The sequence below is a fragment of the Oncorhynchus masou genome, chromosome 15, assembly GCF_036934945.1.
Source record: "Oncorhynchus masou masou isolate Uvic2021 chromosome 15, UVic_Omas_1.1, whole genome shotgun sequence".
Classification (NCBI taxonomy): Eukaryota; Metazoa; Chordata; class Actinopteri; order Salmoniformes; family Salmonidae; genus Oncorhynchus; species Oncorhynchus masou.
Window position 1 is genome coordinate 26331289 of NC_088226.1, and position 72089 is coordinate 26403377.

Sequence of the window (72089 nt, forward strand, 5' to 3'; positions counted from 1 at the left end):
ACTCATCAGACCAAAGGACACATTTCCACCGGTCTAATGTCCATTGCTCGTGTTTCTTGGTACGAGCAAGTCTCTTCTTCTTATTGCTGTCCTTTAGTAGTGTTTTTTGTTGTTGCAGCAATTCACCCATGAAGGCCTCATTCACGCAGTCTCCTCTGAACAGTTGATGTTGAGATGTGTTTGTTACTTGAACTCTATGAAGCATCTATTTGGGCTACAATTTCAGAGGCTGGTAACTTTAATGAACTTGCCCTCTGCAGCAGAGGTAAGTGTGGGTCTTCCTTTCCGTGGCAGTCCTCATGAGAGCCAGTTTCATCATAGCGCTTGATGATTTTTGTGACTGCACTTGAAGAATCTTTCAAAGTTCTTGAAATGTTCTGGACTGACTGACCTTTGCTCATTTGAGCTGTTCTTGCCATAATATGGACTTGGTCTTTTACCAAATAGGGCTATATTCTGTATACCACCCCTACCTGTCTCAACACAACGGATTGGCTCAAACGCATTAAGAAGGAAAGAAATTTCACAAATTAACTTTTAACAAGGCACACCTGTTAGTTGAAATGCATTCTCTCAACCATGAAGCTGGTTGAGAGAATGCCAAGAGTGTGCAAAGCTGTCATCAAGGTAAAGGTTGGCTACTTTGAAGAATCTCAAATACAAAAAATATTTGGATGTCTTTAACACTATTTTTAGTTACTACATGATTCCATATGTGTTATTTCATAATTTTGATGTATTCACTATTATTCTACAATGTAGAAAATAGTAAAAATAAAGAAAAATCCTTGAGTAGGTGTGTCCAAACATTTGACTGGTTCTGTACATCGTTCCAGCACCTTAATACAGTATTAACACTGCAATCACTGGTGATGGACGAATCATTGAAAGATTAATGGAGTTTGAGACAGACTTTTTATTTTCAAGCAGAAATAGCTCAAACTAAACAGATGTAGATTAAGCAATTCATTACTTGAGAAACTTCAGACAAAGTCATTTCTCAATTAAGTATTCTAATGGCGGCTGGAAATCTCGACTTCCCACCCGAGAGTAATGTGAAGTCATAGGGTTTCTCAGCTACAGCAGCCAATTAATGGGAGTCTAGGGCTTTTTTCAATCTGTCAAGCACGCTATTGACATTCTGTGGCTGTATTCTTATGCTCAATTTGATGATGCCGTGGTGCTTTCCAATTAAAATGTGGAAAAAAATATGGAAGAGTGCGTATTATCTGGAACAGAGCTCTTCAACACCCATCAAGGGTGCATTGACCCCTACTTTCATCTTCTGTGAGATGAGAATTCCTGCGACATCTCTATTTAGTCTGTTTATTGATTCGTTTGCTTTCTTGCTGGTGATTACAGTGCAAGCATATGTTACCTTGGACCGGCTTAATTTGAGTGCACCTTTTCAGTGACACAGATTTGACTCATATTGCTATATGCCTGTAAGCAACCCTCTGGAGTCGGAGCCATAGTGGAGATCTCATGCTGTAGATGTACAGAATTCAGAATTCAGATAAGTCACCTTTAGAATGTCAAAAGGGGGAATTAAATAATCAAAAGGAAGCTGACTGAAGTTCCCCTGCTGTGGCACTTCCACATACACGAAGCATGTATATCCCAAATAGTACTGACACACCTGCTCTGCTTGCTCCGACTACTGTGCCTTCTCGACATGTCTTCACTCACAGAACTTTCACAAGTCTGGATGAATGAAATAGCATCAAAGTAAAAATAATTGCCACCCATTTCCAGGGAGCTATACACTAGCTACATATAAGCCCCATAAGTCTGGATTGTGATACTGTAACTGGACAATGTGTCAACAAGGGCACCATGGCATAATGTTATGTATGGTACGACGTGCTGTTCGTCGTACTGTATGTAGTTATGGTTTACAACAGTATGCTGCTTTAAGGATGAATGGGTTGTCAGAATGAGTGACTATGTCATTAAATGACAGTGATGTACAATGTGAAACTGTGCAGATGCGCATTATTTGACAGGTAAGCTAGATATAGCAAACGTGTCATGATTAATCAGTAACCCGAAAGAACGACAGTTGCCGGCTAAATGGGCCCTCGCAGGCAGCTTCATGTCAGGGGCAAGCCTGGTTGGCCCCCAGCGAGTCTGGCCTCTCAAATGCAGGGCTCGGGGGTAGCATGAGTGGGGCCCAACATGGACCCATGGGCTAGCATAGAGAGTGGGAGAGGGAGTGGGCAGCTAATCTAGTCCAGCTGACCGCCCCCCATGACTCCCCCTCTGTTCAGGGACATAAGTGCCTCAGCCACGATGCAGCTGCTGGCCGCTGTGATAAGAGCACCACACAGACACGCGCACACTCACACACACAGATGTAGTTCACACACATATTAGGCACACACTTGCAGCACACTTGCGCGCACACATGCACATACACACAAACAGAGAGGGGAGAGAACTTGATAAACAGAAGGTATGCATCCGCACTCACTGCTGGACATACACACACAAACATGTGCTCACCCTGACCCACTTGATGAACCCCCACTGAGAAAGTTTGATTATTTCACATACCCTAAATGTGATAGTCTTCCACTGACATGCACTCTACCACAAATGCAATCTCTCAAAATATTGCTGTAGAACATCAACATCACTGAAAGATGCCAGACCTGGGTCAGACCTGGCCTAGGTGAAATACTTCAAAGTATTGGAGATGCGCTTGATTTATCTTGGCGTTTGCACTTTGGGGACTATTCTATTGTTTCCATTGTATCGAGCAAACCAAATCAAGCTCAGCATAAATACCCAGGTCTGCTACAGTAGGCTGATGTTAAAAACATTTTTTGTCAAATGTCTTTGTATGTTCCAGACAGTGCAGTGTGGTGACATGTTTGTGGTAGCCTTGCCTCAGTCAGTGTTCAGGACTGGGCTATAGAGCAGTGATAAAGCTCCTGCTTGGGAAACACAGCAATGCCCTTCAGACAGAATATTATTAGTGCTGAGTTGGACTGATTTAAAGCCAAACTGTGCAAACAAGCTCCAGTATGTGGATTATAAAGCTTCAGCCAAATAAAGTTCAAACACAAAGCACAGCACAGCCTCGCTCTGCTCGCTGCATGTCCTCCTTAGACAACTAGGGAAAGTAGTGCTTAGAATTTACGATGAAAGGCGTACAAAACACATAACTCTCACTCGTCTCAATGAAGTACAATTAGTTGTTTGAGTGTATGATGGAAATAGGAGAAGCTGTGCCAAGCATTAAAAAAACACCCATCTCAATGGACAACAATAAAAACAGGGGCATGCTTTTGTAATATGCTTTTTATGTACGTACAAGGTCAGTATAGTATTACCTTTCCCCAATTCCCAGATTGAGAGAAAATACACAGATGATGTGAACATTTGTCACGTGCTTCAGCGAAGGCATGCAATGGGGTTTATCTTTGTGTTTCATTGTTAGGGGTTGAAATCATGAAATGGCTACAAACAAGTCATTACATAGGAGAGTAGAGCACAGAGAAAATAAAATGTACATGTCTCATGAACTCGGGCTATACTTTGTTGCAGTGCTTACAACAACGAGCTTGGCCAAATCGATCACATTTCTCCCAAGCAAAGGCAGGGTTGGAAGGTCATTGAAAAAGCATGCAACTCCTTAGAATACCAACATTGAAGGAAATACAGACATATTAGATCAAGGGAATGGCAGAGGGGGAAAAAGTCTGGTAAAAATGATGGCTGTTCCTTTCTTTCACATATCTGTTTATGATGTTGATCTCCAATTCACAATCAGATTTGTAGTTCAAAAAAGAGGGTGGCTTGGAACATAAAAGATGGTCACCCCATCAGCTTTTTTATTCTTCAAAATCATTTTCATCCCATCATCCTCCTCAACTTGTTAGGCCACCAGCTGCCACTGAGTTTCATCACTGTTAGAGTAAAACAAGTGTGGTTTGGCAATTTTCACTCATCCTGTAGTGTACATAGGTTGTATCTTCTTTGCAGGGGGTAATGTAATCACCTTGGAGTATGTCAATCATGTAATATCAGACCCATCTTAAAGGGAGGCCATCAAAGCAGGGCCGGTAATAAATAATTGAGGGATTCCATGTGTGGCCATCCATAACTAACGTTATACCATGAAATGTCCATTAACTGTGCATTCCTTTAGAGATAGTGCAACCATTTCAATTACTTGTGAAGTTTGGAAACCCCCCGACTGTGACTGCAATTTTTCAGCTATCCAATTAATTAAACTCTACTCATACTGTTGAATTTCAGGTAACTTTTGTCCCAACTGACGGCTAAAAGCACCATCAAATAAATGACAAAAATCAGCATCAAAGTATAGATCAAAGTATAGTATGTGTATCCCAATTAAAATAAATCCAGTTCAATCATGACCCTTTTAATAGAAAATGTCAATTACAATATGAATTTTACAGTACTTTTGACGATGTCCAACCTAGTTTTTATGTTGGTTCTAATGTTCTATTACAGCTCTTTTACTAAGATCTCTTGATTAAAGGAGTACTCTTATTTCCTCCTCCCCTTTCATTTCCTTGAAATAGCATTTACATTTTTTAAACTAAGTAAAGCCAAAAGTAAAAAGGACCAACTCAAATTAATGGGAAACATATACCTAACTTATTTTTAAACTTATTTTGTACATAATGATGCTGCTGCCATCTCTTAAAACCGATATAACTTCTGGACATCAGGACAGCGATTACAGCGATTACTCACCTCTATCTGGACAAAGATTTATTATTTATTAACGAATCTAACGCAAAGGATATACTGCTTTCTCTTGAATGGGCCAAAATCCCTGTCATTTGCGTGAAGATAAGACAGAGGAAAAGGGGGCGGAGGTCAGGCTACGTTCTGAGAGTTCGAGTGAGTAAACTTCCACTACCATCCGTTCTATTGGCGTGAAATCATTGGAAAACAAAATGATATATGATCAAGACTATCCTGCCAAAGGGACATTAAAACTGTCATATCTTATGTTTCACCAAGTTGTGGCCGAACAACAACGCGGATAATATAGAGCTGGGGGGATTTTCAATGCATCGGCAGGACAGAGAAGCTATGTCTGGTAAGACGAGGGGCGGGTGTGTGTCTATTTGTTAGTAACAGCTGGTGCGCAATGTCTAATATTTAAAAAACTCTTGAGATATTGCTTGTCTGAGGTAGAGTACCTTATGATAAGCTGTTGACCACACTATCTACCAAGAGAGTGCTCATCTATATTATTCGTAGCCGTCTATTTACCACCACATACCAATGCTGGCACTAAGACCGCAAATGGAAACCTATCCACGTGGCGTGAGCCTACCAGACGAGCTACATGTCTTTTATGCTCAAGCAACACTGAAGCATGCATGAGAGCACCAGCTATTCCGGTTGACTGTGTGATAACTCTCTCGGTAGCCAATGTGAGCAAGACCTTTTAAACAGGTCAACATTCACAAAGACGCGGGACGGATAACCAGGACGAGTACTCAAGACATGTGCAGACCAAAATGTTCAACCTCTCCCTTACCGAGTCTGTAATAGCTACATGTTTCAAGCAGACAATGAAGCCGTGATGTGCTTTGAAAGGCTGGTCATGGCTCACATCAACAGCATCATCCCAGATACCCTAGACCCACTCCTAATTCGCCCCAACAGATCCACAGATGACGCAATATCAATCACACTCCACACTGCCCTGATCATGGACTACAGGAATAGGCGGGCCTAAATCATTCTCTTTACTGTTATTCAGACATTTCACAATCTTAAAATAAAAGTGGTGATCCTAACTGACCTAATACAGGGAATTTTTACAAGGCTTAAAATGTCAGGAATTGTGAAAAGCTGAGTTTAAATGTATTTTGCTAAGGTGCATGTAAACATCTTCAACTGTATAACTTGGCGGAGTCAGAGGAAGGCCCCCAAAAATTGTCAAAGTCTCCAGTCACCAAAGTCATAGACTGCACAGCAAGCAGTACCAGAGCATCAAGTCTAAGACCAAAGGTCTGCACCTGTTGTATTCGGCGCATGTGACAAATAAAGTTGGATTTGATTGCACTTTTTCCAGAGGACGGCTATTACTTCTGTAGTCTTTAAATGTCAAGATCTATTTTCTGCTCAGTAAAAACATTTTGAAACCTAGAATTATTAATGTTCCTTTTATACTCCCACTGAATTCTGATGTTGTGGGTATTCTTTATTCCATATGCATCTTTTCTTGGGCTAATCAAAAGTATTGTCAGTGAGGATAGTGAAAGCAATACCAACGCATACCTGGGAGTGCAACCAAGTGTGTAGCGGTATTCAACACCCCACTTCCAATATTGCTATCAACCACATCCAGAATCATAGTCACACCATTGTTCTATTTTGTGGTGTGTTATGCATGCATGGTATGATACACCACAATGAAAGGTCAGCGTAATTATATCTGAGAGAGCGAGAGAGAGACTTTTTTCTGTTGTACAAATTCTATTTAATACAATTGTAGCCAGGTACCATTTGAGGTAAGCCATATGGACCGATTTCATGTTTTTCTCACAGAACTTTGATTGATTTTATTTATTTGGTTATCTGGTTTTTGTGAAAATGTTGTGTGCTAAATGCTACTCAAAATGCTAAGCATACTCTTACACAAATTAGTGAATTGCTATGGTTCAAAAGCATATTTTGAAAATCTGAGATGACAGTGTTGTTAAGAAAAGGCTAAGCTTGAGAGCAGGCGCATTATTTTCATTTTATTTGCGATTTTCAGAAATTGTTAACGTTGCGTTATGCTAATGAGCCTGAGGCTTTATTCACGATCCCGGATCCGGGATGGGGAGTATCAAGATTAACAAATACACACATTGCTGTACTCAGTAAAAAGGGATAGAAATCTGCTATGAACATCATAATCAAATATTATTTGTCACATGCGCCAATACAACAGGTGAAGACCATACTGTGAAATGCTTACAAGTCCTTAACCAACAACGCAGTTCAAGAAAGAGTTAAGAAAATATTTACGAAATAAACTAAAGTAAAAAAGACTAAAAAGTAACACAAAATAACATTAACGAGACTATATACAGGAGGTACCTGTACCGAGTCAATGTGCGGGGGGTACAGGTAGGGCAGAAGGCGAGACCCAAATACAGACACAGGAGGCAGATGGTAGAGCTCTGATGTTTATTATAACAAAGGGAGTAGGCAAAGACAGGTCGGGGACAGGCAAGTGTTCATAAACCAGGTCAGAGTCCAAACATTACCAGGTGATAGGCAGTTTCGAGATCAGGCCAGGCAGGGGTCAGAAACCAGATCCGAGTCCAAAAACAGTACAAGGGGCTGGTAGTCAGAACAGGCAGAGTGGTCAGGCAGGCGGGTTCAGAGTCAGAACAGGCAGAGTGGTCAGGCAGGCGGGTTCAGAGTCAGAACAGGCAGAGTGGTCAGGCAGGCGGGTTCAGAGTCAGAACAGGCAGGAGTCGAAACCAGGGGGACTAGAAACAAACAGAGACTGGGAAATATAGGCGCAAGGGAAACTGCTGAATTGTTGAATTGGCAAACAAGACAAACTGGCACAGAGAGACAGGAAACACAGGGATATATACACCGGGGATAATAAGCGACACCTGGAGGGGGTGGAAGACAATCACAAGGACAGGTGAAACAGATCAGGGTGTGACAGGTTTTATTAGAGGTATTTGTACATGTAGTTATGGGTAAAGTGACTATGCATAGATCATAGACAGCACGTAGCAGCAGTGAAAAAACAAATGGAAGGGGGGGATCCGGGTGGCGCCATATGATTAATTGTTCAGCAGTCTCATGGCTTGGGAGTAGAAGCTGTTAAGGAGCCTTTTGGTCCTAGACTTGGTTCTCCGGTACCGCTTGCCGTGCGGTAGCGGAGCGCACAGTCTATGACTTCGTTGACTGGAGTCTTTGACAATTTTTGGGCCTTCCTTTGACACCGCCTATTATATAGGTCCTGGATGGCAGGAAGCTTGGCCCCAGTGATGTACTGGGACGTACGCTCTACCCTCTGTAGCTCCTTACAGCCGAGCAGTTGCTATCATATATGGTGATGCAACCGGTCAGGATGAACTTTTTGAGGAACCAATAAGAAATATTTTCGGTCTCTTAAAGGTGGAAAAGGTGTTGTTGTGCCTTCTTCACCACAGTCTTGGTGTGTTTGGACCATGATAGTTTGTTGGTGATGTGGACACCAACGACTTGAAACTCTCGACCCGCTCCACTACAGCCACGTCAATGTTAATGGGGGCCTGTTCGGTCACCTTTTCCTGTAGTCCACGTTCAGCTCCTTTGTCTTGCTTACATTGAGGGAGATGTTGTTGTCCTGGCACCACACTGCCTATAGGCTGTCTCATCGTTGTCGGTAATCAGGCCCATCACTGTTGTGTCGTCAGCAAACTTAATGATGGTGTTGGAGTCGTGTTTGGCCACACAGTCATGGGTGAACAGGAAGTATAAGAGGGAACTAAGCACGCACCCATGAGGGGCCTCAGTGTTGAGGATGAGCATGGCAGACGTGTTGTTGCCTAAGAGTACACGTCCTGGTAATCTATCCGGCCACGTGGCTTTGTGAATGTTGACCTGTTTAAAGGACTTGCACACATCGGCTGAACATATTCCAGTGTGTGCTAGCAAAATAGTCCTGTAGCGTAGTATCTGTGTCATCTGACCACTTCTGTATTGAGCGAGTCACTGGTACTTCCTGATTTCGTTTTTGCTTGTAAGCAGGAATCAGGAGGATAAAATTATAGTCAGATTTGCCAAATGGAGGGCGAGGGAGAGCTTTGTATGTGTCTCTGTGTGTGAAGTAAAGGTTGTCTAGATTTGAGGTAAAACATTATTTATGTTTGCCTGCATTAAAGTCCCCGGCCACTTCTGGATGAGCTTTTTCTTGTTTGCTTATAGCTCGTGGAGTGCAGTCTTAGTGGTGTGGTGGTAAATACATGACTATGAATACTATAGATAAGAACTCTCTTGGTAGATAGTGTGCTCTACAGCTTATCATGAGGTACTCCACCTCAAGACTTCTTTAATATTAGACATTGCCCACCAGCTGTTATTGACAAATGCACACACCCCCACCCCTCGTCTTACCAGAAGTAGCTTATCTGTCCTGCCACTGCACAGTAAACCCAGCCAACTCTATATTATCCATGTCGTCAGAAACCCATTGTCTTCCCCCATTGAACATCGCATCATTCATGACCATCTTACCATGAACAGTTCACATATACCCTTTCTACTGTACGAACAATACTGTATTCTGCTATTGTCTCTGATATTTTCTTTTCACATTGTGCATTCCAGCAATTATGGTTGATGTGTATTTTTAATTTTTTTAATTTTACCTTTATTTAACTAGGCAAGTCAGTTAAGAACAAATTCTTTTTTTCAGTGGGTTAACTGCCTGTTCAGGGGCAGAACGACAGATTTGTACCTTGTCAGCTCGGGATTTGAACTTGCAACCTTCCGGTTACTAGTCCAACGCCCAAGGGCAGCGCAGTACATTTCGGCCTGTCTTGGCTAGGCTCGGTAGTGGGAAAAGGGTTCAATATTGCCCAAAATGTTGAGACACAAGCCCTTGTTCGTATATGGCATACTAATTCAGACACCCTTTGAGAAATGTCCATTTACACAATGAGGAAAAGAAGGCAGTCCTTCCACACAAACACAGAACAATGGTACTGTACACAGAGAACATGTTTGCTCATAACTTAATTTTAACAAAGTTCTAGGAGAAGAAAGTGTTTTATAATGAACACTTAGCTAAGCATTAGCGAGAACAAATGAACTGGCGATGACAGCATGACAAAGAGCCCAATCTTCACCGCGTGCATGATAATCATTCGGTCAGAGCTATCCCACGTATTCTAAAGTTTCCACATCTCTTGCAGCCGACAGCACTTGGAATGATCAGAAGTCAGTGTATTTGTCCAGAATGGATGAATAGTAGCTCCATTGTCCATCTCTACCATTCCAGTATTAATCAGAAACAATGTTCCTCCTTCAGTCAAGTCGAAGAGAGCGGTATTAAAGCCCTTATATCCGCAAGGGTCTTTTCCAATCAGTTTGTGCAGTTGAGTACAAAATAAAGACAGTTCACTCGAGTCCGTTTCTCGTGAGCTTTCCGTTTATATATAGATCTTAAGGAATAACCGTGCAGTTCCCAATGGCATTTTTAGAATTTAGTCCTGTGCTTGGATAGCTGGATGGTAGGTTAGTCCACTAAAAAGTACTTTCATCTTGACTCGAAGCGATAACAATGTACAAGTATACAGATTGAAACCAATCTGTCTCAGTCTCTCCAAGTCGTACACCTAAGGGACTTGCAAGTCCAACTGAACCACTCACACAATAAATAGGTAAAGGACTATGCTGTATATGTTTAGGAGACGGAGTAGCCTATATGCTAAAGACAAAAATGTATCCAGAATTTGTGAACAAATACTCCTGCTTTATGGGTGGTCCTTGGCAGTGTTTCATCATTTAGTGACCATATAAGACCAGAGGTAGGACCAAAAGGCCAGTAAAGGAAGTTGGAGGCAGTAGGCCAAGTGGGGGGGCAGAGTTTGGGAGCCCATCTGACGGGAGGGTAGAATCTCTCCACAATCGGTCGTTTCCGCTGGCCTAAGGGGGAGAAAGAGAGATCAATGTGACAAAAAACATTGTAGCCCCACATGGTTAACCTGAAACATAACATAACTAGGTAGGTATTATTCACTGCCGAGGGCCAAAACTAAGCCATTTATTATCATTCAGAAATTTCAAAACGATATGTCAAAGGTGATGGGTGGGAGTCCTCTAAATATGCAAATATAACCTCCCTGAACTTAACTGGCAAAGGTATCAACTCCTGCCAACTCTTTCTTTAGATGAAATGCTGTACAAACAACTGAAAAACTATAATATTCCATTTTCTCTGACCCTGATTAAACAATCAACAAAACAATCACCACACCTGTGTTGGAATAATTGATTCCGGAATGTTCCGTGTGGTCTCCACAGTAGCAGGCAGAGGGTTGATGGCATGGCTCTCTCTGCCAGTGGCTGGGCTGAGGTGTCTCGATTCGCTGGACGTGGGCATCACGTCTGTCCCGCTCCCAAACGCCAGGAGGGCATTCCCTGTTTCACAAGATGAGAAAAGGCACAGTGTGAGAAGAGGAGACAATTAACCTGAGGCTCCCGATATGGACCTGATACGTCTTAATGAATTTACAATCACGCCCACATTCAATTACTGCACAGGACTCTGCCTGAGCGGCTTGGACCAATTTGGATTTGCTCGGTGGAGAAGAAAAATACTCAGTATTCTCTTCATGTTTCCCCAACTGCACCTGCCTCTCCACATCCTCTCATTAGCTCACAGACTAGTGGCATCGGCCAAACAAGTCTAAGACCTCGCTCTGTGTCCTTTTTTGTCATGGAGAGGAGAGGCCACAGGACAGGTTGCTACCTGATGACACTAGATTTACCCGGGAGGAAGATAGCCCCTGTCTGTTTAAACAGGTCAGATGAAAACACTGTAGCAAAGTCAATAATAAGGATGATTAATTATTAGAAAGGGCATACGCAAGATTGTAATAGAAATGGATAACCGTCATGGTGAGTGAGTCACCCACAATGATGCATGAAGCTCCTAAAATAAAGCCAAAAATGAACGTCTGGGTCATGTGCTTGAAGGCACTCTTCATCTTCTAGATGGATCATGAACATATCACACATTTGCTTAAACCATCAGAAGGTTAAACTAGCTTGTCTCCCAACATGAGATATTACACAATCATTACATGTAATAACATTACTATGCTATTATGGGTTAAGTCTGTAATCGACACAAATGGTCTCCATAAGGAACTCTATACAAGTTGCATATTATCAGCTAATATTTACATCAACTGTTGAAACGGGAATTTATGCATAAGCCAATAAGATGGGGTGAATTAATATATATGCTATTACTTTAGGTTAGCCCTGTGATTCTCTTTCCTGAGTGAAAAGGAAATGCACTGAACACCCAGGTGGAATTACCAAGGATACTGCTTGAAGGGGATGATTAATATGAGAGCGAGAGAGCGCGAGAGGGGTGAAAGAGAGAGGAGCGAGAGAGTGAAAGGAAGAAAGAGAAAGAAAAAGCACAAGATTATACTCTGACTGGTCATTTTCCCACAGAGGGGATAACTATTTAACACAATCGTTCACTGCTATTGAGCCTACAGGTGACTAACTGCTGTGGGACATATCTGCCTCATTGTATCAAATTTTCCCCTAGTCAAATTACTTCTCCTTGTGAGCCCAATTTGCTGTAGTGCTTTGGCACAGGTATTCAATGCTAGTAGGCTAGGATGAACGAGGAGTAAATAAAATTTCCAATAAATAAAATTTGGAAATAAGAGAAAAGCAGCATTTAATCCAACAGATTAGACAAATCAAATTATGCTTGGTTTCAATGGGAGCTCTGTGAAGGTTTTTTGTAGAATAATTGCAAAAGAATTGTTATGTAGACCAATTATTGTAATGGAAAACCAAAGTGTTGCTTTTGAGATGTTGGATAAATCATTCCTCAAAGGGAGACAGCATTATGAGAGACATTACAAAAAAACTAAAGGGCAAAATCCCCAGAACTCGTGGAGTAAATCGTCCCATATATTTTACCATTGGAATATACAGAACAATATTTTATAGAAATAGGGAATCTTGAGATACATATCTTGAGATATCTTAAGATGTTGCTCCTGTTCTTCTCCCCTGTAAACCTGGGTAGTGTAACATGCTCATTAGGGATACCATAGCAAAAGGTTTCAAAATGTTTCCAATAGTTCAGAAAGTACCTTGGGCCGTTTTCCTCCATCGCGTGCCAAGTGAACACAACCCTACACTAAGGCTATATCCCAAATGCCACCCTATTCCCTAAATAGTGCATTACTCTTGACCAGAGCCTTATGGAACCTAGTCAAAACTAGGCCATTTGGGATGCAGGCTCAGTCACTGGAGACTGCTTTTTGTGATGACTTGATGGGAGCCACTCACTGAGACAGACGTTGTTGGTGAAGTATTCCAGGAAGTCGGAGCACTCTACTCTCTGGTTTCCGCTGGCAGAGCAGGAGCACCATGGGGCCACGCTAGATGTGGAGTTATCCACATAGTTGGGAGTTATCGTACTGCCTGCAGAAACAATATGTTCTCAGTTTAGTATCAAATATTCATTCCCTCAAAAGACCCGTTGTTATAGGACTGTTATGCATCGTAAAACATTTATGAACCTTGTTTGCAATTCACTGTTCAATCGCACAATGTGAGTGGGGATGTTATTCAAGAAATTAGCAAAAATGCAGCTATGAGTACAAGTGTGTTGAGGGTAATTCATGCCAGCTGTCTGTTGCTCGTTTTTATGGAGTCAGACACATTCATTTGCGCTTTCTTTGAAAATGGTTGGAAGTGTTTGTGTGCCATTTCTCTCCCAAGTTTTGAAATGGAATGGAGAGTTTAAGTGCTTAATAAATACAGACCAGGAATGAAAATGCCAATTGTTTGTTTGCTGAAGGGCACCACAGAATGCTCTTGAAATGTATTAGGTCACTTGTGCTCTTTTTTCGAGAGCATGAAAGAAAAATGGCCAATCTTTGAGCGAGTGCATAAATCAAAGTCTACATTTCATCAAAGACACTTCTCAAAGTGTAATAACAGCCTTTACACTTCAGAGTCTGCCTTCAGAGGTCCTTATGTGTACGGCATATTAGGACATACAGTTGAAGTCGGAAGTTTACATGCACTTAAGTTGGAGTCATTAAAACTCGTTTTTCAACTACTCCACAAATTTCTTCTTAACAAACTGTAGTTTTGGCAAGTCGGTTAGGACATCTACTTTGTGCAGGACAAGTAATTTTCCAACAATTGTTTACAGACAGATTTCACTGTATCACAATTCCAGTGAGTCAGAAGTTGAAATACACTAAGTTGACTGTGCCTTTAAACAGCTTGGAAAATTCCAGAAAATTATGTCATGGCTTTAGAAGCTTCTGTTAGGCTATTTGACATAATTTGAGTCAATTGGAGGTGTACCTGTGAATATATTTCAAGGCCTACCTTCAAACTCAGTGCCTCTTTGCTTGACATGATGAGAAAATCAAAAGAAATCAGTCAAGACCTCAGAATTATTTTTATTGACCTCCACAAGTCTGGTTCATCCTTGGGATGATTTCCAAACACCTGAAGGTACCACATTCATCTGTACAAACAATAGTACACAAGTATAAACACCATGGGACCACGCAGCCATCATACCGCTCAGGAAGGAGAGGCGTTCTGTCACCTAGAGATGAACGTACTTTGGTGCGAAAAGTGCAAATCAATCCCAGAACAACAGCAAAGGACCTCGTAAAGATGCTGTCAGAAACAGGTACAAAATTATCTATATCCACAGTAAAACGGGTCCTACATCGACATAAGCTGAAAGGCCACTCAGCAAGGAAGAAGCCACTGCTCCAAAACCGCCATAAAAAAAGCCAGACTATGGTTTGCAACTGCACACAGGGACAAAGATCGTACTTTTTGGATAAATGTCCTCTGGTCTGATGAAACAAAAATAGAATTGTTTGGCAGCAATGACCATCGTTATGTTTGGAGGAAAAAGGGGAGGCTTGCAAGCTGAAGAATGCCATCCCAACTGTATTGCACGGGTGTGGTAGCATCATGTTGTGGGGGTGCTTTGCTGCAGGAGGGACTGGTGCAATTCACAAAATACATGGCATCATGAGGCAGGAAAATGATGTGGATATATTGAAGCAACATCTCAAGACATCAGTCAGGAATTTAAAGCTTGGTCGCAAATGGGTCTTCTAAATGGACAATGACCCCAAGCATACTTCCATAGTTGTGGCAAAATGGTTTAAGGACAACAAAGTCAGGTATTGGAGTGGCCATCATAAAGCCCTGACCTCAATCCTATAGACAATTTGTGGGCAGAACTGAAAAAGCGTGTGCGAGCAAGGAAGCCTACAAACCTGACTCAGTTGCACCAGCTCTGTCAGGAGGAATGGGCCAAAATTCACCCAACTTATTGTGGGAAGCTTGTGGAAGGCTACCCAAAACATTTGACACAAGTTAAACAATTTAAAGGCAATGCTACCAAATACTAATTGAGTGTATGTAAACTTCTGACCCACTGGGAATGTGATGAAAGAAATAAAAGCTGAAATAAATCTCTACTATTATTCTGACATTTCACATTCTTATAATAAAAGTGGTGACCCTAACTGACCGAAGACAGAGAATTTTTTCTATGATTAAATGTCAAGAATTGTGAAAAACAAAGTTTAAATGTAATTGGCTAAGGTGTATGTAAACTTCCAAATTCAACTGTATATAGTATATACACTGAACAAACATTAGGAACACCTTCCTAATATAGAGCTGCACCCCCCCTCCCCTTTTTTTCCTCGGAACAGCCTCAATTCGTTGGGACATGGACTCTACAAGGATGATGGCCCATATTGACGCCAATGCTTCCCACAGTTGTGTCAAGTTAGCTGGATGTTCTTTGGGTGGTGGACCATTGTTGATACACGTGGGAAACTTGCAGCGTTGCAGTTCTTGACACAAACCGGTTCGCCTGTCAAATACTGCAATACCCTGTACAAAGCCACTGCAATCTTTTGTCTTGCCCATTCACCCTCTGAATGGCACACATACACAAGCCATGTCTAAATTGTCTCAAGAATCAATTGTCTAAAAATCCTTTCTTAAACCTGTCTCCCCCCCTTCATCTACACTGATTGAAGTTGCATTAAGTGATCATAGCTTTCACCTGGATTCACCTGGTCAGTCTTGTGGAAAGAGCATGTTCTTAATGTTTTGTATACTCAGGGTACATACTGCTTTAAACCTTCACAAATAGGATATACTCAAATCCGACTCATTTATTTTAGGCCTACACTATTAAAGAAGCTAAATGTAGCATTTCCACCTCCAAATGGCAAATACTTTCCTTGTATGTACATACATCAGCATCTTTCAGTGATAGCTAAATTGTTACATGTAAATCCTTTAAATAGTAACTTCAATTTCCCTCAAATCAAATATTTCCTGACAATCTTTGTTTTTTATTCATTAATTTACATTTTCCATCCTTCTCTCGTTGCCCCTCTAACTGCTTTCTCCTTTTTCAGTACACTAGGTTAGTTAAATACTTCCTTTCATCTCTTTCTCCTGTTCTCCATTCATTGATTTACCCTCTCCTCCACTCATTGCTTTCTCCAATCCGTTCTCATTCTTAAGTTGCTCTCTCAGGCTCTGTACCCACCTATCAGGCCTGTGTAGGCAAGTAGACAGGCTCCATAGTTCCCCTGCTTGCAGCTGTTGGCAGACGACTCGGCTGGTTGGCAGTCGTACTGGAACTGAGCCAGACGGGACCTACACAGATCCAATACAACTAGCACTGTTTAGTAGCGAGCAAGGGCCGGACACAAATTACAATAGTAAAAAATATTAATGTTTTATGAAATGGTTTTCACTGGTGGATGATAGGGTTGTGCTATGAATTTGGTACCGCACTAGTAAACTCAGCAAAAAAACGTCCCTTTTTCAGGACCCTGTCTTCCAAAGATCATTTGTAAAAATCCAAATAACTTTTCAATGAAAAACAATTAATGAACATGCACCTGTGGAATGGTCGTTAAGACATTAACAGCTTACAGACGCTAGGCAATTAATGTCACAGTTATGAAAACTAAGGACACTAAAGAAGCCTTTCTACGGACTCTGAAAAAACACCAAAAGAAAGATGCCCTGGGTCCCTGCTCATCTGCCTGAACGTGCCTTAGGCATGCTGCAAGGAGGCATGACACCTGCACAGGATCAGTACATCTGAACATCACACCTGCGGGACAGATACAGGATGGCAACAACAACTGCCTGAGTTACACCAGGAATGCAATAGGCTGAGAAAGGCTGGATTGAGGGCTTGTAGGCCTGTTGTAAGGCAGGTCCTCACCAGACATCACAGGCAACAATGTCGCCTGGCAAAAAAGTGCTCTTCATTGATGAGTCGCGATTTTGTCTCACCAGGGGTGATGGTCGGATTCGCGTTTATTGTCGAAGGAATGAGCGTTACACTGAGGACTGTACTCTGGAGCGGGATTGATTTGGAGGTGAATGGTCCGTCATGGTCTGGGGCGGTGTGTCACAGCATCATCGGACTGAGCTTGTCGTCATTGCAGGTAATCTCAACGCTATGCGTTATCGGGAAGACATCCTCCTCCCTCATGTGGTACCCTTCCTGCAGGCACATCCTGACATGACCCTGCAGCATAACAATGCCACCAGCCATACTGCTCATTCTGTGCGTGATTTCCTGCAAGACAGGAATGTCAGTGTTCTGCCATGGCCAGCAAAGAGTCCAGATCTCAATCCCATTGAGCATGTCTGGGACCTGTTGGATCAGAGGGTGAGGGCTAGAGCCATTCCCCCCCAGAAATGTCTGGGAAGTTGCAGGTGCCTTGGTGGAAGAGTGCTGTAACATCTCACAGCAAGAACTGGGAAATCTGGTGCAGTCCATGAGGAGGAGATGCACTGCAGTACTTAATGCAGCTAGTGGCCACACCAGATACTGACTGTTACTTTTGACCCCCCCCCCCCCTGTTCAGGGACACATTATTACATTTCTGTTCGTCACATGTCTGTGGAACTTGTTCAGTTTATTTCTCAGTTGTTGAATATTATGTTCATACAAGTATTTACACATGTTAAGTTTGCTGAAAAGAAACAGTTGACAGTTAGATGACATTTCTTTTTTTGCTAAGTTTACATGTAAGACTATGTGGCATACTGCAGTGAGGGGCATTTATTTATTTATTTCCACAATCCAGAATCATTAGTACAGCCACAGAGCAGGAAAGGGGGAAGGAGAAATAATGGTCATGACAAGAAATCGCAATAACTTTAATCCATCTTACATTTTATCTGTGTAAAATATTTAATGTGTTTATCCAGCAGACTCTCAGGGGTGTACTAAATGATGTTGGTGGACAGCTTGGGGTAGAATATTGAACTATTGTTGATTGCTTGTTCGGTTTGTCTGACCTGATACAGATGTGGTTCCCAAATTATCAGTCATGGCCCCACTGGTGGGTCACAGCTGGTACTGTCTGGGTCATGAGACTCCTGACTAAAAACTGGGTTGAAACTTTGGTTTGTTGAGTTAGTGGTTCACAATAAATATGAACAACATTTTTTTGGTAAAAGCGAAAATATGTTTGGGAGTTAATGTTATACATCTTACACTGAGTGTACAAGGCTGTCAGATGAGCTGGCCGAGATCAACCTCTCTGGGAGCGAGTCACAATATGTCGGCTAAAACAGAAAGTGGTAGTAGCTCATTGTGGCCTATGTCCCAAAAGAGAAAAGTAAGTAAATAGGTGTAGTACATTACACATTAACAGTATGTTGTGTTATTAGAGCTTCTAACTCACCTGCACACATAGTCACCCTTGCACACACTCATCTGTATGAGGCAGCTGGGTTTGTCTGAGCCCTCATAGGAGCAGCCGGGAACAATGGTTTGCCTGCGTCGCTCGGCGCACGCCATGTCCGTGCAAGGGCAGAAAAGCAGCTCATGTGTGTAGGCTGGAGGGACGCGATCAAAGAACCGGCGTAGGGCCTTATTACACTTGGCCTTGTTGCAGAGGCCCGACTTGGCCAAGGGTTTGATGCAGGCAGATACGTACTCTGTGCGGAGCTTCTGGCACAGGTCGTCAACGTTACACGCCTTGGCTGCGTCCAGGCAACGGTTCACCGTCGCCACGTTGGCCTCAGAGTCTGTTGGCGTAAGGAATAGGAGGAACCAGGAATCAATATCATAGAATAAGAGAATGACCAAGCAAAATTTTTTGGGTAAATGCTATATCACCCATCAGTGATATATTGTTGAAACAATACAGATAGATAATCAGGTTCCTCTCTTTTAATGTTAGTGGTATTTTTTGTATGAATGCATTGGATTCTTTCCTCTGAGGAGGCACACCATCATACTGTAGTCATAACCTCTTCAAATAACCAAACAAATATATAAGTTATGGGTAGATATATTTGATGGTTAGAGCATATTTAGAACATTCAATCCTAATTTGAATTTCCAAAGCATGAAACAATAATCTCATTATAAGTGAATCAACACATTCAGACATAGTCTTGAGGGAAATTGCCATTTAAAAGTAGTAAACGTCTTGAGAAACCTAAATAATTATTTACGGGTATTCATTGTTCCTCTGTCCTTCTCTTCCTGGAAATGAAAATGTTAAAGCAGATGTAAATGAGATGCTTGGAAGCAAAACCAAATTTTTTATAATGCTAATTGTATTAATTTTTAACTATGCCTCCAGGATACAATGTAGGTTATTCTATGCCTAAGGCTGCCCTCCAGGGGGACCTAAAAGATGGTGGTTTGTTTTCAGCATGAAACCTCTGGCTCATGGTCAAAAGTTTGCGGTAAGATCAAAATAAACCGAGGTCCATGTACTGACCAGCCGTGATGGAGGCCAGACGAACGGAGTCGTAGTCTCTCTCCACGGCTTTGTAAGGGTAACTCTCTACCAGGTTGAGTCCTGAGGGGATACGGAATGACACATTATATGACACAGTAATGACACTATCCCTTTGGAGCGAATGAACAGGACTTGCACATTGTTCATTTCCTGTAGTTGTTTATTACGACTCCTGCAGGTTAATACAGCAAATACTCCCCCTCTCCAAGGACCTTCAGTAATTTGTTACACGGTGACGCCAGGTGTGGTGACTGATGACTGACTGTGTGCCAGGCATCATGACTAAGCTGCGTCAGCCAGATTGTGTTGTGGGTAGAGAGTTAAATCTGTAACCTGTGTTACATAAATGGACTTGGCCGCCATTCCATACAAATGACAGAGCTCAGTTGCTCACCGTGTATGACAGACTGATGGAGACTCCAGTAGATGCTGAGACAGTTCTTCTCCTTCTTCATGCCTCGTTTGCACTGGCAGCCATGCAAGGGGCTGGAAATCAGGGCTGAGACGGCGTTGGCGCACTGGCTCCGGGCCCCGGGACCCAGCTTCATGCTGCCGTCGCCCGCCACGCACTGACGCAGGGTCCGCAGACGTGGGCTGCAGGTCTCGTCACTGGAGCATGAGTCTCCCGCCACCAGACAGTCTCTGCCAGCGGACAGGACCTCATGCAGGGCTACAGGACAGAAGGGGATGGGGAGGGTGGTGGAGAGAAAAGAAGAGTAGAAGGCAGGGAGTGGAGAACAATTATGATTGCGTACACAGGTTATTTCAGGTCACGGTTTCAATTTTGGAAACCTAATTTCTCATTATGCAGATCACCCAACCCATCACCTAAACCACTTGTATAATCCAATGAAATGAAAAGCATGAGGCTTGTGAAAACATCTGATGAAATGTTGAAAATATTTGACTACTGGCTATCTGTTGATTTCTGTTGGTCTATTACACCAGAGCCCGTTCTCTGTCCTAAAAGATATTTGAGACTGAATTGTGTCACTAGCCTACTCACTGGCCTACTATCCCATAATGTCAAAGTGGAATGATGTTTTTAGAATTTTTAACTAATTAATTAAAAACCAAAAGCTGAAATGTCTTGAGTCAATAAGTATTCAACCCCTTTGTTATAGCAAGCCTAGATAAGTTCAGGAGTAAAAATGTACTTAACAAGTCAAATAATATGTGGCATGGACTCAATGTGTGGAGTATTTAACATGATTTTTGAATGACTGCCTCATCCCTGTACCCTACGCATGCGATTATCTGTAAGGTCCCTCAGTTGAGCAGTGAGTTCAAAACACAGATTCAACCAGAAAGACCAGGGAGGTTTTCCAATGCCTCGGGCAACTATTGGTAGATGGGGACCAATGGTGACTTTAAAACAGTTAGAGTTTAATGGAGAAAACTGAGGATGGATCAACAGCATTGTAGTTACCCCACACAATACTAATCTAAATGACAGAGTGAAAAGGAGGAAGCCTGTACAAAACTAAAAAATATTCAAAAACTTGCACCTATTTGCAATAAAAAAAAGAGGAAATAAATAAACTTTATGTCCTCAATACAAAGTGTTAAGTTTGGGCCAAACACAACACATCACTGAGTACCACTCTTCATATTTTCAAGCATGGTGGTGGCTGCATCATATTATGGGCATGCTTGTCATCGTCAAGGACTAGGATTTTTTGGGGGATAAAAATAAACGGAATCTAGTTAAGCACAGGCGAAATCCTAGAGGAAAATCTGGTGCAGTCTGCTTTCCAAAAGACTCTGGGAGACAAATTCACCTTTCAGCAGGACAATAACCTAAAACACAGTGTCAAATATACACTGGAGTTGCTTACCAAGATGGCATTGAATGTTTGAGTGGCCTAGTTATAGTTTTGACTTCAATCATCTTGAAAATGGCTATCAATGATTAACAAGCAACATGACAGAGTCTGAAGAATAAATAAAAAATACAACATGTACAGTCCAGGTGTGCAAAGCTCTTAGAGACATACCCAGAAAGACTCTCAGCTGTAATCGCTGCCAAAGGGGATTCTACAAATGTATTGACTAGGGGATACTTATGTAAATTTGATATTTCTGTATTTAATTTTCAAAACATTTGCCAAAATTCCAAAAACACATTTTTATTATGGGTTAGTGTGTGTAAATGGGTGAGATATTTAACACATTTTCAATTCAGGCTGTAGCACAAATGGTTGAATAAGTTAAGGGGTCATTAGGCTAAGCCCCTTTTTCGCCACTTCCTGTCTTAATGACGTGCCCAAAGTATTATTGTTATTCAGGAACTGAAGCCAGGATATGCATATAATTGGTACCATTGGAAGGAAAACACTTTGAAGTTTGTAGAAATGTTAAAATAATGTAGGAGAGTATAACACAATAGATATGTTAGGAGAAAATCCAAAGAAACAACCAGATTTTTTGGGGGGAGAGAGGCCATAAGGAGGAGTAAATAGAAATGTCTTTTGACTTATTGAAACAAAGTTTAGGGGTAGATTTTCGGACTCCTTTCTTTGAATGGTGAACGAGTGGATTACTCAAATGGATGGCGCCAACTAAACTGACTTTTTGGGATATAAGAAGGATTCTAACACGACACTACATGTTACAGCTGGGACCCTTTGGATGACAAATCAGAGGAAGTTTTTCAAAAAGTAAGTGAATGTTTAATCACTATTTGTGAATTTATGAAACCTGTGCCGTTGGAAAAATATTTTGATGTGGGGCGACATCCTCAAACAATCGCATGGCATGCTTTTGCTGTAATAGCTACTGTAAATCAGACAGTGCAGTTAGATTAACAAGAATGTAAGCTTTCAACCGATATAAGACACTTGTATGTACCTACATGTTTAATATTCATAATTTCTGATTATTTATTTGAAATGTGCGCCCTCCAGTTTCACCGAAAGTTGTTCCACTAGCGGGACGCCTAGGCATTTAAGGGGTATGAATACTTTCTAAAGGCATTGTAAAATCCTCATTAGGAAGACATTCTATTTGAACCAGTCCTTGACTCTACGACAGGGTCGGGGAAAATTGGTAAATTATATTATTTCATACTAATAAATTGTTCAGAGAAAGAGATTTGGGGGTGATCTTAGACCATTCCGCCAAACCTTCATCAGCTCTTCAATTCAAACCACAGGTTTTCAAAGGTGTTCAAGTCCGGAGACTGAGATGGCTGTTGCAATATGTTGATTTTATGGTCAATTAACCATTTCTTTGTGGATTTTCATGTGTGCTTAGGGTTATTGTCTTGCTGGAAGATCCACTTGCTGTCAAATGTCAGCCTCCTGGCAGAAGCAACCAGGTTTTTGGTTCAAATCAGGGCCGCATGCAGGCATAAGCGGTAACTTAGATCCCCTGGCTGTAAGGGACTCAGTCCAGTGCAACTTAATTGATAGAGCATTGCACTTGCAATACCAGTGTTGTGGGTTTGGTTCCCACAGGGGACCAGTATGAAAATGTATGCGCTTACTCTCCCCGCCCAGTGCAACTGGGTCCTGGACTTTGACAGGCCGCCCCTAGGTGGTGAGTGTAGGAAACAACATCTCCACCCCGCTGATCCTCAACACTGGTGCCCCACAAGGGTGCGTTCTCAGCCCTCTCCTGTACTCCCTGTTCACCCATCACTGGTTGGCCATGCACACCTCCAAATCAATCATCAAGTTTGCAGACGACACTACAGTGGTAGGCTTGATTACCAACAACGACAAGACGGCCTATAGGGAGGAGGTAAGGGCCCTCGGGGTGTGGTGTCAGGAAAATAGCAGAGGGAGCACCCCCCATTCACATCAACGGGACAGTAGTTGAGAAGGTGGAAAGTTTTAAGTTCCTTGGCGTACACATCACGGGCATACTGAAATGGTCCACCCGCACAGACAGAGTGGTGAAGAAGGCGCAATAGCGCCACTTCAACCTCATGAGTGGGTCACTTGAGTGGGTTGAGTCACTGATGTGATCTTCCGGTCTGGGTTGGCGCCCCCTCCCCCTTGGGTTGTGCCGTGGCGGAGATCTTTGTGGGCTATACTCGGCCTTGTCTGAGGATGGTAAGTTGGTGGTTGAAGATATCCCTCTAGTGGTGTGGGGGCTGTGCTTTGGCAAAGTGGGTGGGGTTATATCCTTCCTGTTTGGCCCTGTCTGGGGGATGTCATCGGATGGGGCCACAGTGTCTCCTGACCCCTCCTGTCTCAGCCTCCAGTATTTATGCTGCAGTAGTTTATGTGTCGTATTTACATCATATAAAAATGTGTATAATTGCAGGAAATTAGCTTTAAAACAGAAAAACAAATTATCCACCCCATGGCAAAATGGATAGAATTGCTAGAAATTAGCATTAACACTTCTAAAAAATGTTCTACCTTCACATGAACACTGGGGTGGCAGGTAGCCTAGCGGTTAGAGCATTGGGCCAATAACCGAAAGGTTGCTGGATCAATTACCTGAGCTGACAAGGTAAAAATCTGTTGTTCTACACCTGAACAAGGCAATTAGCTCTCTGTTCCCCGGTAGGCCATAATTGTAAATAAGAATTTGCTCTTAACTGACTTGCCTAAGTTAAATAAAGGTTCAACTAAAAAAAACAAAGGGAGAATTTTACTGTCATTCTGTTACAACACTTTGCATCTGAACTGTTCATCAAGTAAGTGTTTTGGGGTGTTTTAGGGGCCTATTTATCAATATTGCATCAATTATTCTAAAATACTACTTATGAACGGAATTTAGAATGTTCATAAGCATAGAAAATGCGTCAAACAATCCTACATCGTCACCATTGATAAATACCAATTGTTTTCAGCCTCAGTGCTTGTGCACAACCTTGGCTATTTGCCTTTCGAAACGCCACTAATTAACCATATATGGTCAAAATCATCCCTTTAAAGCCTGTGGGGGATATACAATGCGTACCGTGAAATACAACGACGCAACCAAAAAAAGCGTTTTTAATTTACTGAAATAGACGTGCTAGTGTCAGAGGTTGAGAACAACCAAAAAGGTTTTGGCTCGATTAATTGCGTCTTGACCAGTAGAGATCTAAACACAGCTACAAAGAGAGGACCATCAGGACAATTCAAGTTGCTTTAGCAATGGCAACACTCACCAATAAGCCATCCATCCTCAACAGCTCCCTCCTGTAGGCATATAGACCAACATCGTTCTTCTGCAGAATGAAGAGGTTGTACATTCCACCTGGCCACCACATTCAGCACCGTCTCTTGCACATCACATAACACATCACCTGCACATTAAGTGAGTGGAAGCCTTTTCTGTTCACATAGCTGAACTCATTTTGGGATGGTGCTTTAATGTCAATGTGGGTGCTGCCTATTGCTTTGTTTGTATTTGGGAACTCAATGCTGGCAAATGCCCTTCACTTATCAACCCCGGACTTGTCTCGCCATCATTACACACACCTGGTTCCAATCCCCACTCTATCACTGTATATATACTCCCTCTGCCATTTGTTTTTGTCGGTCATTGTACATGTTACATGTTACTGAGAGGAATCGCTCCTACTATTTCCTGAGTACTTTATATTTTGCACTTTGGGTTCACCCTGTGCCTTTTGGTTATGAAGATATATTTTGAGCACAACAGCATTTGGGTTTCATCCAGCTTTGTTCTATGGTGCTTAAATAAATTCAGTAGTTCTAAACCTGTGTGACTGCCTCCTGCCTACTCCTCTCTACACCAGTGACAGGTTGCCTCTGCCAGGATGCTGAAACTTGGCTGCAAGTGAATCTTCCAGCAAGACAATAACCCCAAGCACGTATCAAAATTCCCAAATAAATGCTTAATTGGCCACAAATCAACATTTTACAATGGCCATCTCTGCATCAAATCTGTGGTTTGAATTGAAAAGGGCAGTCCATAAACGCAGACTAAGTATATCAAGCATCTGGAAATATTCTGTATGGATCTAAGATCCCTCCCAATGTGTTCTCTAATCTCATAAAACATTTTAGAAAAAGGTTCAGAGCCGTTGTCCTTGTCAGGTGAGGTATTTAAAGCTATTGAAAACAGGGGTGTTCATTTTGACCCTTACCTTTTTGAGAGAAACAAATATTGCTTGTTGAACACAATTGTATTCTTTGAGCAATTGCATTAGTTTAAAATTATAACATTTCCCAGTTTTTTATAGCTCAGTCACTCATTTTTCTCTAGGCTGTCAATAATTTTGGACCCACTGTATGTTTTGTGTGGAGCATTCAGAGGACATAAAGCCTGTAACAGCACTGTAGATATATATCTATCTCGGCTGTGTCCCAAGTCCTTTTAAGGCTCTCTATCTGTCTCAATACGCCGACATGACAGCTGGCAAAATGAGACTTCTATCTTCTAAGTTTTTTTTCTGAATCTGCTCTTTCTGTAGAAGGATTAAGCAGGGATAACCGCACTTGATACAACCCTGGCCGGTGGTGCACTCATCAAATGAAACGCAATGAGACAATGCATGATTTATACCCGACTTCCACATTCCCTTTCTTTTCCATGCTGCTTTGAAGCATATTAATGAGGGATTTTCAAATACAATTCATTAAGCTACTCTTCATATCAGAAACTTCTAAAGCCATGACATAATTTTCTGGAACTTCCCTAGCTGTTTAAAGGCACAGTCGACTTAGTGTATGTAAACTTCTGACCCACTGGAATTGTGATACAACACTACTCCATAAGTGAAATAATCTGTCTGTAAATAATTGTTGGAAAAATAACTTGTGTCATGCACAAAGTAGAGGTCCTAACCGACTTGCCAAAACTATAGTTTGTTAACCAGAAATTTGTGGAGTGTTTGAAAAAGTCTTAATGACTCCAACCCAAGTGTATGTAAACTTCCGACTTCAACTGTAAATGTGTAACGGCGTTCTTCGTTTGTTGAAAGAGAGTCGGACTGAAATACAGCGTGGTGGTTACTCATGTCTTTAATGTAGAAGATAGCGATACATGAAATAACTTAAATAAATACAAAACAACAAAACGGACCGTGAAACCTAATTACAGCCTATCTGGTGAAACTACACAGAGACAGGAACAATCACCCACGAAATACAAAGTAAAACCCAGGCTACCTAAATACGGTTCCCAATCAGAGACAACGAGAATCACCTGACTCTGATTGAGAACCGCCTCAGGCAGCCAAGCCTATGCAACACCCCTACTCAGCAGCAATCCCAATAACTACAAAACCCCAATACGAAATACAACAAGATAAACCCATGTCACACCCTGGCCTGACCAACTAATTAACGAAAACACAAAATACTAAGACCAAGGCGTGACAATATGTATGTATGAAGAGTTGAAGTCGGAATTTGTTTACAGGCAGATTATTTCACTTATGATTCACTGTATCACAACTCCAGTGGGTTTACATACACTAAGTTGACTGTGCCTTCAAACAGCTTGGAAAATTCCAGAAAATGATGACATGGCTTTAGAAGCTTCTGACTAATTTACATCATTTGAGTCAATAGGAGATGTACCTGTGGATGTATTTCAAGGCCAACCTTCATTCTAAGTGCCTCTTTGCTTGACATGATGGGAAAATCAAAAGAAATCAGCCAAGACCTCAGAAAAACAATTGTAGACCTCCACAAGTCTGGTTCATCCTTGAGAGCAATTTCCAAATGCCTGAAGGTACCACGTTCATCTGTACAAACAATAGTACGCAAGTATAAACACCATGGGACCACGCAGCCGTCATACCGCTCAGGAAGGCGACGCGTTCTGTCTCCTAGAGATGAACGTACTTTGGTGCGAAAAGTGCAAATCAATCCTAGAACAACAGCAAAGGACCTTGTGAAGATGCTGTCTGAAGCAGGTACAAAATTATCTATATCCACAGTAAAATGAGGAAGAAGCAAGGAAGAAGCCACTACTCCAAAACCGCCATAAAAATGCCAGACTATGGTTTGCAACAGCACATGGGGACAAAGATCGTACTTTTTGGATAAATGTCCTCTGGTCTGATGAAACAAAAATAGAACTGTTTGGTCGTAATGACCATCGTTATGTTTGGAGTAAAAAGGTGGAGGGTTGCAAGCTGAAGAACATCATCCCAACAGTGAAGCACAGGGGTGGCAACATCATGTTGTGGGGGTGCTTTGCTGCAGGAGGGACTGGTGCACTTCACAAAATAGATGGCATCATGACGTGGACATGAGGGCAGAACGTGGACATGGGGGCGGAACTGAAAAAGTGTGTGAGAGCAAGGAGGCCTACAAACCTGACTCTGTCAGGAGGAATGGGACAAAATTTACCCATCTTATTGTGGGAAGCTTGTGGAAGGCTACCCAAAACATTTGACCCAAGTTAAACAATTTAAAGGCAATGCTACCAAATACACTCAATTAGTATGTAAACTTCTGACCCACTGGGAATGTGATGAAATAAATAAAGGCTGAAATAAATAATTTGCTCTACTATTATTCTGACATTTCACATTCTTATAATAAAGTGGATATCCTAACTGACCTAAGACAGGGAATTTTTACTTTGATTAAATGTCAGGAATTGTGAAAAACTGAGTTTAAATGTATTTGGCTAATGTTTTTGTAAACTTCCGACTTCAACTGTATAGACAATACCAGTCAAAAGTTTGTCACACCTACTCATTCAAGGGTTTTCTTTATTTTTACTATTTTATACATTGTAGAACAATAGTGAAGACATCAAAGCTATGAAATAACACATATGGAATCATGTAATAAGCAAGAACGTGTTCAACTGGTGTTCAATGACTGTATACATAGAGCAGCAAAGGGGGGTGAAATGGAACCGAGGTGTGCAAAAACCGGTTGAATCAACATTGTTTCCATGTCATTTCAACAACAAAGAATTAAATGTGGTGAGGTTGAATCAATGTGGAAAACTGATTGGATTTGAAAAAATGTAATCAACGTAAGGACTTAAAAAAAAAATCACCCAACTTTTAACCCTCATTTTTAACCAATGACGTTGTGGCATTTGATCATTTCACATTTGAACTTGCGTTAGTTGACAACTCACTCAACAAAATATAAATCAAAACTAGATGTTGAAATTACATCTGTGCACTGTGTGTAACCTTGCCTGAGACCTTAAGACTTAAATTAGCTTCCCAAGCCAATGTCTAGACATTCATTTAGTGGATTTACAAAGTCTTGTGGTATACAGGATACCCAACTTCGAACCCAGTCGGTCACCAAACCACCACGTGTTTCACAACAAAGATGTTCTATGGATACCAAATAGATAGAGAGCAAATTGTAGTTTTAGTAGATGAGTCTGTCACTTTGTTAAATACATTATTGATCCAAATGAGGAATTTGTTTTGTATATACAATAAAACTTTACCTCGTGATCTCAAGGCATGTGAGCCAGGTTGTGTGGAACTAACTTCCTGAGACGAAAGGAGATCCCACAACAATAACTCCAGTCAACACCCCCCCCCCACAATCTTCATGACAACAACAATGCTCCATTTGATTATGCTTCCTCCATTTCTACACTTTGGGAAATTGTGGAGCCAAATTACACCGCGAAAGTTCTATCAATTCCCACCGACATACTGTTCGATGAGGGGCACCTAAAACGGTCAGGTATCGCCAACATCTTTCTATCATGTTATGTGTAAGTGTAACAACACTGTTTGTTACCTTATCCCCAATGGGAGTATTGATTCTGAGTCACAGCATGGCACTTGTCCTCTATTCAACCAAAGTCAGCTAAGCTCATTGGATAGACTAATGTTAGCCCTTGTTGAACAAAAAAGTGGAATCTCAAAAGCGAGCCAACTGCTCGGAAGGACAGATGGTCAGTTACAAATTTGAGGCAAAAGTCCCAGCCCTTCTCTATCACAATTTGTGTCAGTTTGTGCTGCCTGGGCAGAAGTTGTAATAGACCCCATACATCATGAATGCAAATGAGGCGCTTGATTTGACATTTCCAATAAGCCCCATTTCAATGTACCAGTGAGTTTAGCCAATTAACCATGTCAGTAATCAATGCCTTCAGAGCCTTAGTTAAGTCCTCAGTTTCCTTGCCACATAAATCATGGGGAGATTAGCCGATCAGTTCGCCAGATGCACTTAATGGCCCACTTCAGCAGAGATCAAATGGAAAAGGAAACTTAATGAACTCTGGTGGAATGTTGACCTTGCCTAAACCTAGCCTCCCTCTTTCCAACATACCTACAAGGCAGTACGGCTGTGAGGAAATGTATCGGTGTACTTGATGCCTATCAGAAAGAGTTTTAGAACTCTGAATGTACAATTACCGAGTTTGACATAAAAGCCATATTCGGGTGGGATTAGTTTTACTGGGGGAGGTCGGGTAATGTAATTATTTGCACGAGCACAAAACACCACATTGTAATTTTAGTCGCATGCGAATCTGCCATTTCAGTTATTTTTTTACATGGTGGGAGAGTACCAATTCCAGCAAGAAAATAAAAAAACTGTTTGTCGGGTAACTCCGAGGTCTTCTGATAATACTAGTCCTTTGCGTGTTGCCATCCATGTGTTTGACAGGAGCTGCTCGCAGTTTGAGCAAGAAAACAATAACTGCTTTATATAAACTGATGCTTGAAACAAAGTACTGTGCATACATTTCATATGACTGGCCTACATTTATCAACTTTCACAGTGAATACTTTTGTTTTGCCTCATGCAGTGCGACACATCTCCTTCACATAAAGTTGATCAGGCTGTTGATTGTGGCCTGTTGTCCCACTCCTCTTCAATGGCTGTGCAAAGTTTCTTGGAACTGGAAAACACTGTCGTATACGTAGATCCAGAGCGTCACAAACAGGCTCAATGGGTGACATGCTTAGTGAGTATGCAGGCCATGGAAGAACTGGGACATTTTCAGCTTCCAGGAATTGTTTACAGATCCTTGTGAAATGGGGCCGTGCATTATCATGCTGAAACATGAGGTGATGGTGGCAGATGAATGGCATGACAATGGGCCTCAGGATGTCATCACGCTATCTCTGTGCATTCATATTGCCATCAATAAAATGCAATTGTGTTTGTTGTTCGTAGCTTATGCCTGTCCATACCATAACCCCACCATTGGGTACTTTTTTCACAACGTTGACATCGCTCACCCACACAACGCCATACACGCTGTCTGCCATCTGCCCGGTACAGTTGAATCCGTGAAGTGGACACTTCTCCAGCGTGCCAGTGGCCATCGAAGGTGAGCATTTGCCCACTGAAGTCGGTGACGACGCCAAACTGCAGTCAGATCAAGACCCTGGTGAGGACATTGTGCACGCAGATGAGCTTCCCTGAGACGGTTTCTGACAGTTTGTGTAGAAATTCTTCAGTTGTGCAAACCAACAGTTTTATCAGCTGTCCGGGTGGCTGGTCAGACAATCCAGCAGGTTAAGAAGCCGGATGTGGAGGTCCTGGGCTGGAGAGGTTACACGTGGTCTAAGGTTGTGAGGCCGGTTGGAAATAGTGCCAAATTCTCTAAAACAACATTGAAAGTTGCTTATGGTAGAGAAATTAACATTACATTATCTGGCAACGGCCCTGTTGGACATTGTCACACCCTGACCTTAGTTATCTTTGTTTTCTTTATTATTTTGGTTAGGTCAGGGTGTGATGAGGGTGATATGTGTTTTTGCCCTGTCTCAGGTTTTCGTATGTTATGGGTTTTTTTCCAGTCTAGGTGTTTTTATGTCTATGGTTGCCTCGATTGGTTCTCAATCAGAGGCAGCTGTTTATCGTTGTCTCTGATTGGGGACCATATTTAGGTAGCCATATGCCTTGGATAGTTTGTGGGTTATTGTCTATGTATTGTTGCCTGTGTCAGCACTTGTTGTTCATAGAGTCACAGTTGTTTTGTATAGTTTGTTAAGTGTTCTTCATTTATTAAAAGAAGTATGTATTTTCATCATGCTGCGCCTTGGTCTCCTCTATACGACAAACGTGACAGACATTCCTGCAGTCATCATGCCAATTGCACGCTCACTCAGAACTTGAGACATCTGTGGCATTGTGTTGTGGGACAAAACTACACATTTTATAGTGGTATTTTATTGTCCCCAGCACAAGGTGCACCTGTATAATGATCATGCTGTTTAATCAGATTCTTGATATGCCACAACTGTCAAGTGGCTGGATTATCTTGGCAAAAGAGAAATGCTCACTAACAGGGATGTAAGCAAATTTGTGGCCAACATTTGAGAGAAATACTGTATGTTTTTTGTGCATATGAAACATTTCGGGATCTTTTATTTCAGCTCAAGGGACCTTACATGTTGCGTTTACATTTTTGTTCAGTATACATAACCAACATCTATAGTAATACTAAAGTATCAGTGAGAAATCTTTCACAACTATCCAAACCCAAATAATGGGTTTGGATCCTTTTTTGTTACTATTTAATCTAGCCTATTGGTATGGGTCTGCATATCTGATATGTCAGTAAAAGTATGAGTCAGCGTTTAACTTTTTTATTATTACTTTTTAACCTTTATTTATGCAGGAAGTACCGTTGAGCTCAGAATACTTATTTTACAAGTCAGACCTGGAACATGCAAGGGGTGGAAGGAAGTACTTTGAGAGACTTCTTCAATTGAACTTTAGATTTCCTCTAATTCTTGATTCCCTGCTGGTCTTATTATAGTCCTTAATAATAAACTCAGCAAAATAATAAACTCAGCAAAAAAAAAGAAACGTCCCTTTTCAGGACCCTGTCTTTCTGTCATGCCCTGACCTTAGAAAGCCATTTTATTTCTCTATTTGGTTAGGTTGGTTAGGTGTGGGGTGGGCATTCTATGTTTTGTTTTTCTCTGATTTTCTATGTTTTGGCCGGGTATGGTTCTCAAACAGGGACAGCTGTCTATCGTTGTCTCTGATTGGGAACCATACTTAGGTAGCCCTTTTCCCTCCTTTCTTTGTGGGAAGATAACTTTGTTTGTGGCACATAGCCTTAAGCTTCATGGTTGTATTGTTTTTTTTGTCGGCGGCATCCTAATAAAAAGGACACTAAAGAGGCCTTTCTACTGACTCTGAATATCACCAAAAGAAAGATGCCCAGAGTCCCTGCTCATCTCATCTGTGTGAACGTGCCTTAGGCATGCTGCAAAGAGGCATGGGGACTATAGATGTGGCCAGGGCAATAAATTGCAATGTGCATACTGTGAGACGCCTAAGACAGCGCTACAGATAGACAGGACGGACAGCTGATCGTCCTCGCAGTATCAGACCACGTGTAACAACACCTGCACAGGATCGGTACATCCGTCACACCTGCGGGACAGTTACAGGATGGCAACAACAACTGCCCGAGCTACACCGGGAACGCACAATCCCTCCATCAGTGCTCAGACTGTCCGCAATAGGCTGAGAAAGGCTGGACTGAGGGCTTGTAGGCCTGTTGTAAGGCAGGTCCTCACCAGACATCACCGGCAACAACGTCGCCTATGGGCACAAACCCACAGACGCTGGACCAGACAGGACTGGCAAAAAAGTGCTCTTCACTGATGAGTCACGGTTTTGTCTCACCAGGGGTGATGGTCGGATTCACGTTTATTGTTAAAGGAATGTCCATTACACCAAGGCCTGTACTCTGGAGTGGGATCAATTTGGAGGTGGTCCGTCATGGTCTGGGGTGGTGTGTCACAGCATCATCGGACTGAGCTTTGTTGTCATTGCAGGCAATCTCAATGCTGTGCATTACAGGGAAGACATCCTCCTCCCTCATGTGGTACCCTTCCTGGATGCTCATCCTGACATGACCCTCCAGCATGACAATGTCACCAGCCAAACTGCTCGTTCTGTGCGTGATTTCTTGCAAGACAGGAATGTCAGTGTTCTGCCATTGCCAGCGAAGAGCCCGAATCTTAATCCCGTTGAACATGTCTGGGACCTGTTGGATCAGAGGGTGAGGGCTAGGGCCATTCCCCCCAGACATGTCCAGGAACTTGCAGGTGCCTTGGTGGAAGAGTGGGGTAACATCTCACAGCAAGAACTGGCAAATCTGGTGCAGGAGGAGATGCACAGCAGTACTTAATGCAGCTGGTGGCCACACCAGATACTGACTGATACATTTCATTTTGACCCCCCTTTTGTTCAGGGACACATTATTGCTTTTCTGTTAGTCACATGTCTGTGGAACTTGTTCAGTTTGTCTCAATTGTTGAATCTTGTTATGTTCATACAAACAATTACACATGTTTGCTGAAAATAAACGCAGTTGACAGTGAGAGGATGTTTCTTTTTTTTCTGAGTTTTGTAGTACTTAGCCACTGGAAAGACAAATTAAAGGATTGAGTGAGTAATGATGAATCATCCAAATGTTCTTGAGCTTTCCCAGATTGCTTTGAGCATAAGGCATCTAATCATGGGTACCATTATAGTATCCACATGCACCACTTGAGATTCCTCAGACGTTTATGTAGCTATGTGCCTACAGCCTTATTTTGAGAACTCGAAGCATATGTGAGGGGTATACCTTTTATTATTTTGTGAATCGATTTGGTGATGCTAACTCACAATGGTGCTGCGTGCTTGATTGAATCATTTACTTGGTCTCCCTTTTAATTCACAATGAACGTAATCTGCAGAGATTGTTAAAAATAAAAACTAGATTTATATTTCCTTCATCATAATATGACATTAACCCTATGTGCCCAAAAAGCCTTTGTTGTGTTTTTATCCTTGATTCTTAATGTATGTAATGTCTCTGGCAGGAGAAGCATACTACTGTTAATTATCTAATAAAAGTAATAAAATCAGCACACTTTACAGTAAAGAGGGACTGCAGAGAATGACTTACTGCATTGAGCTTTCTTCAAGCCCCTCTCTACTGTGAAGTAATATGATACTGTTTGGCCACAAAGGATTAACATCAGGGGGTGTGGGGTTGTTTCTTGTAAATTAAATCTTGTGAATTGGTGCACAGGATAAGACAATGTTTGCATTTCTGGCACACAAAAAAACATGAATTACAGACATCAAAGGCAAATATATGGCTTTTGAAGAACTGAGAATGAAAAACACTGAAGTCCTCATAAAATGGAGGCAATGTCAGCACTACTCAATCTCCATATTCATCATCAAACATATTCTGGTATACTGGAGAGGTAGCCAAAAGGAAAGACAGATTAACCTGCATTGCTTTTACAGAGAATAAACGTTTCTCACGCTGATTTTCATGCGGAAATGTGTCCTCATGCGATATTATAGAGCAGATTTGCGAAATGCTCTTTGTCAACTGCAACATAAGTCTCTTGAAAAAATAATGCACTCGTAAACTATAGCCATTCAATAGCGCTGTGACTTTCAGCATAGCTACTATGCCTATACAACGGCAATCCAGGAATGAAGGATGACTGTGCGATGGGCATGGACAGTCACATGAATCAAAGCTATAGTTTAGAGTTTCTCATACTCAGTCCTGGGGACCCCACTGGGTGCACGTTTTGGTTTTTGCCCTAGCACTACACAGCTGATTCAAATAACCAACTCTTCATCAAGTTCTGATTATTTGAATCAGCTGTGTAGTGCTAGGGCAAAACCCAAACGTGCACCCAAGGGGGTCCCAGGACCAAGTGCTGTAGTGTATGCAATCTAGAAGTTTGAGATCATGGGCCCATTTGAAATATGGCAGCTTGAGACATCGCAACAACAACAAAAAACACACACATCCCCATATTTGATGAAGAGTGAGAGTGCTGCTATAGGCCATCAAGTGCAAACTGTCAGTTTCTGGAGAATATGTGTGTGATGTTAGATAAAGTCTCTGATGCCAAGAGAGAAATGTATTTTCTTGGTGACCTGAACATTGACTGGTTATCAACTAGTTGTCCTCTCAAGAAGATGCTTCTTACTGTGACTGATGCCTGTACCATGACACATGTTATCACTCAACCAACTGAAAGTGTAAACCAATAGTGTTGTATTTATCATATCTTCACCAATGCTGCAGAGCTTTGCATCAAGGCAATATCAGTTCCCGTTTGCTGCAGTGACCATAATGTGGTAATAACAAGGAAAGCCAAAGTACCAAAGGCAGGGCCTAAAGTTATTTATAAGAGATCATACAAAATGTTCTCAGAACGCTTTTGTTGAAGATGTAAAAAAATAATGTTGGCCTGATGTGTATAAGGACGAGAATCAAGATGCAGCACTTGGAGTATTTGTAAAATAATTCTTGGCAACTGTTGACAAACATGCATTGTATGGTTCAAAGAAATTATGCAAAAAAGGTGGCAAAAAAGTCAGGCTGCTCAGCTGATTGGTTGATATTCTGTCAATTGATTAATGTATATTACCAAAAACAAGAAATGACATAAAAAACTATTGGAAAAGACTTTGCAGTACCTTAAATTATATTATGGGCAGAAAACCCAATTCATCTCCATCGTTCATTGAAGTTGATGGGTAATTTGTAACAAAACCTTTTGGTATAGGGAATCATTTCAATTACTATTTCACCAGGTAAAGTGGATAAACTTAGAAGTGAAATTACAACATTGAACAGTGAAAAATCATAATTGTGTATTGAAGATCTAATAATGAAAGAGAAATATTGCCGTTTTAAATTTGGTCAACTTTGTGTGGAAGAGGTGGAAAAATTGTTCTTGCCCACCAATAATGATAAGCCACCAGGTATAGAACCGAGATGGGAAACTATTGAGAATGGTAGCAGACTGTATTGCCATACATTTTTGCCATGTCTGTAACCAAAGGCTAAAGGAGTGTGTGTCCACAGGTGTGGAAGGAAGCTAAAGAAATTCTAAAATAGTATATAGTAAAGCACCCTTTGCTGCCTCAAACAGATGCCCAATCAGTTTGTATTTTTATTTGCATTTTCTAGGGTTCTCCAGTAGCTGTTGCCATGGAAGCAGCTACTCTTCCTGCAGATCAAACACATGAAGGCAATTACATTCCCTATAAAACAAAAGATAAAACAGTACATCATAATACATTATTACACCACTACATATCTACAATAGAAAATGTAACAACATACCACAATATTACAATGTACAGTGTGTAGAGTGTGTGTGCTAGCGCTTGTGTGCATATGCGTGTGTCTGTACTTTTGTGTGTGTCTGTACCTTTGTGTGTGTCTCTTCACAGTCCCCACTGTTCCATAAGGTATACTTTTATCCGTAAAAAAAAAATCTGATTCTACTGCTGGCATCAATTCCCTGATGTGGAATAGAGTTCCATGTAGTCATGGCTCTATGTAGTACTGTGCGCCTCCCAAAGTCTGTTCTGGACTTGGGAATGTGATGAGACCTCTGAGGGCATGTCTTGTGGGGTATGCATGGGTGTCCGAGCTGTGTGCTAGTAGTTGAAACTGACAGCTCAGTGCATTCAGCTTGTCAACACTTCTTACAAAATTAGTAATGTAATGATGAAGTCAATCTCTGTTCCACTTTGAGACATGAGAGATTGACATGCATATTATTAATGTTAGCTCCCTGTGTACTTTTAAGGGCCAGCGATGCTGCCCTGTTCTGAGCCAACTGTCCTAAGTCACTCTTTGTGGCACCTGACCACGCTAAATGCTTTATTAAGGATAGACTTCTCACAATCTTAGTTACTGTTGTATCAATATGTTGACGTAACAGTTGACGTACCAGGTGGTGATACAGCCCGACAGGATGCTCTGGCTTGTGAATCTGTAAAAGTTTGTGAGTGTTTTTGGTGACAAGCTGTATTTCTTCAGCCTCCTGAGGTTGAAGAGGCGATGCTGCGCTTCCTTCACCACGCTGTCTGTGTGGGTGGACCATTTTTGTTTGTCTGTGATGTATACGCCGAGAAATTTAAAACTTTCCACTTTCTCCACTACTGTGGAGTGGTGTTAAATGCTGAGCTGTAGTTGATGAACAGCATTCTTACATTGGTATTCCTCTTGTCCAGATGGGTTAGGGCAGTGTGATATCGATTGCATCGTCTGTGGACCTATTGGGGCGGTAAGGAAATTGGAGTGGGTCTTGTGTGTCAGGTAGGGTGGAGGTGATATGGTCCTTGACTATTCTCTCAAAGCACTTCATGATGACGGAAGTGAGTGCTTCGGGGCGATAGTCATTTACTTCAGTTACCTTCGCTTTCTTGGGAACAGGAACAATGGTGGCCCTCTTGAAGCATGTGGGAATAGCAGACTGGGATAAGGATTGATTGAATATGTCCATAAACACACCAGCCAGCTGGTCTGCGCATGCTCTGAGGACGCGGCTGGGGCTGCAGTCTTTATCGGCAGCCTTGCGAGGGTTAACATGTTTAAATGTTTTACTCACGTTGGCTGCAGTCAAGGAGAGCCCGCAGGTTTTGGTAGCGGGCCGTGTCAGTGGCACTGTCTTGTCCTCAAAGCGAGCAAAGAAGTTGTTTAGTTTGTCTGGGAGCAAGACATCGTGGTCTGCGACAGGGGGTGGTTTTCCTTTTGTAGTCCGTGATTTACTGTAGACCCTGCCACATTCCTCTCGTGTCTGAGCCGTTGAATTGCGACTCTACTTTGTCTCTATACTGACGCTTAGCTTGTTTGATTGCCTTGCGGAGGGAATATCTACACTGTTTGTATTCGGTCATGTTTCCGGTCATCTTGCCCTGATTAAAAGCAGTGGTTCGCACTTTCAGTTTTGTGCGAAAGCTGCCATCAATCCACGGTTTCTGGTTGGGAAATGTTTTAATAGACACTGTAGGTACAACATCATCGATGCACTTGCTAATAAACTCGCTCACCGTATCAGCGGTGAATACATCAATGTTATTGTCCAACGCTATGCAAAACATATTCCAGTCCACGTGATCGGAGCAATCTTGAAGAGTGGAATCCGATTGGTCGGACCAGCGTTAAACAGACCTGAGCACGGCGCTTCCTGTTTTAGTTTCTGTCTATAGGCTGGGAGCAACACAATGGAGTCATGGTCAGATTTTCCGAAAGGGGGCAGGGGAGGGCTTTATATGCGTCGAATAACAATGATCCAGGGTTTTGCCAGCCCGGGTCACGCATTTGATATGCTGATAAAATTTAGGGAGCCTTGCTTACAGATGAACCTTGTTAAAATCCCCAGCTACAATAAATGCAGCCTTAGGATATGTGGTTTCCAGTTTACATAGAGTCAAATGAAGTTCTTTCAGGACCGTCGATGTGTCTGCTTGGGGGGGGGGGGATATACACAACTGTGATTATGATCAAAGAGAATTCTCTTGGTAGATAATGCGGTCTGCATTTGATTGTAAGGAATTCTAGGTCAGGTGAACAAAAGGATTTGAGTTCCTGCATGTTGTTATAATCACACCACGTCTCATTAATCATAAGGCATACACCCCTGCCCTTCTTCTTACCAGAGAGCTGTATGTTTCTGACGGCGCGATGCGTGAAGAAGGCAGGTGCCTGTACCGAGTCTGATGACGTATCCCGAGTGAGCCATGTTTCCAAACACTTAGATCCCCAGAACGCAGCCCACTTTCCAGCTCGCTCACCAGATCCCAATCACCGGAATTCTAATCACCTGTTCACACACCTGCATGTCATCATCCCACACTATTTATTTCAGTTCCTTGCAACCCATCACTGTGAGGTATTGTTTGTTTTGAAAGACACATTTTCGGAGCGCTGTTTTTTCCCGTCCTTCTCTCCTCCAGCGTCCTTCTCTCCTGCCTGCCTCACTCACGACGCCTTTTGCCTATTCCCTGCCTGTACTGTTGCCATTTTTGGACCTACCATGTATGACCTTCTGCCTGCCCCTGGACCCAGCTACATGCCTCCTCCTATGGTCCCTTTCATTAATTAAACACCTGCTGCGCTCTCCACTTGCAGCTCTCTCTCTCCCTCGTGTTCATTACAAAATACCTCACCAAAAAATTATGGATTCAGTAGAGCTACAGCTACGTCGAGCCCGACAGGAGGAACGGATTAATGAATTCTGCGACCTCCTTCGCCAGTCCATTCCTGCTTCAGCGATATCAGGTGCCACAGCCTCCTCTCATTCATCCTCCCCTATATCCATGCCTCAAAAAAGGACAGCTCCCCGGGGAAATGTTAAGGATTTATCATGCAGTGTAACCTGTACATAGACCATCACCCCGCTGACTTCACCTCTGACAAAGACAGGGTGGACTTCGTCATTTCCCTACTCTGGGGACGTGTTATGTGAGCTGCGACAGGACCATCGCCCCACCACTGAGTATGCCCTTGAGTTCCGCATGATTGGCTGCTGGCAGTGGATGGAGTGAACCAGCTCTCCTCACAGTCTACCGGAGGAGTCTTAATCGTGAGTTACAGACCGAACTGGCCTGCAGAGGAGATTTAACGGACTTAAACCAATACATCCAGATGTCTATATCCATTGGCAACCTACTGGTGGACCGCAGCCCTATACAGTCGCCCATTGCCTGCAAGTCTTCCATGCCCTTCTCTCGTCCACCACGGTCAAATAGCCCCGAACCCATGAAACCCGGCTGCTCCCCTCACGCCGGCCGAGAGACAATGGAGGTTACGTGAAAACCTGTGCCTCTATTGTGGAGAGGGTAACCACCTACTCACTAGCTGTCCGATTCGTGTAGGGTAAGCACCTCTACATTTTGAATATTACCAAATGGCAGTTTGATATCCCGGCTCTTCTTTCTGCTAATGGGGTCACTCAGTTTGCGGAGGAACTAGTGGACTCGGGGGCCGATGGAAATGTCATTGACGAACAATTGGCACAGCAGTTAAGAGTCAAACTAATCCCGTTAATCCTCCCCTAAGAATTAATGCGCTGGACGGACAACCTCTCGGAACTGGTCTTGTGACACGCATGACCGAAAGTATCACCCTTCAGACTGGCCTCCTTCACTCTGAGGTCATTCAGTTATCGGTGATGTCTTCACCTAAAGAACACCTCATCCTCGGTCACAACCCTGCCATCTCCTGGCGACAAGGGGAAATTCTGTCATGGTCTCCCGCCTGTTTTAAGAACTGCTTCAGTCTACCCCGTTGAGCCACCTCTGTAGAAGGATCAGTCTGCCATTCCAACCCACATCCCTCCTGTATATGCCCCGTTTCTGAGTGTCTTCATCAAGAAAAAGTTGTCCATTCTGCCCTTTCATCGCCCAGAGGACTGCATGTTCGACCTACTTCCAGAGGCATCGCCCCCTAAGGGTCAGATCTACCCCTTGTCCATCCCAGAGAATGAGGCTATGGACACCTATATAGAAAAGGCTCTCGATATGGGATTCATTCGTCCATCCACGTCTCCGGCTGCATCCAGTTTATTTTTTTGTGAAGAAAAAGGATGGTAGTCTCCGCCCCTTCATAGATTACCTACCCCTCAATGACCTTACCATCAATAATCGCTTCCCTCTTCCTCTGATTCTGGCCGCACTAGAACAAGTTGGACAGGCTACCATCTACTGGAGCTACATAGTGCTGACAACCTGGTCTGTATCTGAAGTGGGGATGAGTGGAAGACGGCATTCATAAAATGGAGACAATGTCACCTCTCCTCAATCTCCATATTCAACATCAAACATATTCTGCTATGCTGGAGAGGTAGCCAAAAGGAAAGACAGATTAAAACTTCTTAAGGCTAGGGGGCACTATTTTCATGTCCGGATGAAAAGTGTGCCGAAAGTAAACTACTCAGAACCAGGATAGAAAACACTCTAACGTTTCTACAACTGTTAAAATTATGTCTGCGAGTATAACAGAACTTATTTGGCAGGCGAAACCCTGAGGACAAACCATCCAGGATTTTTTTGTTTGAGGTCACTCTCTTTTCAATGGGTTTCTATGTTCCTATCGCTTCCACTAGATGTCAACAGTCTTTAGAAATTGGTTGATGTTTTTCCTTTGAGAAATGAAGAAGTAGGGCTGTTCAAAACGAGGGTCGAGTCTAGTGTACTGTTGTGGTTGGGGCGCGTGACCTGAAATCTCGCTCCAATATGTTTTTGTCCGGTATTGAACACAGTTTATTCCGTCTTAAATTTTATCGATTATTACATTTAAAAATACCTAAAGTTGGATTAGGAAAGTGGTTTGAAATGTTTGGATCAAGTTTACAGGTAACTTATTAGATACTTTGTAGTCATGTTGCGCGAGTTGGAACCGGTGTATTTTCAGAATCAAACGCGCCAAATAAATGGACATTTTGGGGATATAACGACAGAATGAATCGAACAAAAGGACCATTTCTGATGTTTAATGGACATATTGGAGTGCCAACAGAAGAAGATTTTCAAAGGTAAGGCATGAATTAAATTGTTATTTCTGACTTTGTGTCATGCCTGGCGGGTTGAAATATGATTTTCATGTGTTGGTATGCTGGGCGCTGTCCTCAGATAATCGCATGGTTTGCTTTCACCGTAAAGCCTTTTTGAAATCTGACACTGTGGCTGGATTAACAAGAAGTTCATCTTTAAACCCATGTGTAACACTTGTATGATTTATGAATTATTATTATGAGTATTTCTGTTTTTTGAATTTGGCGCACCGCTATTTCACTCGGTGTTGACAAATCAATCCCGTTAACCGGTTTGGCGCCTGAAGAGATCACTAAGAAGTTAACCTGCATTGTTTTTACAGAGAAACTTTTTTCATGCTGATTTTCAGGGGGAAATGTGTCCTCATGCGATATTACAGAGCAGATTTGCAAAATGCTCTTTGTCAACAGTAACATTAATCTCTTGAAAAAATAATGCACTCGTAAACTATAGCCGTTCAAAAGCGCTGTGACGTTCAGCATAACTACTATGCCTTTGATCTTGGACAACGGCAATCCAGGAATGAAGGATGACTGTGCGATGGGCATGGACAGTCACATGAATCAAAGCAATTGAGCACCTGAAAGGAAATGGTATTATAGTTTAGGGTCTCTCATACTCGGTCCTGGGGACCCCACTGGGTGAACGCTTTGGTTTTTGCCCTAGGACTACACAGCTGATTCAAATAACCAACTCTTCATCAAGTTCTGATTATTTGAATCAGCTGTGTAGTGCTAGGGCAAAACCCAAATTGTGCACCCAAGGGGGTCTCAGGACCGAGTGCTGTAGTATATGCAATCTAGAAGTTTGAGATCATGAGCCCATTTGAAAGATGGCGGCTTGAACACAACACACACACACGTATGCATGCGCCCACACGTGCACTCCCCCCAAAAAACACACACACATCCCCAACCCCATATCTGATGAAGAGTGAGAGGCAGCAAGATTTAGACATTGAAAGATCTTGATTCCCCTAATTGGCATCTTACACTCCAACTTGATAAAATCATCATGTCAAGAATGACAATTGTCTAAGTCTCTGATAACGATCTCTTTTCCCTATCTCCAGTCGATGCCTTTGCTGAGAGGTGCTTTCATTTGAAAGGTGAGGGTTTTGTCCATGGGAAGCCGAACTAAAACAAACACACACTGCTTTTGTATCTCCAAACATCACCTCGAGTCTGCAGATGGGCATGAGTGTGCTGTGCAACATTACCATGGGGTATTCAAATCCGTCCATAATAAACAATATTGTAAGTGCACAAAACAGTACATCCATGTAATAATTTGGTAGTAAACCAAGTAGCAGTGAACGAACCACACCCCTGCCCCCTTTCCACACGTTAATTTTGTAGTCTTTGCATGTTCGTACAGTATGCTATTTCCCCATGGCTTTCTGGCATTGACAAACATGGTCCTAGTTATTAATCATGGCCCGTCACTGGAGGCAGGAGCATTACGTTGCCATAATCTCAAACTCCCATTACAGGGACTCAATAAATACACAGACTAGGCTCCTCTGGGAATATGAGAAAACATCTGTGCCTCGCAATCTTCCTGTTGATTTCCTACATAGCACTGTTTCCACGATAAGTTTCAACATATTCCAAATTCCAAGCCCCAGTGCACATTTACAAATGCCTATAAATTGTAGTGTAATGCAGCTGCTTCTTTGAAATCATGGTAAGCGAACATAAACAAAAGATTATATCAAGAGACACCTCTATCAGTTATTACTCAGCCTGAACTGGGCGCTTCAAACGAGCATCCATACCAGCTTGATCCAAAGGCTAGATTTTGAATGATTTGACGCTGTAGCCATCGGCTGCATGCAAGGCTTGTTGGAGTGTTTGTGGAGTCTGCCATGTGGGCACACATGTAACAGCCTGTGTGCCCGAGTCTTAACCCCCGGTTCCCCTTCAGGTGTTTTCCAAACTGCCAGGAGCTTATATATCACAGCATGGTTGCATGCTGCTAGCGGTCAGGGTGCACTTTGCTCATTGCCAAACAGAGTGAAACACACAGCACAGGACAACATACATAAGGACAACAACAAACCTTCGTTCTGAGGCAACAGGCTAATTACTCTCGAAACCCATGGCATGTTTGATTTGATTGAACTGTAAGGAAGACGCCGGTCTCCACAGAACAGGCACTCAGGACCCTGTATATACAATTAGTGACAGACAATTTGCCACCTCAAAGGATGACAACAATCTACATTCACAGTCAATTTGCTAAGGATAAAAGTTAGGGGGTTGGACAGTGAGAGCAATCATTTATCTCCCCCGTCTAAAGGCACACGCAAAGCAATGAAAGGACAATGCAGGAGATCACAATGGCTCGATGGTTCATGTACTGCACTAGAGAATGATATAAAAGGGCAAAACGTGGCCTGGCAGATGTCGTCAATGCAAAGGAGGTGTCTGAATTATCAATGCTAACGCTATCTACAGAGGCAGAACGGTGTCCTGTGGAGAACAGAGGAAGATGCATGAAACAGTTCAGTAAGATACATATTATTAGAGGGACAAAATAGAAGAAAAGAAAACATTGAATAAATGTCAAATAATTATAAAGCGGAGGGTGTTTCTTAGGAGATATTTGAGGATGGATTATTGTGTGAAGCTAGCATGCTATCTTAGGGCATGGCCCTTGATTAATTATTCATTCATGCCATGTTGAATTGTTGAAAGAAACGTACTCCAATCACATCTAGAACAACAACTCCCTCCCATTCATTTATGTATGCAAAATAGAGCATATTTTCTTCAGACTCTGCCTTGGAGATTTTGATGGTATCAAGTGGTGACCAATTCTAATGATGTGTATGATGGCTTGTCGAGTCTCAATGTCACACCACAATGGCGCTTTATCTCAAGAATGGAATGGTGACATTATAACAGCATAGTCTATTGGTTTGTAATGGTCGCAATTAACTTATTAGCATAACGTCCTAAGCTTGGTGAGAGTGAGAGCGTGACTCACCGGATTTCTTCCTTTGAAAGTAATTAATGCCCACCAGCACATAGCAGAGGGTCACATGGTGTCCAAAACACCAGTTGTTCGGACTGCCAAGATGAAGGGTTTCGGAATGTGACATTCACACTTTCCCTGAATCATCAACAGATCATTTGCACATATTAACATAAAGTAAGAGGGGGGCAATTAACAACCACATTTATAATGAGGCCGATATGTTTCCTCACAAAAATATGCCACAAGATATCTTAGTCTATATCATTAATCAATCCATTAGGAGTAGCCAAATAACTACTCACTTCAGACATCAATGGGATCTCATACACAGTGCAGAGCAAGTAACACTTTTCTAATCACATCCAAGAAGAAACATGATCTTTATCTCACAGGCTGTGACACACAAAGACAGACACACAAACACACAAAGAAAAATGTCTTATTATGGGTTCAACAAAGTCTTGTAGACCGCACAAATAGAGTGATAGTGAATAAATTACTTGTAGGAAAAAGCTCAATCCTGAGTTCTCCAATATGATTGGTGATGGAGAGGTAAGCTCTTAACTACGGCGGCGCCACAGCTCAATGTGGTCCCCTTGCCGCAGAGCATGCTGGGTAAAGTGCCTGCTGTTTACACCAGGCTTCGCTTTGGCTCCCCCTCCTGTCCAGCTCAGGCGTTCGGCGTCGCCGGCCTTCTAGCTGCTGCCGAACCTGCTGCTGGCAAACGCCATTCACTCGTCAACCCCAGACTTGTCTTGTCATCATTACACACACCTAGTTTCAATCCCCACTCTATCATTGTATATTTACTCCCTCTGCCATTTGTCTTTGTCAGTCATTGTAAATGTTGCTTGTTTTCCTGTTTCCTGAATACCTTATTATTTTGCACTTTGGGTTTCGCCCCGCTTTTATATATATAGTGCTTTAATAAACTCAGTAGTTCTAAACCTGCGACTGCCTCCTGCCTACTCCTCTCTACCTTTAAAATTTGTGTCGTTATTGCAGACCAGCTCGTGGGCTGCCGCACAATTCTATGGCACATTATTTAATTGTCAGCCATTGTTGCCAATAATGATAGTAAGTGCTAGTTTGCCCTCCAGAGGGCATCTTTGAGATTGAAATGACATGGAGCTGTAAGCCTAAGAGAGGGAGCCTTGAATATAACAGACTATATGGGATAGATTTTTAGAACTATATCTTAATTAATTTGATGAATATTGTGTTTTTTTCAATTCCAAGAAAAACTCAAATGCATTTCTTACTATGTACTGTAGTCCTAAGATTCTCTGTTAGGAAAATATGGCACTGTACAACGTGTTTCTATTCCAAGAAAATGAAAATGCATTTGTTACTGTAGCTGTTTTAGCGTAACTTACTTTTCGACATAAAGACCTACTTAAACAGTGCAATCAATCACTCATTAATTTGTTCATGTCATCACACAGTATACAAGTCATCTATGTCTTTAAATACAGTCAAGCATTTTAATTATAAAACTAAATAACAAAGGGAGCCTTGATTAACTTTACAATTACTGCTAAAATGATTTAATTAAGGGTTTCAGTTCAGACAATATGTTGCTGTACAACGTGACCGGTCGGCAGTAGGCCTAGGCTACAAAGTGACTGCGAGTGAAGAGTAAAATAATCCTTACATTTCCACATAAAAATCTGATTGATTTATAAAGACCAGACTCCATGCTCTGTCATTCAGTGATATTTATTCCCTTAGTAATTCGTTATGAATCCATCCAGATATGGTTAGAATTGGTGGTCTATGCAAAAGTTATGGGAGAAGTGACATTAATAATGTACATTTAAAGTCCCTAATCTCGGCAAGAGTCTATTGTCCTGCTGATAGCCCATAAAGGGTGGGTGGCTTCTAGCCCATCAAGGACACATTGTTTGCCGAGTCCACAAACAGGAGGTGGAGTTCCAGAGCTCACAGGTGTGTCTAGCATGGATTGTGACTCCATCTCGTTCCTCGCCCTCTTCAACGCGCCATTCTCCACCTGACTTTCCACCAATGCTGCCACACTCACCGCCAACAACGCCTGACTCTCCGCCAATACCACCTGGCTCTGGACCAATGCATCAGGTGATTAATTTTACAATCACGGCTAAAGCGATTTAATTAAGGGTTTCAGTTATGAAAATATGACACTGTACAACGGGACTGGTCGGGAGTAGGCCTAAGCTACTAAGTGACTGCAAGTAAAGAGCAAAATAATCCTAACATTTCCAAATAAAACTCTTTGATTTATCAAAATCAATCCACATGCTCTGTCATTCTGTGATATTTATTCCCTATTGTCCTGCTGATAGTTGAAATAAACATCTGCATTTTGAAAGAGTATTTTTATCATTATTTTTAACAAAAGCATAAATACTGTACAGTATATGCTTGATCTGACGTTTTGCGGTTGCATGAGGTTTGGAGTTAGAAATGTAAAACTTAATACATTGCAAGATGGGGGGATTTTGCTTCACACCTACTGTAGCTGCACTATTAGACTATCTTTAGGTTAAGGTTGTAGAGTCTATTGTCCTGCTAATAGCCCATCCTAGAAAATTTGTTTGCTGAATTCACAGGTGCTACGCATGTGAAGAAAAAAAATGCCTCCAGCTGGCCATCACTACTGTAAATAAAAACACAGAATATCTAAGGGGCTTTTATATAATTACAACGCATGGTTAATAAGAATAAGAATAATCGTTGGATAACAGATCGGCTATCGGAACTCAAGGGGCGGCTTCTGTCAATATAATTATCAATTCAGAAGGTTAAACCCATTGGTTTTAGGCCTGCAGTAGGTTATAATGAACTGAAATTTGCGTGTCAATTCATAAACCATGTGCCATGGAATCGTTACATCGAAAATCACTTCCTATTTATTTTGCAATCTATATGGCACAGCTGTCAATTTTTTGGTCCTTAAATGAAACTGGTATATTTTAATTTATAAAATGTTCTTTAACCAATTTTGGTCTTTAATGCAGAGCCTTACTTTTTCCCCCTTCCACTTGATAAAGGTTCGAATTGCAAAAGTTTAAAAAAAATCAATTAGTATATTTGAGTTTAACCACAATATTTGTTGTATTATTTGCATTATTTGTGTTATTTGTCTTTTCTGGTGGATTAAACTGAAATTGCAAACAACTTTCTTGTTTAATAAAAAAAAATCAAAGTTTTCAAATAACTGAAAGTGAGCGGTTATAATATGAATAAAGGGAAAAGGCCATTCTTGAACATGGGGTGAGACATTCTTACTAATCTGTAAGTAAAGCCAGCTTGTTATTTGGAATGATTTATTTCTATTTTAAGAGGGAGAGAAACCAAAAGCCCACAAAGGCAGTGTCCCACCTGACCAACATCTGGTGAAATTGCAGAGTAAGAAATTCAAACTACAGAATTATAAATATTTAACTTTCATAAAATCACAAGTGTAATACATCAAAATAAAGCTTAACGTCTTGTTAATCCATCCGCTGTGTCAGATTTCAAAAAGGCTTTATGGCGAAAGCACACCATGCAATTCTCTGAGGATAGCGCCCCACATACAAAAGCATGAAAAACATATTTCAACCAGGCAGGTGCGCCACGAAAGTCAGAAATAGCGATATAATAAATGCCTTACCTTTGATGAACTTCTTCTGTTGGCACTCCAAAAGGTCCCAGATACATCACAAATGGTCCTTTTGTTCAATAATGTCTTCTTTATATCCCCAAAAACTCAGTTTAGCTGGCGCGCTTCAATCAATAATCCACCCAGTTTCCCTCCATCAAAATGCATACAAAATAAATCCCAAACATTACTAATAAACTTTTCCAAACAAGTAATAAAATGTTTATAATCAAACCTTAGGTACCCTAATACGTAAATAAATGATCAAATTTATGACAGAGAGTCGTTATTGTCTTTACCGGAGAAAAATACCAAAGAACGAGCTCTCTTCCACGCGTTTGGAAACACTACAGCCAAAATGGGAGCCACCTAGAAAAACTACAATTTCTGGATCATTTTTCCAAAAACCAGCATGAAACTCTTTATAAAAACTGTTGACATCTAGTGTAAGCCGTAGGAAATGCAATCTGGGAGGATTTCACCTTGTAATAAAAGTGACAGCCATTGAAAACAGTGGTAGGCTGAAATGTTTTTTTGGGGGGGATGGTTTGTCCTTGGGGTTTCGCCTGCCATATCAGTTCTGTTATACTCACAGACATAATTTTAACAGTTTTAGAAACTTTTGAGTGTTTCCTATCCAAATGATATGCATATCCTAGCTTCTGGGCCTGAGGAACAGACAGTTTACTTTGGGCATGCTTTTCATCTGGACGTGAAAAAACTGCCCCCTACCCAAGAGAGGTTAAACTTGACCCCCCAAAAAACTCTGGGTCAGATGGTTTAGACACTTTCGTCTATAAGATTGCTGCCCCTATCATCGCCAAGCCTATCTCTGACCTTTTCAACCTGTCTATCTTCTCTGGGAGGTTCCCATTGATTGGGAAGCCACGGTTTGTCCTTTATTTAAAGGGGGAGATCAAGCTGATCCTAACAGTAATAGGCTTATTTCTATTTTGCCCTGTTTATCAAAAGTGTTGGGAAAAACGGTATACTTTTTTGATGTCTATAGTATTCTCTCTGGTATGCAACATGGTTATGGATGAGTCACTGAAACCTTAAAGGTCGTCAATGATGTCACCATTGCTCTTGACTCTTTTTCCCCCCTTTATTTAACTAGGCAAGTCAGTTAAGAACAAAATCTTATTTTCAATGACAGCCTAGGAACAGTGGGTTAACTGCCTGTTCAGGGGCAGATCAACAGATTTGTATCTTGTCAGCTCTGGGATTTGAATGTGCAACCTTCCGGTTACTAGTCCAACGCTCTAACCACTAAGCTACCCTGCCGCCCCAAGCAATGTTCTGTTGCTAATTTTATTGACTTGGTCAAAGCTTTTGATACGGTAGACATTCTTGTGGGCCTGCTAAGGAGTGTAAATGTTTCTGAGGGGTCTTTGACCTGGTTTGCTAACTACCTCTCTCAAAGAGTTCAGTGCCATCCACTGCTTGTCCCCAAGGGTGTACCCCAAGGCTCGATCAGAGGCCGCACGCTCTTCTCAATTTACATCAACAACATAGCTCAGGCAGTAGGAAGCTCTCTCATCCATTTATATGCAGATGATACAGTCTTATCCTCAGCTGGCCCCTCCCCGGATTTTGTCTTAAACGCTCTACAACAAAAGCTTTCTTGGTGTCCAACAAGCTTTCTCTGGACTTAACCTTGTAATGAACACCTCCAAAACAAAGGTCATGTGGTTTGGTAAGAAGAATGCCCCTTTCCCCACAGGTGTTATTACTACCTCTGAGGGTTTAAAGCTTGAGATAGTCACCTCATACAAGTACTTGGGAGTATGGCTAGACGGTACACTGTCCTTCTCTCAACACATATCAAAGCTGCAGGCTAAAGTTAAATCTTGACTTGATTTCCTCTATCGTAATCTCTCCTCTTTTATCCCAGCTGCAAAACTAACCGTGATTCAGATGACCATCCTACCCATGCTAGATTACAGACATGTAATTTATAGATCAGCAGGTAAGGGTGTTCTCGACCAGCTAGATGTTCTTTACCATTCGGCCATCAGATTTGCCACCAATGCTCCATATAGGACACATCACTGCACTCTATACTCCTCTGTAAACTGCTCATCTCTATATAGCCATGGCAAGACCCACTGGTTTACCCACTTATTTATAAAACTCTCTTAGGACGTCACTCCCCCTATCTGAGATATCTACTGCAGCCCTCATCCACATACAACACCCATTCTGCCAGTCACATTCTGTTAAAGGTCCCCAAAGCACACATCCTTGGGTTGCTCGTCTTTTCAGTTCGCTGCAGCTAGCGACTGGTATGAGCTGCAACATACACTCAAGCTGGACAGTTTTATCTCAATGAACACTCAATCATGGACACTCTTTTCTCTACCTTCTTGCCCTTTGTCTGTGCCCAATAATGTGTGTACTGTGTTTTGTGCTGCTACCATATTGTGCAGCTGCCATGTTGTGTTGCAACCATGTTGTTGTCAGGTTGTGTTGTTACCATGCTGTGTTGTCAAGTGTTGCTGCCATGCTATGTTGTTGTCTTAGGTCTCTCTTTATGTAGTGTTGTCTCTCTTGTCATTGATGTGTGTTTTGTCCTATATTTTTATTTAATTTATAAAAATGCTTAATCCCAGCGCCCGTCCCCGCAGGAGGCCTTTTGCCTTTTGGTAGGCCATCAATGTAAATAAGAATTTGTTGTTAACGGACTTGCCAATTTCAATAAAGGTTAAATAAAATAACAAATAAATAAATAAACAACAGCTAGTGTGCAATCTCTACTGATAAGGAAGTCTCAAGTTTTGCTTGCCTGAGTTTGAATACCTCATGATCAATGTTCCCTCTAAAACAGCCCACATGCTCCCCATAGCTCCCACCTGACTGCCACAGAAATATCAGCCCACAGAGAGAAGCACGAGTTTGAACTTCACTCAACTTTCTAGAGTTTTCCCTGTTAACACTATCAGCATTTCTCTTTAACGTGGCAACTCTGATTGATTCAATGCAATATTAGCCACTTTCAATGCAACATACCGAAACAAAACAAACTATGCAAGAGATGTTGTAGGATGAATGCATCGGAGTAGAAGTCTATTGCACATGACACAAGCTGTTCTCTACACAGACCGGTGCGGCATAACCAATCAAAGCTGCAGTAGTCCTATATGCAAATAGACCATTGCCATATATGGATCTGTGCCATCTACTTTGAACTTGGGTTCTGATGAGAACTCTAAAATGCATTCGGGTGTGCAGTCCAGCAGTGTCAATTATGCATGTGCTTTGAATTTAGGGCGACTTGTGTAATGTAAATACGCTAGGCTGAAGGCTTCCATGTGACAACCTGTTTGGCAAAAAAATGTAATTGCACATTATCCAATCTGCTGCTGGCATGTTGTGTATTTTGTGGAATTGCATTAGTGTGACATTGGGGGTCACGTGAACCTTTTCTGGGAAAGTCACAGGAAAGTCACAGGATCCCGGTTACAGGTGTTAATCGCTACTTTCAACAGGTTAACATTCACAAGGCAGCAGGGCCAGATGGATTTACCAGGACGCGTACTCAGAGCATGCGCTGACCAGCTGGCAAGTGTCTTCACTGACACAAGCAGACCACCATAGTCCCTGTGCCCAAGAACAATAAGGTAACCTGTCTAAATGACTATTGCCCCACAGCACTCACATCTGTAGCCATGAAATGCTTTAAATGGCTGATCATGGCTCAAATCAACACCATCATCCCAGACACCCTGGATCCAGTCCAATACGCATACCGCCCCAACAGATCCACAGATGACACAATCTCTATTGCACTTCCCATTGCCCTCTCCCACCTGGACAAGAGGAACACCTACGTGAGAAAGCTGTTCATTGACTACAGCTCAACGTTCTACACCATAGTGCCCTCCAAGCTCATCACTAAGCTTAGGAGCCTGGGACCCTGCAACTGGATCCTGGACTTTCTGACGGGCCGGCACGCTGATCTTTAACATGAGGGTCCCTCAGCAGTGTGTGCTTAGGCCACTCCCATACTCCTTGTTCACTCACGACTGCATGGCTGAGCATGACTCCAACACCATCATTAAGTATGCTGACGACACAACGGTGGTAGCCCTGATCACCAACGACGATGAAACAGCCTATAGGGAGGACGTCAGAGACCTGGCAGGGTGGTGCCAGGACAACAACCTCTCTCTCAACGTCAGCAAGACAAAGGATATGATCGTGGCTTACAGAAAACGATGGGCCGAGCACACCCTTCACATCGTCAGGGATGTTGTGGAGTGGGACGAGAGCTTCAATTTCCTTGGTGTCCACATTAACAAGAATCTATCATGGTGCACACACACCAACATAGTCGTGAAGAGGGCACAACAACATCCCGTTTCCCTCAGGAGACTGAAAAGATTTGTCAGGGCCCCTCAAATCCAAGGTGCTACAGAGGGTAGTGCGTACGGCCCAATACATCATTGGGGCCCGAGCTCCCTGCACTCAAGACCTCTATACAACACGGTGTCAGAGGACGGCCCTAAACATTGTCAAAGACTCCAGCCATCCCTAGTCATGGACTGTTCTCTCTGCTACCGCATGGCAAGCCGTACCGATACACCAAGTCTGGAAACAACAGGACCCTAAAACGGCTTCTAACTCAAAGCCATAAGACTGCTAAATAGTTAGACCGGGTAGCAATTTGTTTAACTATTTAACTATCTGCATTGACATTTTTTGACTCATCACATACGCTGCTGCTACTGTTTATTATATGTCACTTCTTATGTACATATCTACCTCAATTACCTCAAACCCCTGCATATCGACTAGGTACTGGTACCCCGTAAATATAGCCAAGTTATGGTTACTCTTATTTCTCTGGTTTCTTTTTCTCTGCATTGGGAAGATACAGTAAGTAAGCATTTCACTCTTAGTCTACACATGTTGTTTATGAAGCACGTGACAAATAAAATGTGATTTGGTTCCGCCTCCAGGGCAAGACAATAAACATCAACCTGCATCACAGGGGCCCTTTGGGAGCCAATGGTGATTTGCAGTGGTTGAATTACAAGGCCCCCACCATTGTGATTCAATGATTAGAGCTCCCAATGGAAAGACCAAGCACTGATCGCAGGGGCCCTTTACAACTTTAACCTCAAGATCAAAAGGAAAGTACTTCGCTGAGTCAATACAAGCTGGAATCAAAGAAGTTGGATACCAAGTTTGTTGAGTCAGAGTAGCTTTTGTACAAGACATCTTAAACTCTTCTTTACAGTCTGGCCAAGAGGGGGTCAATCAATCGGGCTTTGATGAAACAGATTCTTTAATGTGGTGCAGTATCATAAGGTCCAGTTAAGGAATGAATGACAACCGATTTTTAAGATTTATTCAGGAAAACATGATTCTCATTCAGGAGGTGCACGGTGTTTCCTCTGACACATTGGTGCGGCTGGCTTCCGGGTTGTATGCGCGCTGTGTTAAGAAGCAGTGCGGCTTGGTTGTGTTTCGGAGGACGCATGGCTTTTGACCTTCGTCTCTCCTGAGCCCGTAGAGATGAGACAAGATAGTAATTACTAAAAATTGGATACCACGAAATTGGGGAGAAAATCGGTTGTCATGTAAAAAATATATATAATAATAATAATTTAAAAAATAAAGCCTTTATAACAGCATTTGTCATACGCTGTGATAAGTAGGTTTAAATGCGTATAAGTTGTTATAAAACTAGTTATAATGGGTGTCTGTAATGGCTCTCGTTGGTAGAAGGAAGAGTGGACCAAAGCGCAGCGTGGAAAGTGTTCATGATTTTTATTTTCAAAATACACTCAAACAAAATAACCAAAGTGAAAACGAAAGCGCACAGTTCTGTCAGGTACAGACACTAAACAGAAAACAAGATCCCACAAAACCCAAAATGAAAATGAGAACTTATATATGAGATCCCCAATCAGAGACAACGATAGACAGCTGCCTCTGATTGGGAACCACACTCGGCCAAAAACAAAGAAATAGATAACATAGACTTTCCCACCCGAGTAACACCCTGACCTAACCAAACATAGAGAATAATAAGGTTCTCTAAGGTCAGGGCATGACAGTGTCATAGATGACTGTTCATTCTGTTGTCGTATACTTTAATGTCAACTGCTAATAGTTGACTAGAACCCCGAAATTTGATCATTTTACTCCAGTGCTAGCGTAGCTTCCCGTTAAGGCTTGGGCTGATTTCAAGGTTTTACTGCTAACCCACAAAGCATTACATGGAGTTGCTCTTACCTATCTCTCCGATTTGGTCCTGCCGTACATACCTACACACGTACTCTACAGTCACAAGACGCAGGCCTCCTTATTGTTCCTAGAATTTCTAAGCAAACAGCTAGAGGCAAGGCTTTCTCCTATAGTGCTCCATTCTTATGGAATGATCTGCCAATCCATGTGAGAGACGCAGACTAAGTCTTTACTGAAGACTCATCTCTTTAGTAGGTCCTATGATTGAGTGTATTCTGGCCCAGAGGTGCGAAGGTGAACGTCAAGGCACTGGAGTGATGAACCACCCTTGTTGTCTCCTCCTGGCATTCAGTTGTACAACTGACTAGGTATCCCCCTTTCCCTTTGGGTGGCAGGTGGCCTGGTGGTTAGAGCATTGGGCCAGTAACTGAAAGGTTGTTGGATTGAATCCCTGAACTGACAAGGTAAAAATCTGTTCTACCCCTGAGCAAGGCAGTTAACCCAATATTCCCCAGGTGCTGAAGATTTGGATGTTGTTAAAGGCAGTGAGGGTTAAATGTGGAAGACACATTTCAGTTGAATACATTCAGTTGGACAACTGACCCCTTTCCCTAATTCTTCTGTCTTACTGTATCTGGTGTTCTGTGTGATCTTAGGTATGCTCCCTCTAATTCTCCCATCTCTCTCTCCTCTCCTGGAGGACCTGAGCCATAGAACAATGCCTCAGGACGACCTGGCCTGACAACTCCTGGCTGTCCCCAGTCCACCTAGTCGTGCTGCTGTTCTGCCTGCGGCTATGGAACCCTGACCTGTTCACCGTTCATGCAACCTTGTCTCAGACCTGCTGTTTTGTGTCTCTCTCTCTCCTCTCCTCTCCCTAAGCCTCATTTAGATATTTTTCTGCTTGTAATTTCTGATATTTGGTAGGCAATTTGTTAGTCTACCTGTCTGTAATTAGATACATGCAGCTTCTCTTCCGTCATTACTAGATGCTCGTCTAGATACTATTCTACTCTATCCATAGGCTTCATTAATGCCATTCAGACTTAAAGTTGGCCAACTATGATAGCTGAGGTTCATAGATTGGTATGAATATTAGTTCAGAACCTAGGGTCCATACACAGATCGGCTACATACTGTAGCTAGTTACATATCCATTGGCATACATATTTTTTTATCCCCCATCACACAATAAGCAAGTAAAGAGTTAGCTAGCTATGTTACTTCAGCTGCATTGCAAGGCAAGCTTACACAATTGTACATTCACTTGGCAGTAAATGCTTTAGCTAGCTAGATTCTTTACATCCACTGTTTCACATGACATTTCTGTTTCTGTATATATGAATAACAAATCAATCATGTTTCTAATCTATTGCATAGTTACAATGTGTAATCATTAATGTCCCAGGAGCAGGAGTGGTAAACACTGTTGAAGTGTATAATTGTTATACATACATGCAGACACAGCATCATTCAAATAATGGAGTTTGTTAAGACTGAAGAATAATGTCTCAGAGATTCATACCTGAACCACACCTTTATTTGCCAAGGAAGAGTACATGATCAGTGAATACATTCAATGTACAGGATACAATGTGGGAATCTCATGTGTGGTACGTCCTGTGCCAGATCCACGCACTCGCCCTGAATTGTGTGTCACCAGTCCGGTGCCACCTGTACTGGCTCCACGCACTATGCCTCCAGTGCGTATTCACAGTCCAAAGCTTCCGGCGATGGTTACCAGTCCAGAGTTGCCGGCGACGGTTTCCAGACCAGAGCTTCCAGCGACAGTAGTTTCCAGTCCAGAGCTTCCGGCGACGGTTTCCATTCCAGAGCTTCCGGCGACGGTCCACAGTCCGGAACCTCCTATGACGGTGCCAGGTGCGGAACCTCCAGCGATGGTCGACGGTCCGGAACCTCCAGCGAAGGTCGACGGTTCGGATCTTCTAGACACGTCGTCCAGTCCCGCTCCATGGCAGGAGCCTTCCTCTGCGCCGGTGCTCAGTCCAGATACGGCGTGTTTATGTGTAGTTGCCTGTGAGCACTCCATTGTCTTCACGTTTCGTTCATTCTTTATTGCTTTTGTGCGTTCCAGTTAATAAACATGTGGAAACCATATCACGCTGCACCTTGGTCCGATAATTCTTACGACAATATGACAGATACCATCAAAAAGAAGTTTACATTCTGTACTGTTGCCTCATATAAAATATTTGATCTCAAATGCAAGATGGTGGAGTAAAGAGACAAATTCAAAGTTTTAGCTTCACTGTCCAAATAAATACATAAGGGAGTGTGCATGCAAATATTATAACATAATAAATATCTGAAGTCCCAAGTGACCAGATAAGAGTTGGTTGGGAAAACGTAGATACAATAAAAATCCATTCAAACGAGGTCTCCTATTCAAATTAAATCTATAAAATTGTTTTCTGTACTGCAGCCGACAGGTTAGTTGGTTTAATTTCAATGGCCTCGATATTACAATTTTTATAATATCACATAGATTGCTTAATGCTTTCCCACATGGGTCCTGTGGCCATGAATACAAGACTTGTCAAGGCTACAGCTCATATGTATTTGAGGCCTCTGCAGCCTTTCAATGATTCTGGGTATTCAAACTTGAATGTATATGAGAGTTCAAAGTTGTCTGTATGTATAATACTCCTTAATATGGTCCTTCTTCATTCAGTACTTTTTAATGATGCACAGGATGTGTTGTCAATTGAAATTCATACAGATAATCCTATTCCTATGTGAAACCTTATGAAATATTTAACTCTTTTTGATGTACTGCAGACTTCATCTGTGGATAAATAATTTAAAAAAAATCATGTAGCCTCCAGTACATTATGACATGCACAATACACTACAGTTGTATTAGAACTTAGAATCCTTTTCTATAAGACAGCAAAATGGGCAGTGAAATTATAAAATGGGTAGTTTGGCATCTGCATGCTGATTGTCTGAAAGCCACGGTATACAGTTGAATTCGGAAGTTTACATACGTACACCTTAGCCAAATACATTTCAACTCAGTTTTTCACAATTCCTGGCATTTAATCAGAGTACAAATTCCCCGTCTTAGGTCAGTTAGGATCACCACTTTATTTTAAGAATATGACATGTCAGAATAAAAGTAGAGAAAATGATTTACTTCAGCTTTTATTTCTTTCATCACATTCCCAGTGGGTCAGAAGTTTACATTCACTCAATTAGTATTTGGTAGCATTGCCTTTAAATTGTTTATCTTGGGTCAAACATTTCGGCTAGCCTTCCACAAGCTTCCCACAATAAGTTGGGTGAATGTTGGCCCATTCCTCCTGACAGAGATGGTGTAACTGAGTCAGGTATCTAGACATCCTTGCTCGCACACGCTTTTTCAGTTCTGCCCACAAATTTTCTATAGGATTGAGGTCAGGGCTTTGTGATGGCCACTCCAATACCTTGACTTTGTTGTCCTTAAGCCCTTTTGCCACAACTTTGAAAGTATGCTTGGAGTCAATGTCCATTTGGAAGACCCATTTGCGACCAAGCTTTAACTTCCTAACTGATGTCTTGAGATGTTGCTTCAATATATCCACATAATTTTCCTGCCTCATGATGCCATGTATTTTGTGAAGTGCACCTGCAGCAAAGCACCCCCACAACATGATACTGCCACCCCATTGCTTCACGGTTGGGATGGTGTTCTTCGGCTTGCAAGCCTCCCCTTTTTCCTCCAAACATAACGATGGTCATTATGGCAAACAGTTCTACTTTTGTTTCATCAGACCAGAGGATATTTCTCCAAAAAATATAATCTTTGTCCCCATGTGCAGTTGAAAACCGTAGTCTGGCTTTTATTAATGGCGGTTTTGGAGCAGTGGCTTCTTCCATGCTGAGCGGCCGTTCAGGTTATGTAGATATAGGACTTGTTTTACTGTGGATATAGATACTTTTGTACCTGTTTCCTCCAGCATCTTCACAAGGTCCTTTGCTGTTGTTCTGGGATTGATTTGCACTTTTCGCATCTTTAGGAGACAGAACGCATCTCCTTCCTGAGCGGTATGACGGCTGCGTGGTCCCATGGTGTTTATACTTGCGTATTATTGTTTGTACAGCTTAACGTGGTAGCTTCAGGCATTTGGAAATTGCTGCCAAGGATGAACCAGACTTGTGGAGCTCTTGGCTGATTTCTTTTGATGTTCCCATGATGTCAAACAAAGAGGCACTGAATTTGAAGGAAGGCCTTGAAATACATCCACAGGTACACCTCCAATTGACTCAAATGATGTCCATTAGCCTATCAGAAGCTTCTAAAGCCATGAAATCATTTTCTGGAATATTCCTAGCTGCTTAAAGGCACAGTCAACTTAGTGTTTGTCAACTTCTGACCCACTGGAATTGTGATACAGTTAATTATAAGTGAAATAAATCTGTCTGTAAATAATTGTTGGAAAAATAACTTGTGTCATGCACAAAGTAGATGTCCTAACCGACTTTCCAAAACTATAGTTTGTTCACAAGAAATATGTGGAGTGGTTGAAAATTAGTTTTAATAACTCCAACCTAAGTGTATGTAAACTTCTGACTTCAACTGTATGTAAGTGATAAATGTCAACGTCCTGTACATTAATGGACGATGGAGTGGGACAAGGTGGAATGTAAAGAAAGGAGGCATTTATCTCACTTATATCACAGTTCCCAAAGAAAACAATACTCAACCACAAATTTACCAATATAATTTGTTGTTTTTTAATGTATTTTTATAAGCAAATTCCTACTTTCTCATATTTTGGTTGCTAGAGATGCAACCCAGTCGTTCGTTCATTGTTCAGTCTATACAGTCCATTGTGCACCCCTTGACTTTTTCCACATTTTGTTACATTACAGCTTTATTCGTAAATGGATTAAAAAAACAAATCTTCAATCTACACACAATACCCTATAATGAAAAAGCAATAACAGGTAAGTGTTTTTTTGCAAATGTATAAAAAACAGAAATGACTTATTTACATAAGTATTCAGACCCTTTGCAATGAGACTCGAAATTGAGCTCACCTGCATCCTGTTTCCATTGATCATCCTTGAGATGTTTCTACAAATTGATTGGAGACCACCTGTGGTAAATTCAAATGATTGGACATGATTTGGAAAGGCACAAACCTGTCTATATATGGTCCCTGTATCGATGTGCGCTTAGAGTCGGGAAACAAGCTCAGGGTGTGTGTTTCAAATAAATCAATGAAACAAACATGTAACACAAACAACGCACTGACATGAAAACAGAGTCAATAACACCTGAGGAAAAAAAACAAGGGGAGTGACAGATATAGGGATGATAATCACGGAGGTGATGGAGTCCAGGTGAGTGTCATGAGGCGCAGGTGCGTGAGACGATGGTGACAGGTGTGCGGGATAATCAGCAGCCTGATGACCTAGAGGCCGGGGAGGGAGTATACGTGACAGTACCCCCTTCTCGACGTGCGGCTCCAGCCACAGGACGCAGTCAAAGGGGAAAAACCTGTGATTCAGGAGCGGACCGGTCAACACTGCTGATGCGCGAGAACCTGTCACTCCACCTGAGGCAGAGGAACCTGTCGAGTCAGCTGGGGCGTGGGACGCTGACAGATTAGTTGAGGCAGGGGAGCCTGTCGATTCGGCTGACGCATGAGAACCTGACGAGCCGGTGGAGGCAGAGGTGCCTGGCGATCTGGAGGAGGCATGAAAGCCCGACGAGCCGGCTGAGGCAGGGGAACCCTGCGATCCGGCTAAGGCATGAAAGCCTGACGAGCCGCCTGAGGCAGGGAAGCCTGGCGATCATTCTGAGGCATGAGAACCTGATGAACCGATGGAGGCAGGGGAGCCTGGCGATCCGGAGGAGACATGAAAGCCCGACAAGCTGGCTGAGGCAGGGGAGCCTGGCCATCCGGCTAAGGCATGAAAGCCCTATGAGCCGGCTGATGCAGGGGAGCCTGGGGATCAGGCTGAGACATGAGAGTCTGACGAGCCGGCTGAGGCAGGGAAACCTGGAGATATGGTTGATTCATGAGAGCCTGTAGCAGTTTCCAGATGTAGCAGTTCCCGGACCTGACGTCATTACTCTGACACAAAAAATAAAAAGTACTCCCTGACGCTTCCCTTAGGTGAGGTGTTTTTCTGTACCGATGTGCGCTGGGAGTCGGGAAGCAAGTTCAGGGAGTGAGTGTTTTAATAAATAAAACATAATACAAAACAAGAAACACGAACAATGCACAGACAGGAAACTGAAACAGAAACAATAATGCCTGGGGAAGAAACCAAAGGGAGTGACATATATAGAGAATGTAATCAGGGAAGTGATTGGAGTCCAGGTGAGTCTGATGGCGCACAGGTGCGAGTGATGATGGTGACAGGTGTGCGCCATAATGAGCAGCCTGGTGACCTAGAGGCCAGAGAGGGAGCACATGGGAGAGTCCCACAGTTGACAGTGCATATCAGAGCAAAAACCAAGCCAGGATGTCGAAGGAATTGTTCACAGAGCTCCGAGACAGGTTTGTGTCGAGGCACAGATCTAGGGAAGGGTACCCAAAAATGTCTGCAGCATTGAAAGTCCCCAAGAACAAACATTTCTACAAACCTGTTTTTGCTTTGTCATTATGAGGTTTTGTAATGCGTTTGTTTAAGCAGTTTTCTATTGACATTCATTTGGATATATACCTCATGACTTGGTTTTTGATCAGAAATGCAATCTCAACTGTGGGACCTTATATAGACAGGTGTGCGCTTCTCAGAATCATGTCCAATCAATTGAATTTACCACAGATGGACTCCAATCAAGTTGTTTAAACATTTCAAGGAGGATCAATGGAAACAGGATGCACCAGAGCTCAATTATGAGTCATAGCAAAGGGTCTGAATATGTACGTAAATAGGTATTTATGTTTTTCATTTTTAATAAATTTGTAAAAAATTCCAAAAACATGTTTTCACTTTGTCATTAAGGTGTGTTGTGTGTAGATTGATGAGAAACATTTTTTCATTTAATCAATTTTAGAATAAGGCTGTAATGTAACAAAACGTCAAGGAGTCTAAATGCACTGTACCACAACATGGTGTGATATGGCTCCCTGGAATGTTGCTGAAGCGTAATCCCTGAAAAAAGGTAGCCTTTACTTTTATTGAAGGGCACAGCCCGGAGTTGTTTATCTCCATTTTACCGCAGCTACTTGCCGCAGATGACAATACTAACGCACACATTTTATTTACTGGAGAGAAAACTCATTGTTAGCTTGTTTTGTGCATCTCCGCAGCTAGATAGCTAGGTAGGTCACAAGCAAACTCAGTGATCTCTCACCAATATAGTTGTTTCCATCCAGCCTTGGAAACAGCAGGTAAAATGTGGAACATATGGGAGTATTTCACTTGTTTTAGTTTTGCCTCTTGCGTAAACCGCATCACTGTAACAGACAGACTAGTGAAATTCATGTCTATCACTGTCCACAGCGAGTCATCAAATGTGGTAAAGAAAGAGCTCTCAGCAAGAATCTAAGCTAATGCTAGCTAGCCAGCAAGCTAAATTTACCTGTCATGTTTCTTCCTGTTATAAAACCTGCCTCATAAAATGCCAGCAAGCAACTATCAACGAGATATGCTGAACTTTTGGGCTTTGTTAGTTTGTTTTCTCACATCAACCAAGACTGCTGATCTTTCTCTCAGTCTCAGTAGCAGGAACACCAGTCTGGAAGGTTTGCTGCTTCACCAACGGCCTTATAGAGATGGGAGAAAGCTACAACAGTTTCAAGATTATCTTTTGTTTCAAACAGCGCCGCCATATGTTGTGTCTAACCTCAAAAGGTTTCTCAGGTTCAAAGGGCATGTACAAGACTACTGAGGCAGGTAATCTCAAGCAGCAGCCGGTTCTCTGCATCTACACTGCTGCCTCCCTCCAACATGGCTCAGGCACTGAAAGAAATATCAGGCACAGGCTTATTACAATGCAGGCCATAGGATCTGCAGGGCAATGACTCAACTGCAAAGAGATAACAAAGCTGCTTAGGACTGAGACTCGGGCTCTTGTAGTTTCCACTGCCCATTTTTTGGGAGGCTGATGAAAGGAGTGTTTGCCAAAGGCTTTTTCCCACGAGGTCACAGCTCCGACCGGTAATGTTATCGAATCTAACTCAATGGATGACAGAGGATGGCACGAGGGCCTCCCAAACTTCCTCAACTACTGCCTTATATGGATGGAAGCAATGCACAGCATATGGGCCATGGGATTGGGCATGGCTTACTCCCTATCTGTGAAATGTCATTCCCCCTCACACCTTTAGAGAAGATCAAATGCACTGACTTTACAGTGCAATTAAAGTATCAATTTGTGAAAAATGACACCAAATCTGTTGAACATTTATCAACAAACTTTGTTCTTGCATGAAGGACTAGTGCTCTGAAAAAAAGGCCTCTAATATTACAATCATTATGACCAGTCGTCCAGACCATGATTGTCGATGCCTATATTGCAAACCCTTCAAGAAAATCATTAGCAAACAAAGGACGGCCAGTGCCGCTTCATTTGACTGGTTAACACAAAGTCTGTGTTAAATCCCCTGCCTCTGAGAAAGGGAGAGAGAGTCAATGGGCCTAATATGGAGTGGTTCTTCTCCAGGGGCAGATCCCTGGCAGTGGGCCTGTGTTAGCCGCCACTCAACACAGACCTGTCAAATGCTTACTGACATTCTTTCAATCCAATTAATTAGGGCCTAACAAGCTATGGGAATTGGTGGGATTGAGTCTGGAGTGATGACAGAGGCAGAACCCTTTTACAGATCCACCCGACAGCATGTCAGAGACTTCACAATAATGAGGTGGGTGAAGGAACTTGGTGGCTCGTGTCATGTACCTTTGCTGACCTAGAGGGTAGCTGTACTAGTGAGGTCTGGGGTAATTTTGGGGTTTCTCCCCCTGTAACACTTTAGTAGAGTGCTTAAATGTCAAATCCTGGTCAGAGTCAGTCACAGTTATAGTAACGCTTCGATTACACTGCATGGCTTTGTCACCATCATCGAACCGAAATAAAGAGCATAACTGCAATATAATAATTTGTGACTAAGACCACATTGGACATATCACAATGTTGGACGAGGGGGGAAGACTTGTTCTGTGCATATAGGATTTGCAATAACCATTTGCCTTCTCTTCCCTGAGGCTTAAATAATGAATCAAGTAGCGGTGAGCGGAGGTGGCAGCCTATCCTCCATAGAGCAGCTGTTGTAAATCCACTGAATCTTCCAGAGACAGGTGCCCTCCAGCCGGTAATGGTTTGTTCCCTTTCCTGGAACACTGGAGAAATCCGGCAGCACCACTCCAATCTCAATCATTACAAGGTTATACAGCATTTCCAATGCCAGCATTGATGTTCTATGACTTTGTAGATAGATACAATTACTGAGCGACCAGAGTGAAGACAGCTGGGCCTGTTGGGTCAAAGGATTAACGGTATGTCTGTATATTGTTGCCATTACGCCATTTCCTATATTTAGGCTGCTGTCCATCAAAGATATCAGATTTCTTGGTATAGGCCAGACAGTACTGATCCGATTTGTTATTTGGAGCCAAACATTTCCAGTCAGACTTTTATATCAACAACCACAATGAGTCCACTTGACTGGTTTAATTGATTTGATTAACTGAAGAGCCCCTCATGAAAATAAATGTCACTGGATTAATTTAGGTGAAAAACTATTTGGTGCCATGGCCTGACTGGTATATATACTTTGGGCTGTGCCTACTGATAAGACTGTATTTTATTCACTGTGCTTGTAGGCAAACATTGTAATGGCCCCATAGTAATTAAATACCATGGAGATTAAGGCCACATTTATGTTTGATAAAATAATAAGACAATAAATTAAATACATGCATAGTGGTGAATTTAAAACCTGTTCAGTTAGTGGAGCCCATTCATCATGTCATTAAAGCTGTGTTGCAACCACAATGAAATTAGACAGCTGCATCCATCATAGCTTTGCCAGCGATGTCTTCTTACAGCTCACTTCCAGGCTCTGTCTCCCGTTTTCAATTATGTATTTTGTGTACTCTTCCCCCTGTTTTCCTCAGTATCTTTGGCTCACACCTCCAAAACTTCAGGCACTAAAAAGGCATGAAAAAGGGATGCATCCTGTCAGAAATAATTTTAGATTTTTTTGGAAATAAAGATGAGAGGGATACCTAGTGGACACAAACATTTCATCCGAAAGATATCAGTACCTCTTCATGTTTACTGATGCAAGAGAAGTTGAAAGAAACATGAAACAAAACAACTCCAATAAAACAACACTATGATGGAAGTTTTTTTTTAATATCCCAGAAGGGACAGAAAGAGGTCCATGGTTTCCACCTCCAATCTCAACTCTTTCAAAACCGACAGGCTGCAATTTCAAGTCTGACATTTAATTCAAGGAATTATTTCCCTTAGGATCTTACAAAACTATGGTGGACCACCGGTCCGCAGCCCTGTTTCCAATTGACACAGGTAAACCGACTGCTGATGCCAAATCTGAGGGGGAGTCAGTCAGAATTTAAACACTTAATCACATTCGCTCTCATCACAGATGGAATATTAAGTAAACATACTCATTCTCACTCAAATACAAAGCCATCAAACTGACTGACACTAGATAAATGGAAAAGTGTTGGGCTCAACAGCGAGGTTAAATATAATTAAATATGAAGACAGTTTTAAAGGCCCAGACAATGGCAAGGGAACAGAGGGAGCCAACAGGTAGCGAGAATGTAATAGCCATCCTGTCTCTGTAGCTTTCCAACGTTGTGTTCTACCGGCAAGAACATCATGATGATCGGATCTCAAGCAATAATATCAGGGTCTGAATTGATAATTGGATGCTCAATATGTCTCCTTTAGCTAAAAGGATAATGAGATTCAGTCAAAATTACTTGTTTTATCTGAAACAACATAACAGCTGTATTGACAATTTGTTTTAAAGTTCAACACTGGAGGAAAAGGGTCCATATCAGGGGATATCTTTACATGACATGTTTTTGATATTCTAGTTTTGTGGATATGCACAATATCCTGACAAATTCTAAATCCAGATGTTCCTTTTAGACATAAATGATATAGGGATCACTCCGAATATCACACATGGACATTTCCTATGGCCAGATATGGACTCATTCAATATCCTGAGAGATGGGACATCCTATTTTCTCTCTTCATGTTGACAAATACTGAGTGTATACATTGAATATACCTACGTTTTCTCAGCACATTCAATATATTAAGCTAAACTGATTCCAGATAGGCTTCTCTTGGCTGAAATTCATATCCGGAACTTGATATGCTTTTTGAAATGCTGAAAATAAGGACAATTTCTGACGCATTTCTGGGTTTTCAGCACATGCTCAATAATTTGACAAACATGAAATTCTTATTTTTCTTTCATGCACAAATCATGTTTGGATTCTGTCCAGATATCATATATGGTATGGCCTGATATTGACTCATTAGATATCCCAAGATAGGCCTATGTGGACATCTCTATATGATAACAAACACTGACAGTAGGCCTACATAGTATATTTTTCAGCACATACAATGCATATGCTTTTGACTGAGGTCCATATCAGGATCTTGATATGCTTTTGATATGCTAAATATGGACCATTTCTGATACTTATTTGAGTTTTGAGGACATGCTCAATAATTTAACTGTAATTGTAAATTGCCATATTGGCATTGTTGCGTCACTGGCAGGAGAGAAGATTTTGGAACTCCCAAAAATGGCTGAGAGTCTGAGAAATCGTTTTTACAGAGAATTAAACAATATTAGTTAGGGAGCCAATAAGCCTACTGAAGCCGATCGTTGCCCAAGATCAACGAGTTTGTTCTCGTTTGTTCTCGCATGCCGCCTGAAACACCTCAGCTAGAGGGTCGGAGTAGCCAAACACAAACTGGTGTGAGTGGGGATGCTGCCAGATAATGGCTAGAGTATGTGTGTGTGTTGTAGAGAGATGGTGGCTGTATTACATCCAGTCAGAGGTTCCTGTCGGTCTGTCTGGATGGCAATGTATTTATTGGACGTGTCACCAATCCTTATGAAGGACTTCCTGGCAGAAGAGGTTACTCGACCAGTCAGCAGCCAATATACCAGTTAAATAATTGGTGAAATTTTGCTTGATTATACATTTAAAGGTTAATATCAGTAGTGGCTAGGTGCTCAATATATATAATCACTATCCTGTAACAATGTTTATCACCAGCGCTGTTTGGCACGATGATAACACATTTACCTTTTTATTAGACGACCGGAGTTCGAAATGCAGTCGTGATTCATGAAATCTCATTCTAACCAATAATGGGGCGTGCTCATTATAAATACATTGTGATTTAGTTTCGGTATCAGACTAACTTTTCTTATGATTTTGTTTGCAGAGCATACAAGGCTGGCAGTTTATCGCAAGTTCACCCGATGGGCACAAGGGAGAATTGGACGAGGTGTACAGCGTCTCATCCCTGTGTGTGTCGTTTCTTCCATAAATCGTGCATACCCAGAAGCAACGTCATTGACATAGGGTTTGAGTTTGAATACAACCAGTAAATTTACTAATCTATTCTAGCCTGCTGTCATTATTTTAAAGACATAGATCTAACGCCTAAAGTAAAAATATTATTAGTAAGCTTGTCCACTATAACATGTTCAAGCGTAACCAGATAAACTTGCTATAAAGATAAAACTAATGTTGATATCATGGATGGTCAGTCCTTGCATCTACAGCGCTGTCTATGAATTTGAGAGTGGTTACACTTCTCCAGCCCTATCCCTCAGCTTTTTACCAAAAGAGGAGCAGGGAGACACTGTGTTATTGTTTCTACTGCTGATTGCCACATTAAGAAGTTATGATGCAGATTAAATACACACCAGAATATGTTACAGAAACTAGAAAAATGTCCCATCACTCAGACAGTTAGAAAAATGTCCCATCACTCAGACAGTTAGTGAATACACAGCATCCAGCACAGCAAATGATCAATAATTCAATGTATTAAACAAAAGCCCCTTTTATATCAAAATAATAACCACAGTGTGTCACATCCTGACCTTAGTTATTTTTTTATGTCTCTTTCTAGTTTGGTCAGGGCGTGAGTTGGGGTGGGCATTCTATGTTTTGTTCTGTGTGTTAGATTTCTATGTGTTTGGCCTGGTATGATTCCCAGTCAGAGGCAGCTGTCAATCGTTGTCTCTGATTGAGACCCATACTTAGGCAGCCTGTTTTCCCACTATGGGTTGTGGGTAGCCTGTTTTCTGCTTTGTGTGTATTGCACCTTGCAGAACTGTTCGTTTGTCGTGTTGTTGTTTTTTGTTCAAGTATTCGTATGTATTAAAAGTATTATGAATACTTACCACGCTGCAACTTGGTCCTCTTCTCCTTCTCCCGACGACAATTGTTACAGAACTACCCACCACCAACGGACCAAGCAGCATGGTAAAAAGGAGCAGAGGGTTCTGGACTCCTGGACTTGGGAGGAGATACTAGACGGTAAGGGACCCTGGAGTCAGGCTGGGGAATATCGCCACCCCAAAGAAGAACTGGAGGCAACGAAAGCTGAGCGGCGGCGATATGTGTTAAGGTAGCACAACGAGAGGCAGCCCCCCCCCCACAAAAAAATGTGGGGGGCACACGGGGAGATTGGTGGAGTCGGGCGATAGACCTGAGCCAACTCCCCGTGCTTACCGGAAGAAGCATAGTACTGGTCAGGCACCGTGTTATGCAGTCAAGCGTACGGTGTCGCCAGTAAGCGCTCATAGCCCCGAGCGCTATAGGACAGCCCCCAGCAAGTGCCATGCGAGAGTGGGCATCCAGCCAGGTCGTATTGTGCCAGCTCAGCGTGTTTGGTCTCCGGTATGCTGTTTCGGCCCAGGGTATCCTGCGCCGGCTCTGCGTGCTGTGTCTCCGGGGCGCTTCCGGAGTCTCCCTCCTGTCCGTAGCTGCCAGAGCCGCCCGTCACTCTGGCGCTGCCAGAGTCTGGCGCCCTTCACTCTGGCGCTGCCAGAGTCTCCCGCCTGTCCGGCGCTGCCAGAGTCTCCCGTCTGTCCTGCGCTGCCAGAGTCTCCTGCCAAGACTAAGGTGGAGTGGGGTCCACGTCCCGCGTCAGAGCCGCCACCGCGGACAGATGCCCAACAAGACCCTCCCCTATGGGTTTAGGTTTTGCGGTCGGAGTCCGCACCTTTGGGGGGGTACTGTCACGTCATGACCTTAGTTCCTTTTTTATGTCTCTATTTTAGTTTGGTCAGGGCGTGACTTGGGGTGGGCATTCTGTTTTGTTCTGTGTGTTAGATTTTTATGTGTTTGGCCTGGTATGGTTCCCAGTCAGAGGCAGCTGTCAATTGTTGTCTCTGATTGAGACCTATACTTAGGCAGCCTGTTTTCCCACTATGGGTTGTGGGTAGTTGTTTTCTGTGTCTGTTTCACCATACAGAACTGTTTCGATTTTCATTGTTTCACTTTGGTTATTTTGTATTCAGTGTTCAGTTATATTTTATTAAAATGGACACTTACCACGCTGTGTTTTGGTCCGTTCTTTCATACTCCTCATCAGATGAAGAAGATCATTACACAGTGGTTATAAAGGGTGCAACAGTTCAACACCTCAGGAGCAAATGTCAGATAGCTTGTCATAGCTGAGCATTCATAGGTTGAGAGCGAGTCGATACAGCAGGACCGGGACAAGGTAGCATATCCTTTGAAACGGGTTAAAAAAAATCAGTGGAAAAATTCCACTCCAATTCCCTTTATGAATGGGTGTATCTTTGAATTCGCTGTTGAATGGCCTGCTCTATCTCCATTTTCGGGAACACCAGCCCTCTTTCCTAAAGTGATTGATAGTATTTACTGGCGCACACTGTGATTCTGATTCTGAGCTCTCAGGTTGATACAGCGAGTTATGGTCTTCACTGATCTCACTCTCCATCTGCTCCATTTGTGGCGTATAGGGGCAGGACTCAAAGCAAATCAAATCAAACTTTATTTGTCACATGCGCCGAATACAACAAGTGTAGACTTTACCGTGAAATGCTTACTACAAGCCCTTAAAACCTTTTAGGGATAGGGGGCAGCATTTTCACTTTGGGTGAATTGTGTTCCCATAGTGAACTGCCTCCTACTCCCAGATGCTAATATATGCAAATTATTATTACTATTGGATAGAAAACACTGAAGTTTCTAAAACTGTTTGAATTATGTCTGTGAGTATAACAGAACTCATAGGGCAGGCAAACTTCCAAACAGGAAGTGGAAATTCTGGGGCTGGTTGATTTTCAACTCATCGCCTATTCACATCCGAATAAGATATGGATCTGTTCGCACTTCCTACGCCTTCCGCTAGATGTCAACAGTCAATAGAACATGGATTGAAGCCTCTTGTGTAATGTGGGACCAGATGGCAGCTATTTGAGTCTCTGGTCTGGCAGAATGCCAGTTCCTGGTTAAGCACAGTACTTATTATATTGCCTTGCGTTCCATTACTCTGTCAACAAAAACGAATGCTACGGTTGGAACGTTATAGGATATATATGATAATAACATCCTGAAGATTCTCTACTTAGTTTGACCAGTTTATTCGAACTGGAATATAACTTTTTGAAGCTTTCGTCCGAGTTCGCCTGGAACGGCGCCAGCTTTTAATGGACATTATCGAACAAAACAATGATTTATTGCGGAACTAGGATTCCTTGCACTGCATTCTGATGAAAGATCATCAAAGGTAAGGGAATATTTATGATGTAATTTCGTTAGCATTTTATTGATTGACCGGGTGATTGACCGTCATCTTGTATTTGATACATCAGAAAAGCAGAACTGAATATTTGGTACAGAAACCTTTGTTTGCAATTACAGAGATCATACATTTCCTGTAGTTCTTGACCAGGTTTGCACACACTGCAGCAGAGATTTTGGCCCACTCCTCCATACAGACCTTCTCCAGATCCTTCAGGTTTCGGGGCTGTCGCTGGGCCATACGGACTTTTAGCTCCCTCCAAAGATGTTCTATTTGGGTTCAGATCTGGAGACTGGCTAGGCCACTCCAGGACCTTGAGATGCTTCGTACAGAGCCACTCCTTAGTTGCCCTGGTTATGTGTTTTGGGTCGTTGTCATGCTGGAAGACCCAGCCACGACCCATCTTCAATGCTCTTACTGAGGGAAGGAGGTTGTTGGCCAAGATCTCGCGATACATGGACCCATCCATCCTCCCCTCAATACGGTGCAGTCATCCTGTCCCCTTTACAGAAAATCATCCCCAAAGAATGATGTTTCCACCTCCATGCGTCACGGTTGGGATGGTGTTCTTGGGGTTGTACTCATTCTTCTTCTTCCTCCAAACACGGTGAGTGGAGTTTAGACCAAAAAGCTCTATTTTTGTCTCATCAGACCACATGACCTTCTCCCATTCCTTCTCTGGATCATCCAGATGGTCATTTGCAAACTTCAGACGGGCCTGAACATGTGCTGGCTTGAGCAGGGGGACCTTGCATGCGCCGCAGGATTTTAATCCATGATGGCGTAGTGTGTTACTAATGGTTTTCTTTGAGACTGTGGTCCCAGCTCTCTTCAGGTCATTGACCAGGTCCTGCCGTGTAGTTCTGGGCTGATCCCTCACCTTCCTCATGATCATTGATGCCCCACAAGGTGAGATCTTGCATGGAGCCCCAGACCGAGGGTGATTGACCGTCATCTTGAACTTCTTCCATCTTCTAATAATTGAGCCAACAGTTGTTGCCTTCTCACCAAGCTGCTTGCCTATTGTCCTGTAGCCCAGGTCTACAATTTTACCCTAATGTCCTTACACAGGTCTCTGGTCTTGGCCATTGTGGAGAGGTTGGAGTCTGTTTGATTGAGTGTGTGGACAGGTGTCTTTTATACAGGTAATGAGTGGAGAACAGGAGGGATTCTTAAAGAAAAACCAACAGGTCTGTGAGAGCCGGAATTCTTACTGGTTGGTAGGTGATCAAATACTTATGTCATGCAATAAAATGCAAATGAATTACTTAAAAATCATAATGTGATTTTCTGGATTTCCGTCTCTCACAGTTGAAGTGTACCTATGATAAAAAACTACAGACCTCTACATGTTTTGTAAGTAGGAAAACCTGCAAAATCAGCAGTGTATCAAATACTTGTTCTCCCCACTGTAGTTCGTTGGTAATGTGGACACCAAGGAACTTGAAACTTGAGTTGCTTGCTAACATTATTTGTTGGGGGTGGTGTTACACAAAACACTTCAGATGCAATTAGCTAGTTATATCAACTAGAGTTGCAACAAAGTGGTCCAGTGTCTAACGCTAGCCAAGTCAACAAGTCATGACAGGTTAACGTTACCTCAGGCTCCATTGCTTTGACTTGCGCCGGCTCCTCCTATCACTCCAAAGTCAGCGATGTTGATGATGGTCGGTCGGTAACCCCTACACTAAATCCATATCATTATTTCAGACACTAGCTATAATTGTTGTATTCCCTCTGCATAAAGGCGCATGCAAACAAAAAGCACTGCAAGT

At 42.3% G+C, this 72089-nt stretch overlaps 1 protein-coding gene across 1 annotated transcript; it reads right to left on the reverse strand.

Moving 5' to 3' along the window:
* Window positions 1-10262: 10262 nt before the first annotated feature.
* On the reverse strand, window positions 10263-56604 carry LOC135556828 (GDNF family receptor alpha-4-like). Its single transcript, XM_064990271.1, has 9 exons — window positions 56270-56604; window positions 44744-44826; window positions 19945-20220; window positions 19530-19610; window positions 18480-18825; window positions 16313-16422; window positions 13042-13176; window positions 10973-11136; window positions 10263-10641 (listed from the first exon to the last, which is right to left on the reverse strand). Exons 1-9 carry the CDS (start codon window positions 56602-56604, stop codon window positions 10501-10503), a joined length of 1671 nt encoding a protein of 556 aa, XP_064846343.1. The 3' UTR covers window positions 10263-10500.
* Window positions 56605-72089: the final 15485 nt, after the last annotated feature.

Excerpts from the sequence above, each read along its gene's own strand:
- LOC135556828 (XM_064990271.1), bottom strand. The coding sequence starts at position 56,604 with ATGGAGTGCTCACAGGCAACTACACATAAACACGCCGTATCTGGACTG. Across the intron at positions 44,827-56,269 it reads ATCGCCGGAAGCTTTGGACT|TCCGAACAACTGGTGTTTTG; the intron begins GTGAATACGCAC and ends TCATCTTGGCAG. Across the intron at positions 18,826-19,529 it reads TCTGGCCTCCATCACGGCTG|ACTCTGAGGCCAACGTGGCG; the intron begins GTCAGTACATGG and ends TTACGCCAACAG.